The sequence below is a fragment of the Bubalus kerabau genome, unplaced genomic scaffold (assembly GCF_029407905.1).
Source record: "Bubalus kerabau isolate K-KA32 ecotype Philippines breed swamp buffalo unplaced genomic scaffold, PCC_UOA_SB_1v2 scaffold_42, whole genome shotgun sequence".
In the NCBI taxonomy this organism is placed as follows: domain Eukaryota; kingdom Metazoa; phylum Chordata; class Mammalia; order Artiodactyla; family Bovidae; genus Bubalus; species Bubalus kerabau.
Window position 1 is genome coordinate 373,483 of NW_026577896.1, and position 70,644 is coordinate 444,126.

Sequence of the window (70,644 nt, forward strand, 5' to 3'; positions counted from 1 at the left end):
CACGGGGTTTGCTGCAATGGAAGAGGGCCTAATCTCGAGATCAGGAAGGAACCTCAGGGTTCCTCTCCATTTCTGACTCAGATCGCAGGGTCCCTGCAGAGTTGGGACAGGAGAGTCAGGCCTCGTCTTGTGTGGAGGAATGGAACTCCGCTTGCCTCTCGAGTTGTTCAAGGAGTGACAGGCCACTTGGCGAGCTGTGTGTGGAACCTGCGGTTTTTTCCAGACAATGCACGGCGGTGTCAGTGCCCCTACGTGATGTGCTTTCATCCACAGGGTTGCCTTCGAAGTGGTGTGCGGGCATCGGGTTCTTATCAAGAGCGGACTGGGAAATCGGGGTCTTTTGGAATGCGGCACCACACACGAGGCTACGTCTCAAATTCCCTCGTGAGACGGGCCTCATGCTGAGGTGCCCCTGGAAGGTGGGGAAAGCCTTCCAGACAAAGCAGGTTAATCGACCCTCCTGTCGCGATCAGGAGGGGAGAAGGGGCTCAGATGAAGTGGTGCCGGGAACCTCGGTGTTCCCCTCGAGTGAGACCAGTATGTCAGGGAACTTTTGGGGTCACATGAAGCTTGCCAAATACTGTTTCAAACTTCAAGACGAAAAGTGGGACTTCTCTTGAGACGCTGTGGCGGGCAAGGGCCTCATCTTGTGATGAAGGGGAAACCACGTGGTTTTTCTCGAGTTGCGATGGGATTGTTGACTTACGACGGGGAATTCAGGCTTCCTCTTGTGTTGGCCCAGGGAAGTCCATTCTTCCATTCGAGTTGCCAGGGAGAGCTGGGTGGGAATTGCTCTCGAGTCACGGCAGGTCAAAATAGACCTCATCTAGGCTTGTGTCCAGAACCTAATGTTCCTCTCCAGGGGCGATAGGGATCACGGGGACGCATTCCAGACTCACCCAGTGAGTCAGGTCTCGGCTTGAGGGGAAGCAAAGGATTCTGATATCCTCCTGGGTCGCGATAGGTATCTCTTGGAGCCCACTGAGTGGCCTCCAGGGAGTCAAGCCTCCTGTGGAGTTGGAGAGAGGACTCGGGATTGCTCTCCAGGCCATACAGGAAGAGAAGGCCCTCAGCTCGCAATGACGGGGGCGTCTTGTGGGTTTTCTCGAGTTGGGGCGCAAGTATGAGTTTTCTCACGAGGTACGACGGGGAGCTCAGGGAGCCTCTCGTGTGGTGCCAGGAAAGTCAGGTGTCTATGCGTGTGATGAGGGGGAGCCCATAAATGCTCTCGAGTCATGGTAGGGAAATCGGGACTCAAGACGCATTGAAGAAGGAGTCTCGAGGTCTTTCTCAGGTTGCGGCAGGAAACCCTGGGTTCCCTCAACTTGAACCGGTGACTTCAGGGAGCTTCTCAGGGTGCCTCTGAGAAGTCAGGCATACTGTGGACTTGGGAGGGGCTCTCAGAACTCCACTGGGTTTGGTGCAATGGCAAAGGTTCTCATCTCGAGTTGAGGCAGGAACCTAAGGGTTCCTCTCCATTTCAAACTCCGACCACAGGGTCCCTGAAGAGTTGGGACAGGAGAGTCAGGCCTCGTCTTGTGTGGAGGAATTGAACTCCGCTTGCCTCTCGAGTTGTTCACAGGATAACAGACCATTTGTCGAGCTGTGAGTGGAACCTTCGGTTTTTTCCGTAAGATGCATGAGGGGGTCAGTGCCCCTTCGTGTTGTGCCTTCATCCACAGGGTTGCCTTCAAAGAGGTGTCCGGATATCGGGTTCTTATCAAAAGCGGAGCAGGAAATCGGGGTCTTTCAGAACGTGGCACCATCCATGAGGCTACGTCTCGAATTTCTTCGTTAGACTGGTGTCATCCTGAGGTGCGCCATGAAGATCGGGAACCCCTTCCAGACAAAGCAGGGGAATCGACCATCTTGTCGCGACCAGGAGGAGTGAAAGGGCTCAGTTGAAGTCGTGCCGGGAACCTCGGTGTTCCCCTCGAGTGGGACCGGTGTGTCGGGAAACTTTTGGGGTCTCTTCAAGGGTGCCAAGTACCGTTTTGCACTTCAATACGGACTTGGGGCTTCACTTGACATGCTGTAGAGGGCAAGGGCCTCATCTTGGGATGACGGGGGAATCACGTGGTTTTCCTCAAGGTGCGGAGGGATTCTCGAGTTACGACGGGGAATTCAGGCTTCCTCTTGTGTTGGCCCAGGGAAGTCCAATCTTCCATTCGAGTTTCGAGGGAGAGCTGGGGTTTGCTCTTGAGTCACTGCAGGGCAAAAGAGACCTCATCTAGGCTTGTGTCCAGGACCTAATATTCCTCTCCAGGGCCGCCAGCGATCTCGGGGTTGCATTCCAGATGCATCCTGGGAGTCAGAGCTCGACTCGAGGGGAAGCAAAGGACCCCGCTCTCCTCTTGAGTCGCCACAGGTGTCTCTTGGAGCCCACTGAGTGGCCTAAAGGGAGTCAAGCCCCCTGTGGAGTTTGGAGAGCGGACTCAGGATTGCTCTCCAGGCCATGCAGGAAAAGAAGGCCTTCATCTCGCGATGACGGAGGCGTTTCGTGGGTTTTCTCGAGCTGGGGAGCCAGTGTGGGATTTCTCACGAGGTATGACGGGGAGTTCAGGTAGCCTCTCGTGTGGCGCCAGGGAAGTCAGGTCTCCATGGGCGGGGCAAGGGGGAGCGCGTCATTGCTCTCCAGTCAGGGTAGGGGAATCGGGCCTCATGACGGGTTGAAAAAGGACTCTCGATGTCTTTCTAGGGTTGCGGCAGGAAACCCTGGGTTCCCTTGACTTGTGCCGGTGACCTCAGGGAGCTTCTCAGGGTGCCTCTGAGAAGTCAGGGATACTGTGGATTTGGGAGAGGCCTCTCGGGACTCCTCTGGGTTTGGTGCAATGGAAGAGGGCCTCATCTCGAGTTGAGGCAGGAACCTCAGGGTTCTGCTCCTGACTTCCTGGAGCCGGATCTGACTCAGATAGCAGGGTCCCTGCTGAGTTTGCTCAGGAGTCAGGTCTCGTGTTCTGCGGAGGAATGGAACTCCGCTTACATCTCAAGTTGTTCAAGGATGACACCACTTTTTGTGATGTGTGTGGAACCTGCGGGTTTTTCGGAGATGCACGGGGGCGTCAGTGCTCCTTCCTGTTGTGCCTTCATCCACAGGGTTGCCTTCGAAGAGGTGTCCGGGCATCGGGTTCTCCTCAAGTGCGGACCGGGAAATCGGGGTCTTTCAGCATGTTGCACCACCCACTAGGCTACGTCTCGAATTTCCTCGTGAGATCGGCCTCATCCTGAGGTGCGCAGGAAAGTCTGGGAACCCCTTCCAGACAAAGCAGGGGAATCGACTCTCCTTTCGGGATCAGGAGAAGAGAAAGGGCTCAGATGAAGTAGTGCCGGGAACCTCGGTGCTCCCCTTGAGTGAAACTGGTAAGTCGGGTAACTTTTCGGGTTGCATCAAGGGTGCCAAGTACCGTTTCGCACTTCAAGATGGAACCTGGGACTTCTCTTGAGACGCAGTAGTGGGCAAGGGCCTCATCTAGCGCTGACGGGGGACCCACGTGTTTTTTCTCGAGTTGCGGCCGGATTCTTGAGTTACGACGGGGAATACAGGTTTCCTCTTGTGTTGGCCCAGGGAAGTCCAATCTTCCATTCGAGTTGCAAGTGAGAGCTGGAGATTGCTCTTGAGTCACTGCAGGGCAAAATAGAGCTCATCTAGGTTTGTGTCCAGGACCGAGTTTTTCTCTCCAGGGGCGACAGGGATCTTGGGGTTGCATTCCAGACTCACCCGGGGAGTCAGGCCTCGTCTCGAAGGGAATGAATGGACTCCGCTCTCCTCTCGAGTCGCGACGGGTATCCCTTGGAGCCCAAGAGTGCCCTAAATGGAGTTAAGCCTCCTGTGGAGTTTGGAGAGAGGACTCGGGATTGCTCTCTAGGCCATGCAGGAAAAGAAGGCCCTCATCTCGCGATGACGAGGGCGTCTCGTGGGTTTTCTCAAGGTGCAGTGCCTGGTTGGGGTTTCTCACGAGATAGGACGGGGAGCTCAGGGAGACTCCTGTGGTGCCACGGAAGTCAGGTCTCCATGGACGTGGCGAGGGGGAGCGCCTCATTGCTCTCAAGTCATGGTAGGGGAATCGAGCCTCAAGACGCTTCGAAGAAGAACTCTCGAGGTCTTTCTCGGGGTGTGGCAGGAAATCCTGGGTTCCCTCGACTTGTGCCCATAACCTCAGGGAGCTTAGCGGGGTTCCTCTGAGAAGTCAGGGATACTGTGGAATTGAGAGGGGCTTCTCGGGACTTCACAGGGACTGGTGCAATTGAAGAGGACCTAATCTCGGATTGAGGCAGTAATGTCAGGGTTCCTCTCCATTTCTGACTCGGATAGCAGGGTCCCTGCAGAGTTGGGACAGGAGAGTCAGACCTCATCTTGTGTGGAGTAATGGAACTCCGCTTGCCTCTCGAGTTGTTCACGGGATGACAGGCCACCTGTCAAGTTGTATGTGGAACCTGCGGTTTTGGGGGACGATGCACAGGGGTGTCAGTGCCCTTTCGTGTTGTGCCTTCATGCACAGGGTTACCTTCGAAGAGGTGACCGGGCATCGGGATCTTATCAATAGCGGACCAGGAAATCGGGGTCTTTCGGCATGTGGCACAACACATGAGGCTACGTCTCGAATTCCCTCGTGAGACTGGCCTCATCCTGAGGTTCGCCGGGAAGTCTTGGAACCCCTTCCAGACAAAGCAGGGGAATCGACCCTCCTGTCGCCATCAGGAGGGGAGAAGAGGCTCAGCTGAAGCGGTGCTGGGAACCTCCGTGTTCTCCTCGAGTGAGACCGGGGTGTCAGGGAAATTTGGGGGTCGCATCAAGGGTGCCAAGTACCGTTTCACACTTCAAGACGGAACATGGGACTTCCCTGGAGACACTATAGCTGACAGGGGCCTCAAATTTCGATGACGGAGGAACCACGTTGTTTTTCTCCAGTTGCCGCGGGATTCTCAAATTACAATGGGAATACAGGCTTCCTCTTGTGTTGGCCCAGGGAAGTCCAATCATCCATTCGAGTTGCGAGGGAGAGCTGGGGATTGCACTTGAGTCAATGCAGGACAAAAAAGGCCTCATTTAGGCTTGTGTCCAGGACCGAGTTTTCCTCTACAGGGGCGACACGGATCTCGGGATCCCATTCCAGACTCACCCAAGTAGTCAGGCCTCGGCTCGAGGGGAAGCAACGGACTCCGCTCTCCTCTAGAGTAGCGACGTGTATCTCTTGGAGGCTACTGAGTGGCCTAAAGGGAGACAGGCCTCCAGTGGAGTTTGGAGAGTGGACTCGGGATTGCTCTCTAGGTCATGTAGGAAAAGAAGGCCCTCATCTTACGATGACGGGGGCATCTCGTGAGTTTTCTTGAGCGGCGGTGCCAGTGTGGGGTTTTCATGAGGTAGGACGGGGAGCACAGGGAGCCTCTCGTGTGGCGCCAGGGAAGTTAGGTTTCAATGGGCGTGGCGAGGGGAATGCGTCATTGCTCTCCAGTCATGGTAGGGTATCGGGCCTCAAGACGCGGTAAAGAAGGACTCTCGAGGTCTTTCTCAGAATGCAGCATGAAACCCTGGGTTCACTCGACTTGTGCCAGTGACCGCAGAGAGCTTCTGAGGGTGCCTCTGAGAAGTCAGGGATACTGTGCAGTTGGGAGGGGCCTCTCGGGACTCCACTGGGTATGGCGCAATGGAAGAGGGCCTCATTTCGAGTTGATGCAGGAACGTCAGGTTTCATCTACATTTCTGACTCCGATCGCACGGTCCCTGCAGAGTTGGGAAAGGAGAGTCAGGCCTTCTCTTGTGTGCAGGGACGGAACTCCGCATGCCTCTCTAGTTCTTCAAGGGATGACAGGACACTTGTCAATCTGTGTTTGGAATCTGCGTGTTTTTCCGTACTATGCATGGGGATGTCAGTACCCCTTCGTGTTGTGCATTCATCCACAGGTTTGCTTTCGAAGAGGTGCCCGGGCATCGGGTTCTTATTAAGAGCGCACCGGGAAATCGGGGTCTTTCCGCATGTGGCACCACCCACCAGGCTACGTCTCGAATTTCCTAGTGAGACCGGCCTCATCCTGAGGTGCGCCAGGAAGGTCGGAACCCCTTGCAGACAAAGCAGGGGAATCGACCCTCCTGTCTCGATCAGGAGGGGAGAAGGGGCACAGATGAGGTGATGCCGGGAACCTCGGTGTTCCCCTCCAGTGAGACCAGTGTGTTGGAGAACTTTTGGTGTCGCATCAAAGGTGCCAAGTACCGTATCACACTTCAAGATGGAACGTAAGACTTCTTTTGAGACGCTGTAGCGGCAATGGCCGCATCTTGCGATGAAGAGGGAACGACGTGGTTTTTCTCGAGTTGTGGCGGGATTCTTGAGTTTCAACGGGAAATTCAGGCTTCCTCTTCTGTTGGCCCAGGGAAGTCCAGTCTTCCATTCGAGTTTCGAGGGAGAGTTGGGGATTGCTCTAGAGTCACTGCAGGAAAAAAGAGACCTCATCTAGGCTTGTGTCCAGGACCTAATGTTTCTCTCCAGGGGCGACAGGGATCTCCGGTTCGCATATCAGACTCACCCGAGGAGTCAGGCCTCGCCTCGAGGGGAAGGAAAAGGCTCCGCTCTCCTCTCGAGTCGCGACGGGTATGTCTTGGAGTCCACTGAGTGACCAAAATGGAGTCAAGCCTACTGTGGAGTTTGGAGAGAGGACTCGGGATTGCTCTCCAGGCCGTGCTAGAAAAGAAGGCCGTCATGTCGCGAAAACGGGGGCGTCTCGTGGGTTTTCTCTATCTGCGGCGCCAGTGTGGGGTTTCTCACGAGGTAGGATGGGGAGCTCAGGGAGCCTCTCGTGTGGCGCCAGGGAAGTCAGGGCTTCATGAGTGTAGCAGAGGGAGTGCGTCATTGCCCTCGAGTCATGGTAGGGGAATCAGGCCTCAAAGCGTGTTGAAGAAGGACTCTTGAGTTCTTTCTATGGTGGCGGCAATAAACCCTGGGTTCACTCGAATTGTGCTGGTGACCTCAGGGAGCTTCTCAGGGTGCCTCTGAGAAGTCAGGGATACTGTGGAGCTGGGACGCGTCTCTTGGGACTCCACTGGGTTTCGTGCAATAGAAGAGGTCCTAATCTCGAGTGGAGGCAGGAACCTCAGCGTTCCTCTCGTGACTTCACTGGCGCTGGTCTGATTCGGATTGCAAAGTCCCTGCAGAGTTGGGACAGGAGAGTCAGGCCTCGTCTTGTGTAGAGGAATGAAACCCCACTTGCCTCTCGAGTTCTTCAGGGGTGACAAGCCACTTGTTGAGCTGTATGTAGAACCTGCGGGTTTTTCCAGATGATGCACGAGGGTGTCAGTGCCTCTTTGTGTTGTGCCTTCATCCACAGGGTTGCCTTCGAAGAGGTGTCCAGGCATCGGGTTCTTATCAAGAGCATACCGGGAAATCATAGTCTTTTGGCATGTGGCACCACCCGCGAGCTACGTCTCGAATTTCCTCGTGAGACCGGCCTCATCCTGAAGTGCCCCATGATGGTCGGGAACCCCTTACAAACAAAGCAGGGGAAGTGACCCTCCTATCTCGAACAGGAGGGGAGAAGGGGCTCAGATAAACTGGGGCCGGGAACCTCGGTGTTCACATCGAGTGAGACTGATATTTCGGGGAACTTTTGGGGTCACATCAAGGGTGTCAAGTATCGTTTCGCACTTCAAGATGGAACGTGGGACTTTTCTTGAGAAGCTGTAGCGGGCAAGGGCCTCATCTTGCGATGACAAGGGAACCAAGTGCTTTTTCTCAAGTTGCGGCGGGATTCTCGAGTTACGAAGGGGAATTCAGGCTTCCTCTTGTGTTGGCCCAGGGAAGTCCAATCTTCCATTCGAGTTGTTAGGGAGAGCGGGGGATTGCTCTCGAGTTACAGAAGGGCAAAAGAGACCTCATCTAGGCTTGTTTCCAGGACCTAATGTTCCTCTCCAGGGGAGATAGGGATCTCGGACCCACCTGGTGAGTCAGGCCTTGTCTCGAGGGGAAGCAAAGGACTCCATTCTCCTCTCGAGTCGCGATGGGTATCTCTTGGAGCCCACTAAGTGGCCTAAAGGGAGTCAAGCCTCCTGTGGAGTTTGGAAAGAGGATTCGGGATTCCTCTCCAGGCCATGCAGGAAAAGAAGGCCCTCATCTCGCGATGACAGGGGCGTATGGTGGGTTTTCTCGAGCTGCGGCGTCAGTGTGGGGTTTCTCACGAGGTACGACAGGGAGCTCAGGGAGCCTCTCTTATGGCGCCAGGGAAGTCAGGTCTCCATGTGTGTGGCGAGAGGGTGCGTGTCATTTCTATAGAGCCATGGAAGCAGATTCGGGCTTCAAGACACGTTGAAGTAGGACTCTCGAGGTCTTTTTCGCATTGTGGCAGGAAACCCTGGGTTCCCTCGACATGTGCCAGTGACCTCATGGAGCTTCTCCGGGTGCCTCTGAGAAGTCAGGGGTACTGTGGAGTTGGGAGGGGCCTCTCTGGACTCCACTGGGTTTGGTGCAATGGATGAGAGCCTCATCTCGAGTGGAGGCAGGAACCTCATGTTTCCTCTCCTGGGTTTCCTGTCGCTGGTACTGACTCAGATCGCAGTTTCCCTGCAGAGTTGGTACAGAAAATCAGGTCTCGTCTTGTGTGGAGGCATGGAACTCCACTTGCCTCTCGAGTTGTTCACGGGCTGACAGACCACTTGTCGAACTGTGTTTGTAACCTGCGGGTTTTTCTGGACGATGCACGGGGGTGTCAGTGCCCCTTCGTGTTGTGCTTTCATCCACAGGTTTTCCTTCGTAAAGGTGTCAGGGCATCACGTTCTTATCAAGAGCAGACCGGGAAATCGGGGTCTTTCGGCTTGTGGCACCACCCACGAGGCTATGTCTCGAATTTCCTCGTGAGACCTGCCTCATTCTTAGGCGCGCTGGAAAGGTCGGGAACCCCTTCCAGACATAGCAGGTGAATCGACACTCCTGTCGCGATCACGAGGGGAGAAGGAGCTCAAATGAAGTGGTTCCGGGAACCTCGGTGTTCCTTTCGAGTGAGACCGGTATGTCGGGGAATTTTGAGATTGCATCAAGGGTGCCAAATACCGTTTCGCACTTCAAGACAGAACGTGGGACTTCTCTTGAGTCGCTGTAGCGGGCAAGTGCCTCATCTAGCGCTGATGGGGGAACCACGTGGATTTTCTCGAGTTTCGGTGGGATTCTCGAGTTACGGTGTCGAATTCAGGCTTCCAATTGTATTGGCCCAGGGAAGTCCAATCTTCCATTCGATTTGCGAGGGAGAGCTGGCGATTGCTCCCTAGTAACTGCAGTGCAAAATAGACCTCATCTAGGCTTCCGTCCAGGACCGAGTTTTCCTCTCCAGGTGCGACAGGAACTCGGGGTTGCATTCCAGGCTCCCCCGGGGAGTCAGGCCTCGCCTCGAGGGCAAGCCAAGGATGCCGCTCTCCTCTCAAGTCGCGACGCAGATCTCTTGGAGCCCACTGAGTGGCCTCAAGGGAGTTAGGCCTTCTCTTCAGTTTGGAGAGAGGACTCGGGATTGTGCTCTGGGTCAGGCAGGAAAAGAAGGCCCTCACCTCGCGAGGATGGGGGCTTCTCAGGGGTCTCCTCGAGCTGCGGCGCCCGTGGGGGTTTTCTCACGAGGCAAGACGAGGATCTCAGGGAGCCTCTCGTGCGGTGCCAGGGAAGTCAGGTCTCTGTGCACGTGGTGAGGGGGAGCGCGTCATGGCTCTCCAGTCATGGGAGAGGACTAGGGCCTCCAGACGCGTTGAAGAAGGACACTCAAGGTCTTTCTGGGGTTGCGGCGAAAAAGTCTCGTTTCCCTCGACTTCTGCCGGGTACCTGAGGGAACTTCCCATGGTGCCTCTGATAGGTGAGGGATGCTGTGGAGTTGGCGGGGCCTCTCGGGACTCCGCTGGGCTTGGCGCAATGGAAGAGGGCCTCATCTCGAGGGGAGACAGGAAACTTAGGCTTCCTCTCCTTTTCGGACTCCAACCACAGGGTCCCTGCAGAGTTGGGACAGGAGAGTCAGGCCTCGTCTTGTCTGAGGAAGGGAACTCCGCTTGCCTCTCGAATTGCTCAGGGTGTCTCACGCACCTCGTCGAGCTGTGTGTGGAAACCGTGGGTTTTTCCGGACGACGCACGGGGGTGTCAGTGCCCCTTCGAATGGTAACTTCACCCACAGGGTTGCCTTTGAAGAGGTGTCCGGGCATCGGGTTCTTATCCAGAGTGGACTGGGAAATCGGGGTCGTTCGGCATGTGGGACAACCCACGGGGCTTGTCTCGAATTTCCTCGGGAGGCCGGCCTCATCCTGAGGTGTGCCGGGAAAGCCGGGAACCCCTTCCAGAATACGCAGGGGAATCGACTCTCCTTTCGTGATGAGGAGGGGAGAAGGGGTCAGATGAAGGGGTGCCAGGACCCTCGGTGTTCCCCTCGAGGGAACCCGGCGTGTCTGGGAAATTTTGGAGGTCGCATGAAGGGTGTCAGGTACTGTTTCGCAACTCAGGACGGAACGTGAGACTTCCCTTGAGACGCCGTAGCGGGCAAGGGCCCCATCTTGCGAAGACGTTTGGACCACGTGGTTTTTCTCGAGTTGCAGCGGGATTCTCGAGTGACGATGGGGATTACAGGCTTCCCTCTCTGTTGGCCCTGGGAAGCCCAGTCTTCCATTCGATTGGCGAGGGAAAGCTGGGGGTTGCCCTCGAGTCATTGCAGGGCCAAAGAGACCTCATCTAGGCTTGTGTCCAGGACCTAATGTTCCTCTCCAGGGAAGGCAGGGATCTCGGGGTTGCATTCCAGGATCCCCCTGGGTGTCAGGCCTCGTCTCGAGGGGAAGCAAAGGACTCCGCTGTCCTCCCGAGTCGCGACGCGGATATCTTGGAGCCCCCTAGTGGCGTCAATGGAGTCAAGCCTCCTCTTCATTTTGGAGAGAGGGCTCGGGATTGTTCTCCAGGCCATGCAGGAAAAGAAGGCCCTTCACCTCGCGAGGATGGGGGCGTCTCAGGGGTTTCCTCGAGCTGCGGCGCCCGTGGGGGTTTTCTCGCGAGGCACGGCGAGGATCTCAGGGAGCCTCTCGTGCGGTGCCAGGGAAGTCAGGTCTCCCTGCGCGTAGCGAGGAGGAGCGCGTTGTGACTCTCGAGTAATGGGAGGGGACTAGGGCCTCAAGACGCGTTGAAGAGCGACTCTCGAGGTCTTTCTCGGGCTGTGGCGGGAAAAAGTCATTTCCCTCGCCTTCTGCCGGGAACCTTAGGGAACTTCCCAGGGTGTCTCTGAGAGTTGAGGGATACTGTGGAGTTGGCGGTGCCTCTCGGGACTCCGCTGGGTTTGTCGCAATGGAAGAGGGGCTCATCTCGAGGGGAGGCAGGAACCTCAGACTTCCTCTCTGTTTCGGACTCCGACATCAGGGTCCCTGCAGAGTTGGGACAGGAGAGTCAGGCTACGTCTTTTCTGAGGAATGGAACTCCGCTTGCCTCTCGAGTTGTTCATGGGGTTTCAGACCCCTTGTCAAACTGTGTGTGGAATCTGCAGGTTTTTCCAGACGATGCACGGGGTGTCAGTGACCCTTCGTTTTTTGTCTTCATCCACAGGGTTGCCTTCGAAGAGGTGTCCGGGCATCGGGTTCTTATGAAGAGCGGACCGGGATATCGGGGTCGTTCAGCATTTGGCACCACCCACGTGGGTTGTCTCGAATTTCCTCATGAAACCGACCTCATCCTGAAGTGTGCCGCGAAGGTCATGAAACTCTTCCAGACAAAGCAGAGGAATCGACTCTCCTGTGGCGATCAGGAGGGGAGAAGTGGCTCAGATGAAGTGCTGCTGGGAACCTCGGTGTTTCCCTCAAGTGAGACAGGTATGTCGGGTAACTTTTGGGGTCGCATAAATCGTTCCAAGTACCGTTTAGCTCTTCAAAATGGAACGTTGGACTTCTCTTGGGGTGCTCCAGCGGGCAAGGGCCTCATCTTGGAATGACTGCGGAACCACTTGGTTTTTCTCGAGTTGCGGTGGGATATTTGAGTTACCACAGGGAATTCATGCTTCCTCTTGTGTTGGCCCACAAAAGTCTTATCTTCCATTCGAGATTCGAGGAAGAGCTGGAGGTGCGCTCTAGTCACTGAAGGCAAAAGAGACCCCACCAAGGCTTGTGTGCAGGACCTAATGTTCATGTCAAGGCTCGACAGAAATCTCGGGGTTGCATTCCAGACTCACCTTGGAGTCAGGCCTCGTCTCGAGGGGAAGCAAAGGACTCTGCTCTCCTCTCGAGTCGGACGGGTATGTCTTGGAGCCCACTGAGTGGCTTAAAGGGAGTCAAACCTCCTCTGGTGTTTGGAGGGAGGACACGGGATTGCTCTCCAGGCAATGCATGAAATGAAGGCCCTCATCTCCCAATGACTGGGGTGTCTCGTAGGTTTTCTCGAACTGTGGCGCTAGTGTGGGGTTTCTCACGAAGTAAGACTGGGAGCTCAGTGAGCCTCTCACGTGGTGCCAGGGCAGTCAGGTCTCTATGCACGTGGTGAGAGGGAGCCTGTCATTGTTCTCGAGTCATGGTAGGGGAATTGGGCCTGAAGACGTGTTAAAGAAGGACTCTCGAGGTCTTTCCTGGGTTGCAGCAGGAAACCCTGGGTTCCATCGACTTGTGCCAGTGACCTCAGGAAGCTTCTCAGCGTGCCTCTGAGAAGTCAGGGTCACTGTGGAGTTGGGAGGGGCCTCTCGGAACTCCACTGGGTTTGGTGCAATGGAAGAGGGCCTCATGACAAGTTGAGGCAGGAACCTCAGGGTTCCTCTCCTGGCTTCGAATGCGCCGGATCTGACTCGGATCGCAGAGTCCCTGCAGAGTTGGGACAGGAGAGTCAGGCCTCGTCTTGTGTGGAGAAATGGAACTCTGCTTGACTCTCGCGTTGTTCATGGGGTGACAGGCCACTTGTCGATTTGTATGTGGAACTTGCGGGTTTTTCTGGACGATGCACCGGGGTGTCACTGCCCCTTCGTGTTGTGCCTTGATCCACAGGATTGCCTTCGAGTTGGGTTCTGCCGTCGTGTTCTTATCAAGAGCGGACCAGGGAATTGGGGTCTTTCGGCATGCCGCACCACCCACGAGGCTATGTCTCAAATTTCCTCGTGAGACTGGCCTCATCTTGATGTGCGCCAGGAAGGTCGGGAATGCCTTCCAGACAAAGCAGGGGAATCGAACCTCCTGTCGCGATCAAGAGGGGAGAAGAGTCTCAGATGAAGTGGTGCCGGGAACCTCGGTGTTCCACTCAAGTGAGACTGGTATGTCGGGGAACTTTTGGGGTCGCATCAAGGGTTCCAAGTAACTTTTCGCTCTTCAATACGGAACGTGGGACTTCTCTGGAGACGCTGTAGCGGGCAAGGGCCTCATCTTTCGATGACGGGGGAACCACGTGGTTTTTCTTGAGTTGCGGCGGGATTCTCGAGTTACGACGGGGAATTCAGGCTTCCTGTTCAACTGGCCCAGGGAAGTCCAGTTTTCATTCGAATTGCGAGTTAGAACTGGGGATTGCTCTCGAGACACTGCAGGACCAAATAGACCTCATCTAGGCTTGTGTCCAGGACCTAATGTTCCTCTGCTGGGGCGACAGCGATCTCGGCATTGCATTCTCGACTCACCCGGGGAGTCAGGCCTCGTCTCGAGGGGAAGCCAAGGACACCGCTCTCCTGTCAAGTCGCGACGGGTATATCTTGGAGCTCACTGTGTGGCCTAAAATGAGTCAAGCCTCCTGTGGAGTTTGAAGAGAGGACTCAGGATTGCTCTCCAGGCCATACAGCAAAAGAAGGCCCTCATCTCGTGAGGACTGGGGCGTCTCGTGGGTATTCTCGAGCTGCGGCTCCAGTGTGGTGTTGCTCACGAGGTATAATGGGTAGCTCAGGGAGCCTCTCCTGTGGCGCCAGGGAAGTCAGGTTTCTATGCGCGTGGCTAGGGGGAGCGCGTCATTGCTCTCGAGTCATGGTAGGGGAATCGCACCTCAAGACGCGTTGAAGAAGGACTCTCGAGGTCTTTTACGGGTTGGGGCAGGAAACCCTTGGTTCCCTCGACTTGTGCCGGTGATCTCAGGAAGGTCTAAGGGTGCCTCTGAGAAGTCAGGGATACTGTGCAGTTGGGAGGGGCCTCTCGGGACTCCACTGGGTTCGGTGCAATGGAAGAGGGCCTCATCTCGAGTGGAGGCAGGAAACTCATGTTTCCTCTCCTGACTTCCCCTGGGTCAGATCTGACTCAGATCGCAGTTTCGCTGCAGAGTTCGAACAGGAGAGTCAGGCCTCGTCTTGTGTGGAGGAATGGAACTCTGCTTGCCTCTCCAGTTGTTCACGGGGTGACAGGTCACTTCTCGAGCTGTGTGTGGTACCTGCGGGTTTCTCCGGACGATACCCGGGGGTGTCAGTGCCCCTTCGTGTTGTGCCTTCATCAAAAGGGTTATCTTCAAAGAGGTGTCCGGGCATTGGGATCTTATCAAGAGCGAACTGGGAAATCGGGGTCTTTCGGCATGTGTCACCATCCACGAGGCTATGTCTCGAATATCCTCGTGAGACCGGCCTCATCCTGAGATGCACCGGGAAAGGCGGGAACCCCTTCAAGACAAAACAGGGGAATCGACCCTCCTGTCGCGATCAGGAGGGGAGAAGGGGCCCAGATGTAGTGGTGCCGGGAACCTCGGTGTTCTCCTCGAGTCAGACCAGTGTGTTGAGGAACTTTTGAGGTCGCATCAAGGGTGCCAATACCGTTTCGCACTTCAAGACGGAACGTGGGACTTCTCTTGAGACGCTGTAGAGGGCAAGGGCCTCATCTTGCGATGACGGGGGAACCACGTAGCGTTTCTCGAGTTGTGGCGGGATTCTCGAGTTTCGACGGGGAATACAGTCTTCCTCATGTGTTGGCCCAGGGAAGTCCTATCTTCCATTCGAGTTTCAAGGGAGAGCTGGGGATTGCCCTCGAGTCACTGCAGGGCAAAATAGACCTCATCTAGGCTTGTGTCCAGGACTTAATGTTCATCCCTAGGGGCGACAGGGATCTCGGGCTTGCATACCAGACTCACCCGGGGAATCAGGCCTCGTCTCGAGGGGAAGCAAAGAACTCCGCTGTCCTTTTGAGTCGCGATGGGTATCTCTTGGAGCCCACTGTGTGCCCTAAAGGGAGTCAAGCCTCCTGTGGTGTTTGGATAGAGGACTCGGGATTCCTCTCCAGGCCATGCAGGAAAAGAAGGCCCTCGTCTCGTGATGACGGCGGCGTCTTGTGGGTTTTCTAGACTGCTGCGCTAGTGCCGGGTTTCTGACGAGGTACGAGAAGGAGCTCAGGGAGCCTCTCGTGTGGCGCCAGGGAAGTCAGGTCCCCATGAGATGGCTAGGGGGAGTTCGTCATTGCTCTCGAGTCATGGTAGGGTAATCGGGCCTCAAGACGGGTTGAAGAAGGACTCTCGAGGTCTTTGTCGGGTGGCGGCGGGAAACCCTCGTTTCCCTCGACTTCTGCAGGGGACTATAGGGAACTTCCCAGGGTGCCTCTGAGAGGTGAGGGATGCTGTGGAGTTGGCAGGGCCTCTCGGGACTCTGCTGGGTTCAGCGCAATGGAAGAGGGCCTCATCTCGAGGGGAGGCAGGAACCTCAGGCTTCCTCTCCGATTCTGACTCCGACTGCACGGTCCGTGCAGTGTTTGGACAGGAGAGTCATGCCACGTCTTGTCTGAGGAATGGAATTCTGGTTGCCTCTCGAGTTGTTCCGGGAGTCTCAGTCCCCTTGTCGAGCTGTGTGTAGACCCTGCGGGTTTTTCCGGATGATGCACGGGGGTGTCAGTGCCCCTTCGTGTTGTGCCTTCACTCACAGGGTTGCCTTTGAAGAGGTGTCCGGGCATCGGGTTCTTATCAAGAGCGGACCGGAAAATCAGGGTCGTTCGGCACGTGGCACCTCACACATGGCTAGTCAAGAATTTCCTCCTGAGACCGGCCTCATCCTGAGGTGCACCAGGAAGGCCGGGAACCCCTTCCAGAGAAAGCAGGGGAATCGACTCTGCTGTCACGATCAGGAGGGGAGAAGGGGCGCAGATGAAGTGGTGCCTGGACCCTCGGTGTTCCCCTCGAGGGAACCCAGCGTGTCGCGGAACTTTTGCGGTCGCATCAAGGGTGTCAAGTACCGTTTCGCACTTAAGGACGGAACATGGGACTTCCCTGGAGACGCCCGGAACTTCGGTGTTCCCCTGGAGTGAGACCGGTATGTTGGGGAACTTTGGGGTCGCATCAAGGGTGCCAAGTAGCATTTCGAACTTTAAGATGGAACGTGGGACTTCTCTTGAGACTCTAGCTGGCAAGGGCCTCATATTGCGATGAAGGGGGAACCACATGGTGTTTAAGACTTGAGGCTGAATTCTCGAATTACGATGGGAAATTCAGACTTCCTCTTGTGTTGACCGTGGAAAGACCAATCTTCCATTCAAATTGTGAGGGAGAGATGGAGGTTGCTCTCGAGTCACTGTAGGGCAAAATAGACCTCATCTAGGCTTGTGTCTAGGACATAATGTTCCACTCCAGGGGCGACAGGGATCTCGGGGTTGCATTCCAAACTCACCCGGGGAGTCAGGCCTCGTCTCAAGGGAAGCAAAGGACTCCGCTCTCCTCTCGAGTCGCACCGGGTATTTCTTGGACCCAACTGAGTGGCCTAAAGGGAGTCAATCCTCCTGTGAAGTTTGGAGAGAGGACCAGGGATTGCTCTCCAGGTCAGGCAGGAAAAGAAGGCCCCCATCTCTCCTTGACGGGGGCATCTTGTGGTTTTTCTCGAACTGCGGCGCCACTGTGTGTTTTCTCACGAGGTACGATGGGGTACTCAGGGAGCCTCTTGTGTGGTACTAGGGAAGTCAGTTTTCCTGCTTGTGGCGAGGGGAGCGTGTCCTTGCTCTGGAGTCATGGTAGGGGAATCGGGCATCAAGAGACGTTGAAAAAGGACTCTCCAAGTCTTTCTCGGGTTACTTCAGGAAACTCTGGGTTCCCTCGACTTGTGCCAGTGACCTCAGGTAGCTTCTCAGGGAGCCTCTGAGAATTCAGGGATACTGTGGTGTTGGGAGGGGCCTCTCGGGACACCACTGAGTTTGGTTCAATGGAAGAGGGCCTCTTCTCTAGTTGAGGCAGGAACCTCAGGGTTCCTCTCCATTTCTGACTCCGATCGCAGGGTCCCTGAAGAGTTGGGACAGGAGAGTAAGGCCTCGTCTTGTGTGAAGGAATGCAACTTCACTTACCTCTCGAGTTGTTCACGGGGTGACAGTCCACATTTGGAACTGTGAGTGGAATCGGCGGGTTTTTCCAGACGATGCATGTGGATGTCAGTGTCCCTTCGTGTTGTGCCTTCATCCAAAGGGTTGCCTTCGAAGAGATGTCCGGGCGTCAGGTTCTTATCTAGAGTGGACCGGGAATTCGGGATCTTTCAGCATGTGGCACCAACCATGAGGCTACTTTTCGAATTTCCTCATGAGACCGGCCTCATCCGCAGGTTCACGGGGAACGTCGGGAACCCTTGCAGAAAAAGCATGGGAATCGACCCTCCTGTCGCGATCAGGAGGGGTGAAGGGGCTCACAGGAAGTGGTGCCGTGAACTTTGGTGTTTCCCTCGAGTGAGACCGGTATGTCAGGGAACTTTGGGGGTCGCATCAAGGGTGCCAAGTACCGTTTTGTACTTCAGGATGGAACGTGGGACTTCTCTTGATACGCTGTAGCGGCCAAGGGCCTCATCTTGCGATGACAGGGGAGCCACGTGGTTTTTCTCGAGCTGCGGTGGGATTCTCGAGTTACAATGGGGAATTCAGGCTTCCTCTTGTGTTGGCCCAGGGAAGTCCAATCTTCCATTCGATTTGCAAGGGAGAGCTGGCGATTGCTCTCTAGTAACTGCAGTGCAAAATAGACCTCATCTAGGCTTCCATCCAGGACCGAGTTTTCCTCTCCAGGTGCGACAGGAACTCGGGGTTGCATTCCAGACTCACACCGGGAGTCAGGCCTCGTCTCGAGGGGAAGCAAAGGACTCCGCTCTCCCTTCAAGTCCTGACAGGTATCTCTTGGAGCCAACTGAGAGGCCTAAAGAGAGTCAAGCCTCCTGTGCAGTCTGGAGAGAGGACTCGGTTTTGCTCTCCATGCCAGGCAGGAAAGAAGTCCCTCATCTCGTGATGACGGGGGCGTATCGTGGGTTTTCTCGAGCTGCGGTGCCTGAATGGGGTTTCCAAAGACATACGACGGGGAGCTCAGGGAGACTCTCTTCAGGCGTCAGGGAAGTCAGGTCTCCATGCGCATGGCGATGGGGAGCGGGTCTTTGCTCTCGAGTCATGGTAGGGGAATCGGGCCTCAAGACGCGCCGAAGGACTCTCAAGGTCTTTCTCGGGTCGCAGCAGGAAACCCTGGGTTCCCTCGACTCATGCCGGTGACCTCAGGTAGATTCTCAAGGTGCCTCTGAGAATTCAGGGATACTGTGGAGTTGGGAGGGGCCTCTCGCGACTCATCTGGGTTTGGTGCAATGGAAGAGGGCCTCATCTCGAGTTGAGGCAGGAACCTCAGGTTTCCTCTCCATTTCTGACTCGGATGGCAGGGTCCCTGAAGAGTTGGGACAGGAGAGTCAGGCCTCGTCTTGTGTGGAGGAAACGAACTCTGCTTGCCTATCGAGTTGTTCACGGGGTGACATTCCACTTGTCGAGCTGTGTGTAGAAACTGCGGGTTTTTCTGGACGATGCACGGGAGTTTTAGTAACCCTTCTGTTGTGCCTTCATCCACAGGGTTGCCTTCGAAGTGGTGTCCGGGCATCGGGTTCTTATATAGAGCGGACCACACAATCGGGGTCTTTCGGCATGTGGCACCACCCACGAGGCTACGTCTCGAATTTCCTCCTGAGAAAGGCCTCATCCTTAGGTGTGCCGGGATGGGCGGGAACTCCTTCCAGACAAAGCAGGGGAATTTACCCTCCTGTCGTGATCAGGAGGGGAGAAAGTGATCAGATGAAGTGGTGCCGGGAACTTCGGTGTTCCCCTCGGTGAGAACGGTGTGTCGGGGAACTTTTGGGGTTACATCAAGGGTGAAAAGTAGCATTTCGCACTTCAAGACGGAACGTGGGACTTCACTTGAGACGCTGTAGCGGGCCAGGGCCTCATCTTGGGATGACGAGTGAACCACGTGGTTTTTCTCGCATTGCGGCGGGAGTCTCGAGTTTCGACGGGGAATTCAGATTTCCTCCTGTGTTGGCCCATGGAAGTCCAATCTTCCATTCGAGTTGCGAGGGTGAGCTGGGATCCCACTCGAGTCACTGCAGGGCAAAATAGACCATATCTAGGCTTGTGTCCAGGACCGAATATTCCTCTCCAGGGGTGACAGGGATCTCGGGGTGGCATTCCAGACTCACCCGGGAAGTCCGGCCTTGTTTCTAGGGGAAGCAAAGTACTCCTGTTTCCTCTCGAGTCGCGACGGGTACCTATTGAGCGCACTGAGTAGCCTTAGTGAGTCAAGCCTCCCATGGAGTTTGGAGAGACGACTCCAGGCCATGCAGTTAATGATGGCCCTCATCTCACGATAACGGGGGCGTCTCGTGGGTTTTCTCGAGCTGCGGCGCCAGTGTGGGGTTTCTCACGAGGTACGACGGGGACCTCAGGGAGCCTCTCGTGAGGTGCCAGGGAAGTTAAGTCTCCATGCGCATGGGTACTGGGAGTGCTTCATTGCTCTTGAGACATGGTAGGGGAATCGGGCCTCAAGACGCATCAAAGAAGGACTGTCCAATCTTTCTCGGGTTGCGGCAGGAAACCCTGGGTTCCATCGACTTGTGCCGGAGATCTCAGGGAGCTTGTCAGGGTGCCTCTGAGAAGTCAGGGACACTGTGGGTTGGAGGGACCTCTCGGGACTCCAGTGGTTTTGGTGCTATGGAAGAGGGCCTCATCTTGAGTTGAGGCAGGAACCTCAGGGTTCCTCTCCATTTCTGATTCGGATTGCAGGGTCCCAGCAGATTTGGGACAGGAGAGTCAGGCCTCGTCCTGTGTGGAGAATGGAACTCAGCTTGCCTCTCGAGTTGTGCACGGGGTGACAGACCACGTGTCGAGCTGTGTGTGGAACCTGTAGGTTTTTCCAGACGATGCACGGGTGTGTCTGTGCCCCTTCGTGTTGTGCCTTCATCCACAGGGTTGCCCTCTAAGGGGTGTCCAGGCATCAGGTTCTTATCAAGAGCGGACCGGGCAATCGGAGTCTTTCGGCATGTGGCACCACCCACGAGGCTACGTCTCGAACTTCCTCGTGAGACCGGCATCATCCTGAGGTGCGCCGTTAAGGTCGGGAAACCCTTGCAGACAAAGCAGGGGAATCGACCCTCCTGTCGTGATCAGGAGGGGAGAAGGCGCTCAAAAGAAATGGTGCCAGGAACTTCGGTGTTCCCCTCAAGTGAGACCGGTATGTTGGGGAACTTTTGGGGTCGCATCAAGGGTGCCAAGTACTGTTTCGCACTTCAAGATGGAAGGTGGGACTACTCTTGAGACGCTGTAGCGGGAAAGTGCCTCATATTGCGATGATGGGGCAACCACTTGGTTTTTCTCCAGTTACGGCGGGATTCTCGAGTTACGACGGGGATTTCAGGCTTCCTCTTGTGTTGGCCCAGGGAAGTCCAACCTTCAATTCGAGTTGCGAGGGAGAGCTGGGGATTGCGCACAAGTCACTGTAGGGAAAAAGAGACCTCATCTTGGCTTGTGTCCAGGATCTAATGTTCCTCTCCAGGGGCGACAGGGATCTCGGGGTTGCATTCCAGACTCACCCGGGGAGTCAGGCCTCGTCTCGAGGGGAAGCAAATGACTCCACTCTCCTCTCGAGTCGCGACGGATATCTCTTGGAGCCCACTGAGTGGCCTACAGGGAGCCAAGCTTCCTGTGGATTTTGGAGAGAGGACTCGGTATTGCTCTCCAGGCCATGCAGAAAAAGAAGGCCCTCATCTCGCGATGACAGGGGCATCTCGTAGGTTTTCTCGAGCTGAGGCACAAGTGTGGTGTTTCCCTCGTGGTAAGGCTGGGAGCTCAGGGAGCATCTTGTGAGGCGCCAGGGAAGTCAGGTCTCCATGCGCGTGGCGAGGGGGAGTGCGTCATTGCTCTCTTGTCATGATAGGGGATTTGGACCTCAAGACGCATTGAAGAAGGACTCTCAAGGTCTTTCTCAGGTTGTGGCAGGAAACCATGGGTTCCCTCGACTCATGCATGTTACGTCAGGGAGCTTCTCAGGTGCCTCTGTGAAATCAGGGATACTGTGGAGTTGGGAGTGACCTCTCGGAACTCCACTGGGTTTGGTGAAATGGAAAAAGGCATCATCTTTAGATAAAGCAGGAACATCAGGTTTCCTCTTCATTTCTGCCTTGGATCGCATGTTCCTGCAGAGTTGGGAGAGGAGAGTCAGGACTCATCTTGTGTGGAGGAATGGAAATCCGCTTGCATCTCGAGTTGTTCACGGGGTGACAGGCCTCTTGTAGAGCTGTATGTGGAACCTGCGGGTTTTTCCAGACGATGCACAGGGGTGTCAGTGCCCCTTTTGTTGTACCTTCATCCACAGGGTTGTCTTCAAAGAGGTGTCTGGTCATCGGGTTCTTCTCAAGAGTGTACTGGGAAATCGGGGTCTTTCGGCATGTGGCACCCCCCATGAGGCCACGTCTCGAAATTTCCCATGAGTCCGGCTTCATCCTGAGGTGCGCCGTGAATGTCGGGAACTCCTTTAAGTCAAAGCAGGGGAATCGACCCTCTTGTCGCTATCAGGAGGGGAGAAGGGGCTCAAAAGAAGTGGTGCCGGGAACCTCGGTGTTCCCCTCAAATGAAACCGGTGTGTCGGGGAACATTTGGGGTCGCATTAAGGGTGCCAAGTAACGTTTCGCACTTCAACACAGAACGTGGCACTTCTCTTGAGACGCTGTAGTGAGCACGGGCCCCATCTTGTGATGACGGGGGAACCACGTGGTTTTTCTCGAGTTGCGGCAGGGAATTCAGGCTTCCTCTTGTGTTGGCCCAGGGAAGTCCAAATTTCCATACGAGTTGAGAGCTAGAGCTGGGGGTTGGCTCGAGTTACTGCAGGGCAAAAGAGACCTCATCTAGGCTTGTGTCTAGGACCTAATGTTCCTTTCAAGGGGCAACAGGGATCTCGGAGTTGCATTCCAGATCCTCCCGAGGAGTCAGGCCTCTTCAAGAGGGTAATAAATGGACTCCCCTCTCCTCTTGAGTCGCGACGGGTATCTCTTAGAGCCCATTGTGTGGCCTAAAGGGAGTCAAGCCTCCTGTGGAGATTGGAGAGAGGACTCGGGATTGCTCTCCAGGCCATGCAGGAAAAGAAGGCCCTCATATCGTGATGACGGGGGCGTCTTGTGCATTTTCTCGAGGTGCGGTGCCAGGATGGGGTTTCTCACAAGATACAATGGGGAGCTCAGGGAGTCTCTCGTGTGGTGACAGGAAAGTCAGGTCTCCATGCACGTGTGGAGGGGGAGCGCGTCATTGCTCTCGAGTCATGGTAGGGGAATCGGGCCTCAAGAGGCGTTGAAGAACGACGCTCAAGGTCTTTCTCCGGTTGCGGCAGGAAACCCTGGTTTTTCTCGACTTGTGCTGGTGACCTCAGGGAGCTTAACATGGTGCCTCTGAGAAGTCAGGGATTCTGTGGAGTTGGGAGGGGCCTCTAGGGACTCCACTGGGTGTGGTATAATGCAAGAGGGCCTCATCTCTTGTTGAGGAAGGAACCTCAGGGTTCCTCTCCATTTCAGACTCCGATCTCAGGATTCCTGCAGAGTTGGGACAGGAGAGTCAGGCCTCGTATTCTGTGGAGAAATGAAACTTAGCTTGCCTCTCGAGTTGTTCACGAGGTAACAGGTCACTTGTCGAGCTGTATGTGGAACCTGCAGAATTTTCCAAAAGATGCACGGGTGTGCAGGGCCCCTCCTTGTTGTGCCTTCATCCAACAGGATGCATTCGAAGAAGTGTACGGGCATCGGGTTCTTATTAATAGCGGACCAGGAAATGGGGTCTTTCCGCATGTGGCACCACCCACGAGGCTACATCTCCAATTTCCTCGTGAGACCGGCCTCATCCTGAGGTGCGCTGGGAAGATCGGTAACGCCTTCCAGACAAAGCAGGAGAATCGACACTCCTGTTGCAATCAGGAGGGGAGAAGGGGCTCAAATGATGTGGTGTGGGGAACATGGGTGTTCCGCTCGAGTGAGGCATGTATGTTGGGGAACTTTGGGGGTGCCATCATGGGTGCCAAGTACTGTTTTGCACTTCAGTGGGAACGTGGACATCTTTTGAGACGCTGTGGAGGGCAAGGGGCTCATGCTGCGAAGACGATGGAACCACGTGGTTTTTCTCCAGTTGCGGCGGGTTTCTCGAGTTATGATGGGGATTTCAGGCTTCCTCTCGTGTTGGCCCTGGGAAGCCCAAACTTCCCTTCGAGTTGTGAGCGAAAGCTGGGGGTTGTGCTCGAGTCACTGCAGGGCCAAAGAGACCTCATCTAGGCGTGTGTCCAGGACCTAATAGTCCTCTCATGGGAAGACAAGGATCTCGGGGTCGCACTCCAGACTCCCCCGGGGAGTCAGGCCTCGCCTCGAGGGGAAGCAAAGGACTGCGCTCTCCTCTCGAGCCACGACGCGGATCTCTTGGAGCCCACTGAGTGGCCTCAAGGGAGTCAAGCCTCCTCTTCAGTTTGGAGAGAGGACTCGGGATTGCTATCCAGACCAGGCAGGAAAAGAAGGCCCACACCTCGAGAGGACGGGGGCGTCTCAGGGGTTTCCTCGAGCTGCGGCGCCCGTGGGGGTTTTCTCACAAGGCACGACGAGGATCTCAGGAGCCTCTCGTGCGGCGCTAGGGAAGCCAGGTCTCCATGGGGGAGGGGAGGGGGAGCGCGTCTTTGCTTTCTAGTCCAGGGAGGGGACTAGGGCCTCAAGACACGTTGAAGAAGGACTCTCGAGGTCTTTCTCGGGGGGCGGCGGGAAACCCTCGTTTCCCTCAACTTCTGCCGGAGACCTGAGGGAACTTCCCAGGGAGCCTCTGAGAGGTGAGGGATGCTGTGGAGTTGCCGGGGCCTCTCGGGACTAAGCTGGGTTTAGCGCACTGGAAGAGGGCCTCATCTCGAGGGGAGGCAGGAACCTCAGGCTTCCTCTCCGTTTCGGACTCTGACCGCAGGGTCCCTGCAGAGTTGGGACAGGAGAGTCAGGCCTCGTCTTGTCTGAGGAAGGGAACCCCGCTTGCCTCTTGAGTTGCTCAGGGGGTCTCAGGCCGCTCGTCGAGCTGTGTGTGGAACCCGCGGGTGATTGCAGACGATGCACGGGGGTGGCAGTGCCCCTTCGTGTTGTGCCTTCACCCACAGGGTTGCCTTCGAAGAGGGGTCCGGGCCTCGGGTCCTTCTCACGGGCGGACCGGGGAATCGGGGGCGTTCGGCATGTGGCCCCACCCACGTGGCTCGTCTCGAATTTCCTCGTGAGACCGGCCTCATCCTGAGGTGCGCCGGGAAGGCCGGGAACCCCTTCCAGACCACGCAGGGGAATCGCCTCTCCTGTCGCGATCAGGAGGGGAGAAGGGGCTCAGAGGAAGCGGTGCCGGGACCCTCGGTGTTCCCCTCGAGGGAACCCGGCGTGTCGGGGGACTTTTGGGGGTCGCAGGAAGGCTGTCAGGGACCGTTTCGCCCTTCAGGGCGGAACAGGGGACTTCCCTTGAGACGCCATGGCGGGCAAGGGCCTCATCTTGCCAAGAGGTGGGAACCACGTGGTTTTTCTCGAGTTGCGGCGGCATTCTCGAGTTACGACGGGGATCTCAGCCTTCCCCTGGGGTTGGCCCTGGGAAGCCCAATCTTCCCCTCGGGTTGCGAGGGAAAGCTGGGGGTTGCGCTCGAGTCAGTGCAGGGCCGAAGAGACCTCACCTAGGCGTGTGTCCGGGACCTAATATTCCTCTCCAGGGAAGGCAGGGATCTCGGGGTTGCATTCCAGGCTCCCCCGGGGAGTCAGGCCTCGTCTCGAGGGGAAGCCAAGGACTCCGCTCTCCTCTCGAGTCGCGACGCGGGTCTCTTGGAGCCCCCTGAGTGGCCTCAAGGGAGTCCAGCCTCCTCTTCCGTTTGGAGAGAGGACCCGGGATTGCTCTCCAGGCCATGCAGGAAAAGAAGGCCCTCAGCTCGCGAGGACGGGGGCGTCTCAGGGGTTTCCTCGAGCTGCGGCGCCCGTGGGGGTTTTCTCCCGAGGCACGACGAGGATCTCAGGGAGCCTCTCGTGCGGCGCCAGGGAAGTCAGGTCTCCATGCGCGTGGCGAGGGGGAGCGCGTCCTGGCTCTCGAGTCACGGGAGGGGACTAGGGCCTCGAGACGCGTTGAAGAAGGACTCTCGAGGTCTTTCTCGGGGGGCGGCGGGAAACCCTCGTGTCCCTCGCCTTCTGCCGGGGACCTTAGAGAACATCCCAGGGTGCTTCTGAGAGGCGAGGGATCCTGTGGAGGTGGCGGGGCCCCTCAGGACTCCGCTGGGTCTGGCGCAACGGAAGAGGGCCTCACATCGAGGGGAGGCAGGAACCTCAGGCTTCCTCTCCGTTTCGGACTCCGACCGCAGGGTCCCTGCAGAGTTGGGACAGGAGAGTCAGGCCTCGTCTTGTCTGAGGAAGGGAACCCCCCTGGCTTCTCGAGTTGCTCAGGGGGTCTCAGGCCCCTCGTCGAGCTGTGTGTGGAACCCGCGGGTCTTTGCAGACGATGCACGGGGGTGGCAGTGACCCTTCGTGTTGTGCCTTCACCCACAGGGTTGCCTTCGAAGAGGGGTCCGGGCCTCGGGTCCTTCTCAAGAGCGGACCGGGGAATCGGGGGCGTTCGGCATGTGGCCCCACCCACGTGGCTCGTCTCGAATTTCCTCGTGAGACCGGCCTCATCCTGAGGTGCGCCGGGAAGGCCGGGAACCCCTTCCAGACCACGCAGGGGAATCGCCTCTCCTGTCGCGATCAGGAGGGGAGAAGGGGCTCAGAGGAAGCGGTGCCGGGACCCTCGGTGTTCCCCTCGGGGGACCCCGGCGTGTTGGGGGACTTTTGGGGGTCACAGGAAGGTTGTCAGGGACCGTTTCGCCCTTCAGGGCGGAACAGGGGACATCCCTTGAGACGCCGTCGCGGGCAAGGGCCTCATCTTGCCAAGAGGTGGGAACCACGTGGTTTTTCTCGAGTTGCGGCGGCATTCTCGAGTTACGACGGGGATCTCAGGCTTCCCCTTGGGTTGCCCCTGGGAAGCCCAAACTTCCCCTCGGGTTGCGGGGGTAAGCTGGGGGTTGCGCTCGAGTCACCGCAGGGCCGAAGAGACCTCACCTAGGCGTGTGTCCGGGACCTAATATTCCTCTCCAGGGAAGGCAGGGATCTCGGGGTTGCATTCCAGGCTCCCCCGGGGAGTCAGGCCTCGTCTCGAGGGGAAGCCAAGGACTCCGCTCTCCTCTCGAGTCGCAACGCGGGTCTCTTTCAGCCCCCTGAGCGGCCTCAAGGGAGTCCAGCCTCCTATTCCGTTTGGAGAGAGGACCCGGGATTGCTCTCCAGGCCATGCAGGAAAGGAAAGCCCTCAGCTCGCGAGGACGGGGGCGTCTCAGTGGTTTCCTCGAGCTGCGGCGCAAGTGAGGGTTTTCTCCCGAGGCACGACGAGGATCTCAGGGAGCCTCACGTGCGGCGCCAGGGAAGTCAGGTCTCCATGCGCGTGGCGAGGGGGAGCGCGTCCTGGCTCTCGAGTCACGGGAGGGGACTAGGGCCTCGAGACGCGTTGAAGAAGGACTCTCGAGGTCTTTCTAGGGGGGCGGCGGGAAACCCTCGTTTCCCCCGCCTTCGGCCGGGGACCTTAGGGAAGTTCCCAGGGTGACTCTGAGAGGCGAGGGATCCTGTGGAGGTGGCGGGGCCCCTCGGGACTCCGCTGGGTCTGGCGCAACGGAAGAGGGCCTCACCTCGAGGGGAGGCAGGAACCTCAGGCTTCCTCTCCGTTTCGGACTCCGACCGCAGGGTCCCTGCAGAGTTGGGACAGGAGAGTCAGGCCTCGTCTTGTCTGAGGAAGGGAACCCCGCTGGCCTCTCGAGTTGCTCAGGGGGTCTCAGGCCCCTCGTCGAGCTGTGTGTGGCACCCGCGCGTCTTTGCGGACGATGCACGGGGGTGGCAGTGCCCCTTCGTGTTGTGCCTTCACCCACAGGGTTGCCTTCTAAGAGGGGTCCGGGCCTCGGGTCCTTCTCAAGAGCGGACCGGGGAATCGGGGGCGTTCGGCATGTGGCCCCACCCACGTGGCTCGTCTCGAATTTCCTCGTGAGACCGGCCTCATCCTGAGGTGCGCCGGGAAGGCCGGGAACCCCTTCCATACCACGCAGGGGAATCGCCTCTCCTGTCGCGATCAGGAGGGGAGAAGGGGCTCAGAGGAAGCGGTGCCGGGACCCTCGGTGTTCCCCTCGAGGGAACCCGGCGTGTCGGGGGACTTTTGGGGGTCGCAGGAAGGCTGTCAGGGACCGTTGCGCACTTCAGGGCGTAACAGGGGACTTCCCTTGAGACGCCGTGGCGGGCAAGGGCCTCATCTTGCCAAGAGGTGGGAACCACGTGGTTTTTCTCGAGTTGCGGCGGCATTCTCGAGTTACGACGGGGATCTCAGGCTTCCCCTTGGGTTGGCCCTGGGAAGCCCAGTCTTCCCCTCGGGTTGCGAGGGAAAGCTGGGGGTTGCGCTCGGGTCACTGCAGGGCCAAAGAGACCTCACCTAGGCGTGTGTCCGGGACCTAATATTTCTCTCCAGGCAAGGCAGGGATCTCGGGGTTGCATTCCAGGGTCCCCCGGGGAGTCAGGCCTCGTCTCGAGGGGAAGCCAAGGACTCCGCTCTCCTCTCGAGTCGCGACGCGGATCTCTTGGAACCCCCTGATCGGCTTCAAGGGAGTCCAGCCTCCTCTTCAGTTTGGAGAGAGGACTCGTGATTGGTCTCCAGGCCATGCAGGAATATAAGGCCCTCATGTCGCGATGACCGGGGTGTCTCATGTGTTTCCTCGAGCTGCCGCGCCAGTGTGGGTTTCCTCACGAGGTACGATGAGGAACTCATGGAGCCTCTCGTGCATTGCCAGGTTAGTCAGGTCTCCATGCGCGTGGCGAGGGGGAGCGTGTCATGGCTCTCGAGTCATGGTAGGGGAATCGCGACTCAACACATTTTGAAGCACTCTCGAGGTCTTTCTCGAGTCACGGCAGAAAACCCAGGGTTCCCTCGACTTGTGCCTGTGACCTCAGGGAGCTTCTCATTGTGCCTCTGAGAACTCAGGGATACTGTGGAGTTGGTAGGGGCCTCTCGGGACTCCACTGGTTGTGGTGCAATGGAAGAGGGCTTCATCTCGAGTGGACGCAGGAACCTCAGGCTTCCTCTCCGTTTCTGACTAGGATCCCATGGTCTCTGCAGAGTAGGGACAAGAGAGTCACACCTAGTCTTCTGTTGAGGAATGGACCTTCGTTTGCCTTTCGAGTTGTTTACAGGGTGACAGGCCACTTGTCGAAATGTCTGTGGGACCTGCGGGTTTTTCTGGACGATGCACGCGGGTGTCAGTGCCCCTTCGTGTTGTGCCTTCATCCACAGGTTTTCCTTCAAAGAGGTGTGCTGGCATCGGGTTCTTTTCAAGAGTGGACCGTGAAATTGGGGTCTTTCGACATGTGGCACCACCCACGAGGCTACGTCTCGAACTTCCTCATGAGACCGGCCTCATCCTGAGGTGCGCCCGGAAGGTCGGGAACCCCTTGCAGACAGAGAAGGGGAGTCGACCCTCCTGTCGCAATCAGGAGAGGAGAAGGGGCTCAGATGAAGTGGTGCCGGGAACCTCGGTGTTCCCCTTGAGTGAGTCTGGTATGTCGCGGAACTTTTGGGGTCGTATCAAGGGTGCCAAGTACCGTTTCGCATTTCAGGATGGAACGTGGGACTTCTCTTGAGATGCTGTAGCGGAGAAAGGGCCTCATCTTGCGATGACGAGGGAAGCACGTGGTTTTTCTCGAGTTGCGGTGGGATTCTCGAGTTACGAAGGGGAATTCAGGCTTCCTCTTGTGTTGGCCCAGGAAGTCTAATCTTCCATTCGAGTTGCCAGGGAGAGCTGGGGATTGGGCTCCATTCACTGAAGGGCAAACTAGACCTCATCTAGGCTTGTATCCAGGATTTAATGTTCCTCTCCATAGGCGACAGGTCTTTGGGGTTGCATTCCATACTCACCCGGGGAGTCAGGCCTCATCTCGAGGGGAAGCAAAGGACTCCACTCTCTTCTCGAGTCGCGACAGGTATCTCTTGGAGCCCACTGAGTGGTCTTTGCTCTGTAGGAGAGCTCTAGTGTTCATAAGCCTGTACATAAGTGAACACAGACATTCTGTGTGCATGTTGCTGCATACCCAAAATAGGGCCACAAGGAGCCTCATGCTCTCCATGCGGCGCGGAAGCTGTGCAGCCACGCAGCAGCTTAAGAATCCAACCAATTGCTCTTTTCTTACCTCTGACAGAGCTCGCATTGCCGTAGCCCTTGGCAGTTTGGAAACACTGGACCCTAACCCCTCTCAAAGTAGGCCTGGGTTCTAGTTCGAATAGAAAGTCAATAGCGGAGCTGAGGACAGGAACGCGGCAGTCATTTATCACACGCTCCTGCAGCCTGCTACTACAGGGACACTAATGCTAGAAGCTAGGAATGTCTTTGCAAGGTGCGCAAAGGACAAGGGAGAACCTCGACCCTGACTCTAGTATTTCAGTCCCCTGAGCAGATCTGAGGTTCTCCCGCTGTAGAAGCTCACCCATTCCTTTCAAATACAGGCTTCCTAACACAGGGCCTGTTGGCTGCTTGCTCTTCCACGAAGCAGGCTTCCTTAACTTGCAAACTGCGAATTCCGCTTAACAGCCTGGAGGAAAATCGCTTCTTGGAAGATTTTTTTCAGTGGCTGTATCCCCGGAGCTGGGGCCAAGCTAGGGGACCCATACTGACAAGGGAAGGCAAAACCACATCCAATGTCTTTGCTCTGGAGGACAGCTTTGGTGAGCCTAAGTCTTTCAGGAATATTTCTGGCTCCAACAGAGTCAAATTCTGTGTGTGAAGCTGCACAGCCAAAATAGGGGAACAGAGAGCCTGATTCTCTCTGTGTAGCTTTGAAGCTGTCATTCAAACAACAGCTTGAGAATCCATACAATGCTCTCCCTTACTGCTAAGAGAATTCTCATTGCTGTCGTCCTTGACGGTTTGTAGAAATCCGCACCCTAACCCTTCTCCAAGTAGGCCTGGGTCCTAGCTCGGAATAACAGGCAACGGCGGAGCTGAGGCCAGTAAGGCACAAGTGAGGTCTCACACACTCTTGCAGCCTGATCGTCCAGGAGCAGTAAGGCCTCTTTTTCCCTGTAGGAGGCTCGCTTGCCTTGCCTCCTGTGAACTGCATTTCCCAGCCTGGGCGCAAAGCTGTTCCTGGAGATTTTTTCTCAGGGGCTGTTTCCCTGGACCTGGGTCGGACCTCGGGGGCCCAACTCACAGAGGAAGACAAAACCACATGGACAGGTCTATGCTCTGTAGGAGAGCTCTAGTGAACCTCATCTCTCAGGAACATTCTTGGCTTCTACAGAGACACCTCTGTGCATGAAGCTACACACCCAACATAGTGGCAAAGGGAGTCTGATTCTCTCCGTGGGTACTGATGCTTTGTGGCAAAGCACCTGCTAAGAATCCATCCGCATAGGCTTCCCTCTCCTTGACAGAGGTCTCATTGCTGTAGTCCTTGGCAGTTTGGAAAGAAGCAGACCCTTACCCTTCACCAAGTAGGCCCTTGTCCTTGTTTGAATGGAAAGGCAGTAGCTGAGCTGAGGCCAGTAAGGCGCCAGTCAAGTCTGACATATTCCCGATGCCTGCTCCTTCATGGAAAATAACGTTAGAATCTGGGAATGTCTTTGCAAGGCTGGCAAAGGGCAGTCAGGAACCTCGACCCTGCCTCTGGAATTTCTATCTTCTCAGCACATCTGGCGGTCTCGGTCAGGAGAAACTAACCCATTCCTTGCAAATATAGGCTTCCAAACACAGGCCGGTTGGCTGTCTCTTCTTGCCAAAGGAAGCTTGCTTATCCCACCTCCTGTGAACTCCACTTCCCAGCCTGGGTGAAAAGAGGTTCTTGGAGATCTTTTCTCAGAGTCTGTTTCAAAGGAGCAGGGGCTGATCCCAGAGACCCACACGCACAGGGGAAGGGAAAACCGCATGGATAAGTCTTTGCTCTCTAGGAGTGCTCTAGTGAACCTCAGTCTATGGGGAATGTTCTTGGCTCCAACGGGGACATCTCTGTGTGGGAAGCTGCATTGCCAACATAGAGACACAGAGACCTGATTCTCTCTGTGCAGCTTTGACGCTGTCGTTCAAACAACAAATTGAGAATCCACACAATGCTCTCCCTTACCACTGAGAGAGTTATCATTGCTGTAGCCCTTCGCACTTTCTGGAAATCGGCACATAAACACTTCTCCAAGTAGGCCTGGGTTCAAGTTCAGATGAACATGCAATAGCGGAGCTGAGGCCAGTAAGGCACCAGTCAGGTGTCACACACTCTGGCAGCCTGCTCCTCCAGGGACAGTAAGGCCTCTATTTCCCTTCAGGAGGCTCGCTTGCCTTACTTCCTGTGAACAGCGTTTCCCAGCCTGGGCGGAAAGCAGTTCCTGGAGATCTTTTCTCAGGGGCTGTTTCCCCGGAGTTGGGGCGGACCTCGGGGACCCAACTCACAGGGGAAGGCAAAACCAAATGGACAGGTCTATGCTCTGTAGGAGATCTCTAGTGAACTGCCGGGGTCCAGCCCCAGCTGATCCAGGGTATTCGAAGCAGAGACGGCGTAGGCGAGGGTCAGGGAACAACTGCTTAATTAAACGTTAATTAAGGATATAAAGAGTAATAAAATGAGGATAGCTCAGTAGGAAAATTCAGTGGAGAAAAGAGGCTGAGTAGCTTGGTTTACGTGGGGGACCAATAAAACTTCAAGACAAGAAGCTTGCACCACTTACGTAGACCGCAGGCGTCCTTCCGTTCTCCCGAAGGAGAGGAGACACTGAGGCCTCCCCGGTCGGATCTCAGAAGCCCAGGCAAAATTAGTAAGCTTGGTGGGTTCCGCGCTCCAGATGGAGACTCAACCAGAGTGAGAGAGAGAGAGAGAGACATGGGGAGACCAGTATTTCGAGAAACTGATCCCAATTCTTTATTTTCCATGGTCTACTTTTATACACTGAGATGTTATGCAAAAGTCACGTGGGGTCAGCAGTCCTGACTTTTATCAAAGTCAGGTGCTTCATACAAAAGTATACAGAGGTCTTAGGGGTGTTACATCATCTTCTGGCCGGGGGGCCTGCTGACAATTTACGACCCTCTCCTTGTGACAGCGGTCAGTCAACCAGGACACTTATTTCTCCAGGGGTGATTATTCTTAAAACAGACGCCACCCAAATAAAGTTACATTCCTATAGGGTGAGGGTGTAGTGGGTTTTAGTTAAGGAAAGAATTTACTTAGCCTAAGGTCTAACGTGATTTATATCAAAGGTTAATACTTATTTCTTCTATATATTCATTAATGTGTATAAGGGCAGGGGATGTGGAGACTTAGCAGTAAACATCAGCTCAACAAATGAAAAACCCTTCACCAATATGATTTCTAATCAGCCCATTATACTTATACTAATAATTTTCTAACTTTTCTAAGGAACCTGTTTTTAGAAGGTTTAAAGCATCTCGTGCCTCTCATGGTTGGGAGGCTGTGAGCAATCACATGTGGCCGGACAAGCCTGTCAGGCAGGCTAGAGAACCTTCAGAGGAGTTTGTAGGTTAAAACACTCTTGTCACACCCAGGGGTTTTTATCAACTGGAGCTCTAGGTTAACTCCTTCTCCGAAAGAGGTGGTGGGGGACAGCCCCCCGTAAAGTCAGAGGTGTAGGTGAGAGCACAAAGTAGTAAGGTAGGCAGGCTCTGGTTATGGGGGTAGATGCTCGAGGATTTCCAGGGGGACTCCTGAGGCTCGATCCCACCTTTGCGTATGTCGAGCCTCCTTCCTCATTACCTTTGCCATGGGCGGAGTGCCTCACTCTGGCCCCCAACAGTGAACCTCCTCTCTCAGGAACATTCTTGGCTCCTATCGAGACACCTCTGTGCGTGTAGCTACACACGCAACGTAGGGGCAAAGGGAGCCAGATTCTTTCCGTGGGGTGCTGATGCTTTGTGGCAAAGCACCTGCTTGAGAATCCATCAGCTTACGCTTCCCTCGCCTTGACAGAGGTCTCATTGCTGTAGCCCTTGGCAGTTTGGAAAGAAGAGGACCCTTACCTTTCATAAACTGGGCCCTTGTCCTAGTTTGAAAGGAAAGGCAAGAGCTGAGCTGAGGCCAATAAGGCGCCAGTCAAGTCTGACATATTCCCGAAGCCTGCTCCTTCATGGAAAATAAAGCTGTAATCTAGGAATGTCTCTGCAAGGCTGGCAAAGGGCAGTCAGGAGCCTGCACCCTGCCTCTGGAATTACCGACTTCTGAACAGATCTGGAGGTCTCCCTTAGGGGAAGCTAACCCATTCTTCCAAATAGAGGCTTCCAAACGCAGGCCGCTTGGCTGCCTCTTGCTCTCTGAAGGAGGCCTGCTTTTCCCGCCTCCTATGAACCCCACATCCCAGCCTCTGGGAAAAGCGGATCTTGAAGATCTTTTCTCAGGGGTTGTTTCCACGGAGCTGGGGCCGAGCCTGGAGCCCCAAACGCACAGGGGAAGAAAAACCACATGGACAAGTCTTTGCTCTCTAGGAGAGCTCTAGTGAACCTCACTCTGTCAGGAACGTTCTTGTTTCCTATGGAGACACCCCTGTCTGTGAAGCTGTGTACCGAACATGGAGACACAGAGTCTGATTCTCTCTGTGCAGCTTTGAAGCTGTCGTTCAAACAACAGCTTGAAAATCCATACAATGCTCTTCCTTACCCGTGACAGAGTTCTCATTGCTATACCCCTTGGCAGTATTTAGAAATCCGCACCCAAACGCTTCTCCAAATAGGCCTGGGTCCTAGTTCGGAGGAACAGGCAATGGTGGAACTGAGGCCAGTAAGGCAACAGTCAGGTTTCACACACTCTGGCAGCCTGCTCCTCCAGGGACAGTAAGGCCTCTTTTTCTCTGCAGGAGATTCGCTTGCCTTACTTCCTGTGAACAGCGTTTCCCAGCCTCAGCGAAGCGGTTCCTGGAGATCTTTTCTCAGGGACAGTTTCCCCGGAGGTGTGGCGGACCTCGGGGACCCAACTCACAGGGGAAGGAAAAACCACATGGACAGGTCTATGCTCTGTAGGAGAGGTTTAGTGAACCTAATCTCTCAGGAACATTCTTGGCTCCTATACAGACAACTCTGTGTGTGAAGCTACACTCCCAACATTGGGGAACAGGGATCTTGGTTCTCTCCGTGGGGTGCTGATGCTTTGTAGTAAAGCACCTGCTTGAGAATCCATCCTCTTAGGCTTCCCTCGCCTTGACAGAGGTCTCATTGCTGTAGCCCTTGGCAGTTTCAAAGAAGAAGACCCTTACCCTTCATAAAGTAGGCCCTTGTCCTAGTTTGAATGGAAAGGCAATAGCTGAGCTGAGGCCAATAAGGAGCCAGTCCCCTCTGACACATTCCCGAAGCCTGCTCCTTCATGGAATATAAGTCTAGAATGTTGGAATGTCTTTGCAAGGCTGGCAAAGGGCAGTCAGGAACCAGCACCCTGCCTCTGGAATTACCGACTTCTGAGCAGATCTGGAGGTCTCCTTTAGGAGAAGCTAACCCATTCCTTCCAAATAGAGGCTTCAAAACACAGGCAGGTTGGCTGCCTTTCGTGCCCGAAGGAGGCTTGCTTTTCTCTCCTCCTATGAACCCCAGTTCCCAGCCTCTGGGAAAAGCGTATCTTGAAGATATTTTCTCAGGGGTGGTTTCCACGGAGCTGGGGCCGAGCCCGGGGCCCAAAGGCACAGGGGAAGGCAAGACCACATGGACAGGTCTATGCTCTGTAGCAGACCTCTAGTGAACCTCATCTCTCAGGAGCATTCTTGGCTCCTACAGAGACACCTCTGTGTGTGAAGCTGCGTACCTAACATAGGGGCAGAGAGAGCCTGATTCTCTCTGTTCATTTTGACGCTGTCATTCAGAAAACAGCTTGAGAATCCATAAAATGCTCTCCCTTACCACCGAGAGAATTCTCACTGCTGTAGCCCTTTGCACTTTGTAGAAATCTGCACCCAAACGCTTTTCCAAGTAGGCCTGTGTGCTAGCTCAGATGAACAGGCAATGGTGGAGCTGAGGCCAGTAAGGCAACAGTCAGGTTTCACACATTCTGGCAGCCTGCTCCTCCAGGGACTGTAAGGCCTCTTTTTCTCTGCAGGAGATTCGCTTGCCTTACTTCCTGTGAACAGCATTTCCCAGCCTCAGCGAAGCGGTTCCTGGAGATCTTTTCTCAGGGACAGTTTCCCCGGAGGTGTGGCGGACCTCGAGGACCCAACTCACAGGGGAAGGCAAAACCACATGGACAGGTCTATGCTCTGTAGGAGAGGTTTAGTGAACCTAATCTCTCAGGAACATTCTTGGCTCCTATAGAGACAACTCTGTGTGTGAAGCTACACTCCCAACATTGGTGCACAGGGATCTTGGTTCTCTCCGTGGGGTGCTGATGCTTTGTGGCAAAGCAGCTGCTTGAGAATCCATCCTCTTAGGCTTCCCTCACCTTGACAGAGGTCTCATTGCTGTAGCCCTTGGCAGTTTGCAAAGAAGAAGATCCTTACCCTTCATAAAGTAGGCCCTTGTCCTAGTTTGAATGGAAAGGCAATAGCTGAGCTGAGGTCAATAAGGAGCCAGTCCCGTCTGACACATTCCCGAAGCCTGCTCCTTCATGGAAAATAACTCTAGAATCTAGGAATATCTTTGCAAGGCTAGCAAAGGGCAGTCAGGAACCAGTACCCTGCCTCTGGAATTACCGACTTCTGAGCAGATCTGGAGTTCTCCTTTAGGAGAAGCTAACCCATTCCTTCCAAATAGAGGCTTTAAAACACAGGCAGGTGGGCTGCCTTTTCGTTCCCTATGGAGGCGTGCTTTTCTCTCCTCCTACGAACCCCGGTTCCCAGACCCTGGGAAAAGTGGATCTTGAAGATCTTTTCTCAGGGGTTGTTTCCACGGAGCTGGGGCCGAGCCTGGAGACCCAAAGGCACAGGGGAAGGCAAGACCACATGGACAAGCCTTTGCTCTTTAGTATACCTCTAATGAACCTCACTCTGTCAGGATCTTTCTTGATTCCTACGGAGACACACCTGTGTGTGAAGCTGCCGGCACAGAGAGCCTGATTACCCCTGTGCAGCGCTGAGTCTGGGCAGCTAAACAACAGCTTGGGAATGCAGCCTGGGGTGCTTCCCTTCCCTCGGACAGAGCTCTCCTTGCGGTAGGCCTTGGTAGTTTGCATACAATGGGGCCCTAAGCCCTCTGCAAGTTGGCCTGGCTCCTAGGTCCAAAGGGCAGGCCAGAGCGGAGCTGAGGCTGTCAGGCTCCAGACACATCTCCCATACTCCTACATCCTGCTCCTACCCGGGCGTGAACGCTAGAAGCTGGGAAGGTACCTGGACCGTGCAGGGGCGGGGCGAACGCGGGCGGCGTGGGGCGGGGTTCGGCTTCTGGCGGGGTTGGGGGCGGGCTTCCCAGTTGTGCTCTCGGAGGTGGACACTGAGGCTGAAAACGCGCCGGGAGCGCACCCGGGACTGGGTAAACCCGGGCTGCGCGGGTCGAGATTCCGATGGCTTTGGGTGGGGGTCGGTCCCAGTTGTGCTCCCGGGGGTCGCCACTGCGGCTGGGAACGCGCCGGGAGCGCGGCAGGGGCGGGGCTAACCCTGGGGGCGCGGGGCGGGGGTCGGCTCATGGGAGGGATGGGGAGGGGTTCCCAGTTGCGCTCTCGGGGGTTGCAACTGCGGCTGGGAACGCCCATTTCGTCCGCTCCTGGGTCCCCAAGGATCGCCATCCCGTGGGTGCAGTGGAGGGCTGCGGACCACAGGTAAGGGCACTGGGACTGCGTGGAGCAGGGAACCAAGTATTCCGCCGTCTGTTGGCACATTCTCGGAGCTCCCCAACCTGGCGGTCGCAGAAAGGCCTTGCCTTTGGGGTCAAGGCCTTTACCGCTCCACCCCTCTGCTGAAAAATCTCAGAGTCTGCGCGGTTCTTCCAAGCAGCCTAGTGTCCGCTGGAAGTCCAAGGGACAGAACACTGAACTCTGGCTGGCTGGCCCAGCCCTGCTTCTGGCACTTTGTAAGCCAGCGGGCCCTTGAGCACCTGCTGGGATGGGAAAGGGAAGGGTCCACGGATTGCACCCTAGAAACTTAGTAGGGTGCATGGATTTCAAACCCTGGTGGCCGCCCAGGCAGCAAAGAAGGGGGGAGGGCACCTTGCTGCCCTTTCATGGCAGAATCTGTGGTTGTCCAGCTGCGTGGGCCTTTTCATGAGGACCCTGTGCAATAAAAGTTTGGTGTTTTGGAACTGAATAATTAGAACGTGTAAAAGCTTTAAATTATGTGGTGGTGTAATTAAAAAACAAAACAAAACAAAACCAAGCTCCAAGTGTTTTGCAAATGGAGGTTTAAATATTGAAGGACTGTATTCCTTGCACTGTGGCATTCTATCAAGAAGTGTGCAGGATTTTTTTTTTTTTTTTAAGGAAAGTGTTCGAAGTGAGGGAAACAGGAAACCCAGAGGTGCCCCTGTATTTTGGGGAAGGCCTTAGGAGGTCACTTGGAAATGCTGCTGGCTGTGCGGGAGGGCGGCAGATGGGCTGTGCAGGCTTGTCCTTTGCATGGATGTTCTTGTGTGTGGAAACCCAGCTCGGAGCCATCTCCTGATGTGTAAGAATTTCGCAGACAAACCTTGAGCTAAGCAATGCATTTTTTCCTAAGAAAATGTTTGTCTTAAGCGATGTAAATATCCTATGTATTTCCGCTAGACTCTGGCTTCAGGTCGGTTCCCCCAAAAGGCTCAGAAGCGATTTGAACAAAACAGCATGTTTTCCTTCTAGCTTGTTCTCCTTATCTATGTTAAGGAAATGATATATTTGCCTGCAATACTGCCTTTCTTCAAGATTCATGTCAATCAAGTTTTGGCCCGGGATGACTCACCTGCTGCCAATATTATCTCAATGCATGTCGTGGGGGAAGGGCCTGGTGCCATTCCCTGAAACAGTTCCTTTCTTTCCTTAGCTGACTGCTAGTGCCTGTAGAATATCTGGCTAAAGACCAGCAGGGGGTACTCTTACTACCCCCCCCACCCCACCTCAAGTCTAAGTCAGCAGCTTTCTCTATCTCTTTAATACTTTAATAACACTTGATGACACAAAAGCTCTGAGCGATCAAATCATATCAAATCTTCATTTCAGATTGAAGATGCATTCCATGGTATTGCCATCTTAAGTCTTTCCATCGTTATGGAATATCTGTCCATGTATTCAGGATAGTTTTCAGCCAGGGTGTATAATTTCCAGTGTGCCAGTCTTGTCATCCTCGTTACATCCATGGCAAAGTGTTTTATTCATGTTGATATTATTGAAAGGGAATTTTTTAAAATTCCTTTTCAGATTATTATCTGCTAATGTATACAGATAAAACTGTGTAATCATTCATTTTTATCAGTTTGGACAGCTTGATAGTTGTCTTTAATTTCTTTACTTTCTGACACTTTAAGATTATCCTGGGACACATATGTAATGCCTCACCCCTAAATTCAGACATGTGTTCAAAGAACTTCTGTCCTTTTATTTATTTATTTATTTATTCTTTAACATTGAAATCGTTTTGACTATGCTGGGTGTTTGTTGCTAGATGGAAGTAGCTAGGACCTCTGGACTGCAGTCTCTCATCTCTTGCTGACCTCTTGTTGACCTCTGCAGATTCCTGGTAGGTGGGAGCTTGTTAGTTCCTTGTTCCTTATCAGAACCTCCTGTGGTAAGTGTTTTTCTCTTCTCTGTTGCCTGGTAAGGGTGGGTGGTAATGGGCATCCAAAGTTAGCTAGAAGTCAATTATTTAGGCAGGCTTGTGCATAGATATGGGAGAAGGCAATGGCACCCCACTCCTGGAAAATCCCAAGGATGGAGGAGCCTGGTAGGCTGCAGTCCATGGGGTGGCTAAGAGTCGGACACCACTGAGAGACTTCATTTTCACTTTTCACTTTCATGCATAGGAGGAGGAAATGGCAACCCACTCCAGTGTTCTTGCCTAGAGAACCCCAGGGACTGCGGGGCCTGGTGGGCTGCCATCTATGGCGTGGCACAGGGTCAGCCTCAACTGAACCACTTAGCAGCTGCAGCAGCAGCAGCAGCAGTGCATAGATATAAAAGGGGATGAGAACAGTCAGGTAGGATCACATATGTCACAGTGAAACAATACTTCTCCTCTTAGCCAAAGCTAACAAAAGATTTCTGTTCTAGGTCAACCTAGAAGAGATCACTTAAGAGGTAAAGAAACTGAAACTCCATTAGCAAAGGCAGTTCAACATCTGAAGAAAACTTGTGCTAGGCACAAAACTCTTTTCTGGGGGCCTACTTTCCCTACAACCTCCTTATCCCATTCTGTACCCATTCCTTTCCTTCTCCCGTCCTGAAAACGCCACCTCTAAGACAGAACTACTTCGTTTTCCTTCTTAAAGTGTGATTGCATTCCATACATTCTTGTAATAACAAGTCATACATTTCCCTTCAGCAACCAAGAACTGACTCTTATATTGGCATTTGATAGATTGGTGGCATACCTATCAGTGATAATAGCGCCCACCCCGCTTCCTGCAAGAACAGAACAAAACAAAACAAAAAAATTGCTTTCTTATATTTAATATGTTCGGATGGTGCCAGTCACTATTTATGCAGAGTCAAAAATCTCTTTTGTTTCTGTGTAAAAGGGAGGTCCTTTCAAGTCGTGAATGTTTAAGAAGTTTCATTTATTTGGAAGTGACCTAGCTATTCAATACACTGTCGTCACTTAGTTTAGCACCAGGATAGAAACTCAGGTAACCAAAACACCTGGAGGAACGATTGTAAGTTCAGTTCAGTTCAGTTCAGTTGCTCAGTCGAGTCTGACTCTTTGTGACCCCGTGGCCTGCAGAACGCCAGGCTTCCATGTCCATCACCAACTCCAGGGGCTTGCTCAAACTCATGTCCATCGAGTCAGTGATGCCATCCAACCATCTTATCCTCTGTCATCCCCTTCTCCTCTGCCTTCAATCAAGACTATGAGAGGCGGATATTTTAGAGTATAATTATTGTTAAGAGTTTATCTAAAAGCTCATATCACATTTACATTTTTTACATTGGTTGTTGCTGTTTCCAGGTACTTTCTTGCTGACAAGCTTGTGACACATATAACAATAGAGCAATTTTTACCTCAAAAGAAACCTAGGCACTATGAACACGTTGTGCTTAATGTTGTTGACTCTTAGACATGTCTATAGTGGAGGAGCAAAACCAAAAATACTAGATATTTAATATTGACTAGTTCCCAGTTCACAGGACTCTGACATTCATTTAGGTCAATGTTTTCTTGTATTTTCAGCAGTTTGATTTGGAAGGGCTGCCTTGTCTTGAGACCATTGAAATCAGAACTCAGAACTTGAGCAATATTATCAAAAAACACAAGGCTCACACTGACACATACCTTAATCCAGACAGACAGACAAGACATCTTCCAGTTTTCCGCCTGAGATTTAAAATATTTCTTTGAGCCGTTTTCCTGGGGAGTGGGGGGGGGAGTGGGGGTGGCAGCGAGGCAGGCTTGGGTAACAAGCTAATTGTTGGTCATTGCATATGCAAAGAACCAGCTTTCCGGGTTCCAAGGAAAAAAGTTTCCTTGGTACCCAATTTTGTTTGGATCTATAGACTCTCATGGCCCTCCTAGGTCAGGACATCTTTCCTTTCTGTAGTCCTCGTTTTATCCCTAAATCATAGACAGCTTGGATTGTCTCTGTGGGGTGGATGTATTGTCCTCGTGTTTGACCTGGCGGCAGTAGCGAGGTCCGAGAGCCTCTCCTGGAACCGGGCGTGGGGACGGGGCTCACCAGAAGCCCCTGGTGGAAGTGGGCAACGCCCTGGGAGCGCGGCAGTGGCGGGGCGATTCCGGGCGGCGCGGGTCGGGGTTCTGGTCGGGAGGGGGTGGGGGGCGGTAACAGTTGTGCTCTCGGGGGTCCCCACTGCAGCTGGAAACGCGCTGGGAGTGCGGCAGGGGCGGGGTGAACCCGGGTGGCGCGGGGCGGGGTTCGGCTCCTGGCGGGGGTGGGGGAGGGCTTCCCAGTTGTGCTCTCGGTGGTGGCCACTGAGGCTGGAAACGCGCTGGGAGCGCACCCAGGGCGGGGTAAACCTGGGCTGCGCGGGTCGAGATTTAGATGGCTGTGGGTGGGGGTTCGGTCCCAGTTGTGCTCTCGGGGGTCACCACTGCGGCTAGGAACGCCCATTTCCTACGCTCCTGTGTCCCCAAGGATCCACATCTAGTGGGTGCAGCGGAGGGCTGCGGGCCACAGGTCAGGGAACTGGGACTGCTTGGAGCAGGGAACCAAGTATTCCGCCCTCTGTTGGCACATTCTCGGAGCTCCCCAACCTGGCGGTTGCAGAAAGGCCTCGCCCTTGGTGTCAAGGCCTTTACCACTCCACCCCTTTGCTGAAAAATCTCAGTCTGCACGGTTTTCCCAAGCAGCCTAGTGTCCCCTGGAAGTCCAAGGGACAGAACACTGAACTCTGGCCGGCTGGCCCAGCCCTGCGTCTGGCATTTTGTAAGCCAGCGGGCCCTTGAGCACCTGCAGGGATGGGAAAGGGAAGGGTCCACGGATTGCACCCTAGAAACTTAGTAGGGTGCATGGATTTCAAACCCTGGTGGCCGCCCAGGCAGCAAAGAAGGGGGGAGGGCACCTTGCTGCCCTTTCATGGCAGAATCTGTGGCTGTCCTGATGCGTGGGCCTTTTCATGGGGACCTTGTGCAATAAAAGTTTGGTGTTTTGGTACTGAATAATTAGAAATTGTAAAAAGTTTAAATTATGTGGTGGTGTAATTAAAAAACAAAACAAAACAAAACCAAGCCCCAAGTGTTTGGCACAGGGAGGTTTAAGTATTGAAGGCCTGTTTTCCTTGCACTGTGGCATTCTATCAAGAAGTGTGCAGGATTTTTTTTTTTTTAAGAAAAGTTTTTGAAGTGAGGGAAACAGGAAACCCAGAGGTGCCCCTGTATTTTGGGGAAGGCCTTAGGAGGTCACTTGGAAATGCTGCTGGCTGTGGGGGAGGGGGGCAGATGGGCTGTGCAGGCTTGTCCTTTGCATTCATGTTCTTGTGTGTAGAAACCCAGCTCGGAGCCATCTCCTGATGTGTAAGAATTTCGCAGACAAACCTTGAGCTAAGCAATGCATTTGTTCCTGAGGAAATGTTTGTCTTAAGCGATGTAAATATCCTATGTATATCTGCTGGACTCTGGCTTCAGGTCGGTTCCCCCAATAGGCTCAGAAGCGACTTGAACAAAACAGTATGTTTTCCTCGTTCCTTGTTCTCCTAATCTATGTTAAGGAAATGATATATTTGCCTGGAATACTGCCTTTCTTCCAGATTCATGTCAATCAGTTTTTGGCCCAGGATGACTCACCTGCAGCCAATGTGACCTCAAGGCATGTCGTGGGGGAGGGGCCTGGTGACATTCCCTGAGACAGTGCCTTTCTTTCCTTAGCTGACTGCTAGTGCCTGTAGAATATCTGGCTAGAGACCAGCAGGGCGTACACCCCGCCTCAAGTCTAAGTCAGCAGCTTTCTCTATCTCATTTATACTTTAATAACAATTGATGACACAAAAGCTCTGAGCGATCAAATCATATCAAATCTTCATTTCAGATTGAAGATGCATTCCATGGTATTGCCATCTTAAGTCTTTCCATTGTTACAGAATACCTGTCCATGTATTCAGGATAGTTTTCAGCCAGGGTGTATAAGTTCCAGTGTGCCAGTCTTGTCATCCTCGTTACATCCATGGCAAAGTGTTGTATTCATGTTGACATTATTGAAAGGGAATTTTTTTAAATTCCTTTTCAGATTATTATCTGGTAATATATACAGAAAAAACTGTGTAATCTTTCGTTTTTATCAGTTTGGACAGCTTGATAGTTGTCTTTAATTTCTTTCCTTTCTCATACTTTAAGATTTTCCGGGCACTGTACATGTACTGCCTCACCCCTAATCTCAGTCATGTGTTCAAAGAACTTCTGTCCTTTATTTGTTTACTTATTTTTTGCAACATTGAATTCGTTTTGACTATGCTGGGTCTCTGCTGCAAGATGGAAGTTGCTAGGACCTCTGGACTGCAGTCTTCCATCTCTTACTGACCTCTTGTTGACCTCTGCAGAATCCTGGTTGGCGGGAGCTTGTTAGTTCCTCGTTCCTTACCAGGACCTCCTGTGGTAAGTGTTTTTCTCTTCTCTGTTGCCTTGTAAGGGTGGATGGTCATTGGCATCCCAAAGCTAGCTAGAAGTCAATTATTTAGGCAGGCTTGTGCATAGATATGGGAGAAGGCAATGGCACCCCACTCCAGTACTCTTGCGTGGAAAATCCCATGGATGGAGGAGCCTGGTAGGCTGCAGTCCATGGGGTCGCTAAGAGTCGGACACCACTGAGCGACTTCACGTTCACTTTTCACTTTCATGCATGGGAGGAGGAAATGGCAACCCACTCCAGTGTTCTTGCCTAGAGAACCCCAGGGACTGCGGGGCCTCATGGGCTGCCGTCTATGGGGTCGCACAGAGTCGGACACGACTGAAACGACTTAGCAGCAGCAGCGGCGGCAGCAGCAGCAGAAGCAGTGCATCGATATCAAAAGGGCTGCAAACAGTCAGGAAGGATCACATATGTCACCGTGAAACACTACTTCTCCACTTAGCCAAAGCTAACCAAAGATTTCTGTTCTAGGTCAACCTAGAAGAGATCACTTAAGAGGTAAAGAAACTTAAAATCCATTAGCAAAGGCAGTTCGACATCTCAAGAAAACTTGTTCTAGGCACAGAACTCTTTTCTGGGGGTCCACTTTCCCTACAACCTCCTTATCCCATTCTGTACCCATTCCTTTGTTTCTCCCATCCTGAAACGGCCACCTGTAAGACAGAACTACTTTGTTTTCCTTCCTCAAGTGCCATTGCATTCCACATACTTTCTTGTAATAACAAGTCATACATTTCCCTTCAGCAACCAAGAACTGACTTTTATATTGGCATTCGCTATAGCCCACCCCCCTCCCCCCACCCCCAAGAACAGAACAAAACAAAACAAAACAATTGCTTTCTTACATTTAACATGTCAGGATGGTGCCAGACACTATTCATGGAGAGTCAAAAATCTCTTTTGTTTCTGTGTAAAAGGGAGGTCCTTTCAAGTCGTGAATGTTTCAGAACTTTCATTTATTTGGAAATGACCTAGCTATTCAATGCACTGTCGTCACAAGGATAGAAACTCGGGTAACCAAAACACCTGGAGAAACGTTTGTTAGTTCAGTTCAGTTCAGTTGCTCAGTCGTGTCTGACTCTTTGGGACCCCGTGGCCTGAAGGACGCCAGGCTTCCGTGTCCGTCACCAGCTCCATGGGCTTGCTCAAACTCATGTCCATCGAGTCAGTGATGCCATCCAACCATCTTATCCTCTGTCATCCCCTTCTCCTCTGCCTTCAATCAAGACTATGAGAGGCAGATATTTTAGAGTATAATTATTGTAAAGAGTTTGTCTAAAAGCTCATATCACATTTACATTTTTTACTTTTGTTGTTGTCATTTCCAGGTAGTTTCTTGCTGACAAGCTTGTGACAGATATACTAATAGAGCAATTTTTACCTCAAAAGAAACCTAGGCACTATGAACATGTTGTGCTTAATGTTGTTGACTCTTAGACATGTCTATAATGGAGGAGCAAAACCAAAAATACTAGATATTTAATATTGACTAGTTCCCAGTTCACGGGACTCTGACATTCATTTAGGTCAATGTTTTCTTGTATTTCCAGCAGTTTGATTTGGAAGGGCTGCCTTGTCTTGAGACCATTGAAATCAGAACACAGAACTTGAGCAATATTATCAAAAAACACAGGGCTCACACTGACACATACCTTAATCCAAACAGACAGACAAGACATCTTCCAGGTTTCCGCCTGAGATTTAAAATATTTCTTTCAGCCAGTCTTCTGGGGAGTGGGGGGATGGGCGTGGCAGTAAGGCAGGCTTGGGTAACAAGCTAATTGTTGGTCATTGCATATGCAAAGAACCAGCTTTCCGGGTTCCAAGGAAAAAAGTTTCCTTGGTAACCAACTTTGTCTGGTTCTATAGAATATCATGGCCCTCCTAGGTCAGGTCATCTTGCCTTTCTGTAGTCCTCGTTTTATCCCTAAATCATAGACAGCTTGGATTGTCTCTGTGGGGTGTATGTATTGTCCTCATGTTTGACCTGGCGGCAGCAGCGAGGTCCGAGAGCCTCTCCTGGAACCGGGCGTGGGGACGGGGCTCACCGAGAGCCACTGGTGAAGGTGGGCAGCGCCCCTGGAGCGCGGCAGGGGCGGGGCGAACCCGGGAGGCGCAGGGCGGGTGTCGGCTCCTGGCGGGGGTGGGGGAGGGCTTCCCAGTTGTGCTCTCGGAGATGGCCACTGCGGCTGGAAACGCGCTGGGAGCGCAGCCAGGGTGGGGTAAACCTGGGCTGCACAGGTCGAGATTCCGCTCACTGTGGGTGGGGGGTCGGTCCCTGTTGTGCTCCCGGGGGTCGCCAATATGGCTGGGAACCTGCTGGGAGCCCGGCAGGGCCGGGGCGAAACCTGGCGGCGGGGGGCGGGGTGGGGTTCCGTTCGCAGTGGGGGTCGGCTCCTGGCGGGGGTGGGGGAGGGCTTTCCAGATGTGCTGTTGGGGGTCGCCATTGCGGCTAGGAATGCCCATTTCGTGAACTCCTGGATCCCCAAGGATCGGCATCCATTGGCCACAGCGGAGGGGTGCGGAACACAGGTAAGGGAACGGGGACTGCGTGGAGCAGGGAACCATGTATTCCGCCCTGTGTTGGCACAGTCTCAGAGCTCCCCAACCTGGTGGTCGCAGAAAGGCCTCGTCTTTGGGGTCAAGGCCTTTACCGCTCCACCCCTCTGCTGAAAAACCTCAGAGTCTGCGCGGTTTTCCCAAGCAGCCTAGTGTCCGCTGGAAGTCCAAGGGACAGAACCCTGAATTCTGGCCGGCTGGCCCAGCCCTGCTTCTGGCACTTTGTAGGCCAGCGGGCCCTGGAGCACCTGCTAGGATGGGAAAGGGAAGGGTACGCGAATTGCACCCTGGTGGCCGCCGAGGCAGCAAAGATGGGGGGAGGGCACCTTACTGCCCTTTAATGGCAGACAGAATCTGTGGCTGTCCTGCTGCGTGGGCCTTTTCATGGGGACCTTGTGCAATAAAAGTTTACCGGTGACCTTAGGGAACTTCCCAGTGTGCTTCTGACAGATGAGGGATGCTGTGGAGTTGGCGGGGCCTCTCAGGACTCCCCTGGGTTTGGCGCAATGGAAGAGGGCCTCATCTCCAGGGAAGGCTGGAACCTCAGGCTTCCTCTCCGTTTCGGACTCCGACCGCAGGGTCCCTGCAGAGTTGGGACAGGAGAGACAGGAATCGTCTTGTCTGAGGAAGGGAACTCCGCTTGCCTCTCGAGGTGCTCAGGGGGTATCAGGCCCCTTGTTGAGCTGTGTGTGGAACCTGCGGGTGTTTCCGGAAATGCACGACGGTGACAGTGCCCCTTCGTGTTGTACCTTCACGTACTGGGTTGCCTTCGAAGAGGTGTCCGGGCCTCGGGTTCTTTTCAAGAGCGGACAGGGAAATCGGGGTCTTTCGGCATGTGGGACCACCCACGGGGCTAGTCTCAAATTTCCTAGTGAGGCCGGCTTCATCCTGAGGTGTGCTGGGAAGGCCGGGGACCCTTCCAGACAACGCAGGGGGATCGACTCTCCTGTCGCCATCAGGAGGGGAGAAGGGGCTCAGATGAAGTGGGGAGGGAACCCTCGGTGTTACCCTCGAGGGAAACCGGCATGTGGGGGATTTTTGGGGGTTGCATGAAAGGAGTCAGGTACCGTTTCGCACTTCAGGACAGAACCTGGGACTTCCCTTGAGACGCCGTAGCGGGCAAGGGCCTCATCTTGCGAAGACGTTGGGACCATGTGGATTTTCTCGAGTTGCGGCGGGATTCTAGAGTTACGACGGGTATTTCAGGCTTCCTCTTGTGTTGGCCCCGGGAAGCCTAATCTTCCATTCGAGTTGCGAGGGAAAGCTGAGGGTTGCACTCGAGTCACTGCAGGGCCAAAGAGACCTCATCTAGGCCTGTGTCCGGGACTTAACGTTCCTCTCAAGGGAAGACAGGGAACTCAGGGTGGCGTTCCAGACTCCCCCGGGGAGTCAGGCCTCGCCTCGAGGGCAAGCCAAGGATGCTGCTCTCCTCTCAAGTCGCGACGCAGATCTCTTGGAGCCCACTGAGTGGCCTCAAGGGAGTCAGGCCTTCTCTTCAGTTTGGAGAGAGGACTCGGGATTGTGCTCTGGGTCAGGCAGGAAAAGAAGGCCCTCACCTCGCGAGGATGGGGGCTTCTCAGGGGTTTCCTCGAGCTGCGGCGCCCGTGGGGGTTTTCTCACGAGGCAAGACGAGGATCTCAGGGAGCCTCTCGTGCGGTGCCAGGGAAGTCAGGTCTCTGTGCGCGTGGTGAGGGGGAGCGCGTCATGGCTCTCCAGTCATGGGAGAGGACTAGGGCCTCCAGACGCGTTGAAGAAGGACACTCGAGGTCTTTCTGGGGTTGCGGCGGGAAAGCCTCGTTTCCCTCGACTTCTGCCGGGGACCTGAGGGAACTTCCCATGGTGCCTCTGATAGGTGAGGGATGCTGTGGAGTTGGCGTGGCCTCTCGGGACTCCGCTGGGCTTGGCGCAATGGAAGAGGGCCTCATCTCGAGGGGAGACAGGAAACTTAGGCTTCCTCTCCTTTTCGGACTCCAACCACAGGGTCCCTGCAGAGTTGGGACAGGAGAGTCAGGCCTCGTCTTGTCTGAGGAAGGGAACCCCGCTTGCCTCTCGAGTTGTTCATGGGGTTTCAGGCCCCTTGTCAAACTGTGTGTGGAATCTGCAAGTTTTTCCAGACGATGCACGGGGGTGTCAGTGACCCTTCGTTTTTTGTCTTCATCCACAGGGTTGCCTTCGAAGAGGTTTCCGGGCATCGGGTTCTTATGAAGAGCGGACCAGAATATCGGGGTCGTTCAGCATTTGGCACCACCCACGTGGGTTGTCTCGAATTTCCTCATGAAACCGGCCTCATCCTGAAGTGTGCCGCGAAGGTCATGAAACTCTTCCAGACAAAGCAGAGGAATCGACCCTCCTGTGGCGATCAGGTGGGGAGAAGTGGCTCAGATGAAGTGTTGCTGGGAACCTCGGTGTTTCCCTCAAGTGAGACAGGTATGTCGGGTAACTTTTGGGGTCGCATAAAGCGTTCCAAGTACCGTTTTGCTCTTCAAAATGGAACGTTGGACTTCTCTTGGGGTGCTCCAGCGGGCATGGGCCTCATCTTGGAATGACTGCGGAACCACTTGGTTTTTCTCTAGTTGCGGTGGGATATTTGAGTTACCACAGGGAATTCATGCTTCCTCTTGTGTTGGCCCACAAAAGTCTTATCTTCCATTCGAGATTCGAGGAAGAGCTGGAGGTGCGCTCTAGTCACTGAAGGCAAAAGAGACCCCACCAAGGCTTGTGTGCAGGACCTAATGTTCATGTCAAGGCTCGACAGAAATCTCGGGGTTGCATTCCAGACTCACCTTGGAGTCAGGCCTCGTCTCGAGGGGAATCAAAGGACTCTGCTCTCCTCTCGAGTCGGACGGGTATGTCTTGGAGCCCACTGAGTGGCTTAAAGGGAGTCAAACCTCCTCTGGTGTTTGGAGGGAGGACACGGGATTGCTCTCAAGGGAATGCATGAAATGAAGGCCCTCATCTCCCAATGACTGGGGCGTTTCGTAGGTTTTCTCGAGCTGTGGCGCTAGTGTGGGGTTTCTCAGGAAGTAAGACTGGGAGCTCAGTGAGCCTCTCACGTGGTGCCAGGGCAGTCAGGTCTCTATGCACGTGGTGAGAGGGAGCCTGTCATTGTTCTTGAGTCATGGTAGGGGAATTGGGCCTGAAGACGTGTTAAGGAAGGACTCTTGAGGTCTTTCCTGGGTTGCAGCAGGAAACCCTGGGTTCCATCGACTTGTGCCAGTGACCTCAGGAAGCTTCTCAGCGTGCCTCTGAGAAGTCAGGGTCACTGTGGAGTTGGGAGGGGCCTCTCGGAACTCCACTGGGTTTGGTGCAATGGAAGAGGGCCTCATGACAAGTTGAGGCAGGAACCTCAGGGTTGCTCTCCTGGCTTCGAATGTGCCGGATCTGACTCGGATCCCAGAGTCCCTGCAGAGTTGGGACAGGAGAGTCTGGCCTCGTCTTGTGTGGAGGAATGGAACTCCGCTTGACTCTCGCGTTGTTCATGGGGTGACAGGCCACTTGTCGATTTGTATGTGGAACTTGCGGGTTTTTCTGGACGATGCACCGGGGTGTCACTGCCCCTTCGGGTTGTGCCTTGATCCACAGGATTGCCTTCGAGTTGGGTTCTGCCATCGGGTTCTTAGCAAGAGCGGACCAGGGAATTGGGGTCTTTTGGCATGCCGCACCACCCACGAGGCTATGTCTCAAATTTCCTCGTGAGACTGGCCTCATCTTGACGTGCGCCAGGAAGGTTTGGAATGCCTTCCAGACAAAGCAGGGGAATCGAACCTCCTGTCGCGATCAAGAGGGGAGAAGAGTCTCAGATGAAGTGGTGCCGGGAACCTCGGTGTTCTCCTCAAGTGAGACTGGTATGTCGGGGAACTTTTGGGGTCGCATCAAGGGTTCCAAGTAACTTTTCGCTCTTCAATAAGGAACGTGGGACTTCTCTTGAGACGCTGTAGCGGGCAAGGGCCTCATCTTTCGATGACGGGGGAACCACGTGGTTTTTCTTGAGTTGCGGCGGGATTCTCGAGTTACGACGGGGAATTCAGGCTTCCTGTTCAACTGGCCCAGGGAAGTCCAGTTTTCATTCGAATTGTGAGTTAGAACTGGGGATTGCTCTCGAGACACTGCAGGGCCAAATAGACCTCATCTAGGCTTGTGTCCAGGACCTAATGTTCCTCTGCTGGGGCGACAGCGATCTCGGCATTGCATTCTCGACTCACCCGGGGAATCAGGCCTCGTCTCGAGGGGAAGCCAAGGACACCGCTCTCCTGTCAAGTCGCGACGGGTATATCTTGGAGCTCACTGTGTGGCCTAAAATGAGTCAAGCCTCCTGTGGAGTTTGGAGAGAGGACTCAGGATTGCTCTCCAGGCCATACAGCAAAAGAAGGCCCTCATCTCGTGAGGTCTGGGGCGTCTCATGGGTATTCTTGAGTTGCGGCTCCAGTGTGGTGTTGCTCACGAGGTATAATGGGGAGCTCAGGGAGCCTCTCCTGTGGCGCCAGGGAAGTCAGGTTTCTATGCGCGTGGCTAGGGGGAGCGCGTCATTGCTCTCAAGTCATGGTAGGGGAATCGCACCTCAAGACGTGTTGAAGAAGGACTCTCGAGGTCTTTTACGGGTTGGGGCAGGAAACCCTTGGTTCCCTCGACTTGTGCCGGTGATCTCAGGAAGGTCTAAGGGTGCCTCTGAGAAGTCAGGGATACTGTGCAGTTGGGAGGGGCCTCTCGGGACTCCACTGGGTTCGGTGCAATGGAAGAGGGCCTCATCTCGAGTGGAGGCAGGAAACTCATGTTTCCTCTCCTGACTTCCCCTGGGCCAGATCTGACTTGGATCGCAGTTTCGCTGCAGAGTTCGAACAGGAGAGTCAGGCCTCGTCTTGTGTGGAGGAATGGAACTCTGCTTGCCTCTCCAGTTGTTCACGGAGTGACAGGCCACTTGTTGAGCTGTGTGTGGAACCTGCGGGTTTTTCTGGACGATGCACAGGGGTGTCAGTGCCCCTTCGTGTTGTGCCTTCATCCACAGGGTTGCCTTCAAAGAGGTGTCCGGGCATCGGGTTCTTTTCAAGAGCGTACCAGAAAATTGGGGTCTTTCAGCATGTGGTACCACCCACGAGGCTACGTCTCGAATTTCCTCGGGAGACCGGCCTCATCCTGAGGTTCGCCGGGAAGGTAGGGAACCCTTGCAGACAAAGCAGGGGAATCGACACACCGGTCGCGATCAGAAGGGGAGAAGGGGCTCAGATGATGTGGTGCCGGGAACCTCGGTGGTCCCCTCGAGTGAGACCGGTATGTCACGGCACTTTTGAGGTCGCATCAAGGGTGCCAAGTACAGTTTCGCACTTCAAGACGGAACGTGGGCATTCTCTGGAGATGCTCTAGCGGGCAAGGGCCTCATATTGCGATGATGAGGGAAACACGTGGTTTTTCTCGAGTTGCGGCGGGATTCTCGAGTTACGACGGGGAATTCAGGCTTCCTCTTGTGTTGGCCCAGGAAGTCCAATCTTCCATTCAACTTGTCAGAGAGAGCTGTGGGTTGCTCTCGAGTCACTTCAGGGCAAAGAGTCCTCATCTAGGCTTGGGTCCAGGACGTAGTATTGCTCTCCAGGGGCAACAGGGATATCGGGGTCGCATTCCAGTCTCACCCGGTGGGTCACGCCTCGTCTCGAGTGGAAGCAAAGGACTCCACTATCCTCTCGAGTCGGTACGCGTAACTCTTGGAGCCCAATGAGTGGCCTAAAGGGAGTCAAGCGTCCTGTGTAGCTTGGACAGAAGGTTCACGCTTGATCTGCATACCATTCAGTTAAAGATGGCCCTCCTCTCGTGATGACAGGAGCGTCTCATGGGTTTTCTCGAGCTGCGGCGCAAGTGTGGGGTTTCTCACGAGATATGATGGGGAGCTCAGGGAGCCTCTCGTGCGGCGCCAGAGAAGTCAGGCCTCCATGCGTGTGGCCAGGCAGATCGCGTCATTGCTCTGGAGTCATGGGAGGGAATAGGGCCTCAAGACGCATTTACGAAGGACTCTCGAGGTCTTTCTTGGGTTGGGGCGAGAAACACTCGTTTCCCTCGACCTCTACCGGGGACCTTAGGGAACTTACCAGGTGCCTCTGAGAGGTGAGGGATACTGAGGAGTTAGAGGGGCCTCTCGGGACTCCACTAGGTTTGACGAAATGAAAGAGGGCCTCATCTCGATTGGAGGCAGGAACCTCAGGCTTCCTCTCCATTTCTGACTCCGACCACAGGGTCCCTGCAGGGTTGGGACAGGAGAGTCAGGCCTCGTCTTGTCTGAGTAATGGAACTCTGCTTGCCTCTCGAGTCGTTCAGTGGGTCTCAGGCCCCTTGTCGAGCTGTGTGTGGAACCTGCGGGTGTTTCCAGAAGATGCACGGGTGTGTCATTGCCCCTTCATTTGGTGCCTTCCCCCACAGGGTTGCTTCAAAGAGGTGTCCGGCATCAGGTTCATTTCAAGAGCGGACCGGGAAATGGGGGTCGTTCGGCATGTGGCAGCACCCACGTGGCTCATCTCGAATTTCCTCGTGAGACCAGCATCATCCTGAGGTGCGCCGGGAAGGCCGGGAACACCTTCCACACAAAGAAGGGGAATCGACACTCCTGTCGCGATCAGGAGGGGAGATGGGGCTCAGATGAAGTGGGGCCGGGACTCTAGGTGTTCCACTCGAGGGAACCCGGCGTTTCAGGGAACTTTAGGGGTCGCATCAAGGGAGCCAAGTACCGTTTCCCACTTCAGGACGGAACATGGGACTTCCCTGGGGACGCTGTAGCGGGCAAGGGCCTCATCCTGTGAAGACGTTGGAACCACGTCGTTTTTCTCGAGTTGCGTCTGGATTCTCGAAAACGACGGGGATTTCAGGCTTCCTCTTGGGTTGGCCCTGGGAAGCCCAATCTTCCCCTGGAGTTGCGAGGGAAAGCTGGGGGTTCTGCTCGAGTCACTACAGGGCCAAAGAGACCTCATCGAGGCGTGTGTCCAGGACCTAATATTCCTCTCAAAGGAAGACAGACATCTCGGGTTTCCATTCCAGACTCACCCGGGGAGTCAAGCCTCGCCTCGAGGGGAAGCAGAGGACTCCACTTTCCTCTCAAGTCGCGACACGGATCTCTTGGAGCCCAATGAGTGGACTCAAGGGTGTCGAGCCTCCTCTTCAGTTTGGAGAGAGGACTCGGGATTGCTCTCCAGGTCAGGCAGGAAAAGAAGGCCCTCATCTCGCGATGACGGGGGCATCTCATGGGTTTCCTCAGGCTGCGGCGCCCTTGGGGGTTTTCTCACGAGGCACGATGAGGACCTCAGGGAGCCTCTCGTGCGGCGCCAGGGAACTCATGTCTCCATGCGCATGGCGAGGGGGAGCTGGTCATCACTCTCGAGTCATGGGAAGTGACTAGGGCCTCAAGACGCGTTGAAGAAGGACTCTCGAGGTCTTTCTCGGGTGGCGGCGGGAAACCCTGGTTTCCCTCGACTTCTGCAGGGGACTATAGGGAACTTACCAGGGTGCCTCTGAGAGGTGAGGAATGCTGTGGAATTGGCAGGGCCTCTCGGGACTCTGCTGGGTTCGGTGCAATGGAAGAGGGCCTCATCTCGAGGGGAGGCAGGAACCTCAGGCTTCCTCTCCGATTCTGATTCCGACTGCACGGTCCTGCAATGTTGGGTCAGGAGAGTCATGCCTCGTCTTGTCTGAGGAATGGAATTCTGGTTGCCTCTCGAGTTGTTCCGGGAGTCTCAGGCCCCTTGTCGAGCTGTGTGTAGACCCTGCGGGTTTTTCCGGATGATGCACGGGGCTGTCAGTGCCCCTTCGTGTTGTGCCTTCACTCACAGGGTTGCCTTCGAAGAGGTGTCCGGGAATCGTGTTCTTATCAAGAGCAGACCGGAAAATCGGTGTCGTTCAGCACGTGGTACCTCACACATGGCTAGTCTCGAATTTCCTCCTGAGACCGGACTCATCCTGAGGTGCACCAGGAAGGCCGGGAACCCCTTCCAGACCACGCAGAGGAATCGCCTCTCCTGTCGCGATCAGGAGGGGAGAAGGGGCTCAGATGAAGTGGTGCCGGGACCCTTGGTGTTCCCCTCGAGGGAACCCAGCGTGTCGGGAACTTTTGCGGTCGCATCAAGGGTGTCAAGTACCGTTTCGCACTTAAGGACAGAACATGGGACTTCCCTGGAGACGCCGGGAATTTCGGTGTTCCCCTGGAGTGAGACCGGTATGTTGGGGAACTTTGGGGTCGCATCAAGGGTGCCAAGTAGCATTTCGAACTTTAAGATGGAACGTGGGAATTCTCTTAAGACTCTAGCTGTCAAGGGCCTCATATTGCGATGAAGGGGGAACCACATGGTTTTTAAGACTTGAGGCTGAATTCTCGAATTACGATGGGAAATTCAGACTTCCTCATGTGTTGACCGTGGGAAGCCCAATCTTCCATTCAAATTGTGAGGGAGAGATGGAGGTTGCTCTCGATCACTGTAGGGCAAAATAGACCTCATCTAGGCTTGTGTCTAGGACATAATGTTCCACTCCAGGGGCGACAGGGATCTCGGGGTTGCATTCCAAACTCACCCGGGGAGTCAGGCCTCGTCTCAAGGGAAGCAAAGGACTCCGCTCTCCTCTCGAGTCGCACCGGGTATTTCTTGGACCCAACTGAGTGGCCTAAAGGGAGTCAATCCTCCTGTGAAGTTTGGAGAGAGGACCAGGGATTGCTCTCCAGGTCAGGCAGGAAAAGAAGGCCCCCATCTCTCCTTGACGGGGGTATCTTGTGGTTTTTCTCGAACTGCGGCGCCACTGTGGGTTTTCTCACGAGGTACGATGGGGTACTCAGGGAGCCTCTTGTGTGGTACTAGGGAAGTCAGTTTTCCTGCTTGTGGCGAGGGGAGCGTGTCCTTGCTCTGGAGTCATGGTAGGGGAATTGGACATCAAGAAGACGTTGAAAAAGGACTCTCCAAGTCTTTCTCGGGTTACTTCAGGAAACTCTGGGTTCCCTCGACTTGTGCCAGTGACCTCAGGTAGCTTCTCAGGGAGCCTCTGAGAATTCAAGGATACTGTGGTGTTGGGAGGGGCCTCTCGGGACACCACTGAGTTTGGTTCAATGGAAGAGGGCCTCTTCTCTAGTTGAGGCAGGAAACTCAGGGTTCCTCTCCATTTCTGACTCCGATCGCAGGGTCCCTGGAGAGTTGGGCCAGGAGGGTAAGGCCTCGTCTTGTGTGAAGGAATGCAACTTCACTTGCCTCTCGAGTTGTTCACGGGGTGACAGTCCACATTTGGAGCTGTGAGTGGAATCGGCGGGTTTTTCCAGACGATGCATGGGGATGTCATTGTCCCTTCGTGTTGTGCCTTCATCCACAGGGTTGCCTTCGAAGAGATGTCCGGGCGTCAGGTTCTTATCTAGAGTGGACCGGGAATTCGGGATCTTTCAACATGTGGCACCAACCATGAGGCTACTTTTCGAATTTCCTCATGAGACCGGCCTCATCCGGAGGTTCGCGGGGAACGTCGGGATCCCCTTGCAGACAAAGCATGGGAGTCGACCCTCCTGTCGCGATCAGGAGGGGTGAAGGGGCTCACAGGAAGTGGTGCCATGAACTTTGGTGTTTCCCTCGAGTGAGACCGGTATGTCAGGGAACTTTGGGGGTCGCATCAAGGGTGCCAAGTACCGTTTTGTACTTCAGGATGGAACGTGGGACTTCTCTTGATACGCTGTAGCGGTCAAGGGCCTCATCTTGCGATGACGGGGGAGCCACGTGGTTTTTCTCGAGTTGCGGCGGGATTCTTGAGTTACGAGGGGGATTTCAGGCTTCCTCTTGTGTTGGGCCAGGGAAGTCCAATCATCCATTCGAGTTGCGAGGGAGAGCTGGGGGTTGCGCTCGAGTCACTGCAGGGCAAAGGAGACCTCATCTAGGCTTGTGTCCAGGACCTAATGTTCCTCTCCAAGGGCCACAGCGATCTCAGGTTTGCATTCCAGACTCACCCAGGGAGTCAGGCCTCGTGTCGAAGGGAAGCAAAGGACTCTGCTCTCCTTTCGCGTCGCTCGGGCACCTCTTGGAGCCCACTTTGTGGCCTAAAGGGAGTCAAGCCTCCTGTGAAGTTTGGAGAGAGGACTTGGGACTGCTCTCCAGGCCATGCAGGAAAAGATGGCCCTCATCTCGCGATGACGGAGGGGTCTTGTGGGTTTTCTCGAGCTGCGGCGCCAGTGTGGGGTTTCACACGAGGTACGACAGGGAGCTCAGGGAGCCTCTCATGTGGCACCAGGGAAGTCAGGTCTCCATGTGGGTGGCGAGGGGGAGCGCGTTATTGCTCTCGAGCCATGGTAGGGGAATCTGACCTCAAGACGCGTTGAAGAAGGACTCTCGAGGTCTTTCTTCGGTTGTGGCAGGAAACCCTTATTTCCCTCGACGTTTGCCGGTGGCCTCAAGGAGCTTCTCAGAATGCCTATGAGAAGTCAGGGATACTGTGGAGATGGGAGTGACCTCTCGGGACTCCACTGGGTTTGTTTTAATGGAAGAGGGCCTCATCTCGGGTTGAGGCAGGAACCTCAGGTTTCCTCTCCATTTCTGACTCAGATCGAAGCGTGCCTGTAGAGTTGGGATTGGATACTCAGGCCTCGTCTTGTCTGAGGAAGGGAACTCCGCTTGCCTCTCTCGTTGTTTAAGGGGTGACAGGCCAGTTGTGGAGCTGTATGTGGATCCTGCGGGGTTTTCCGGACGATGAACAGGGTTGCCAGTGCCCCCTCGTGTAGTGCCTTCATCCACAGGGTTGCCTTAGAAGAGGTGTCCGGGCATCGGGTTCTTATCAAGAGCAAGACCGAGAAATCGGGGTCTTTCGGCACGTGGCACCAACACGAGGCTACGTCTCGAATTTCTTCGTGAGACTGGCCTGATCCTGAGGTGCGCCATGAAGGTCGGGAACCCCTTCTAGACAAAGCAGGGGAATCGACCTTCCTGCCGTGATCAGGAGGGGAGAAGGGGCTCAAATGAAGTGGTGCCAGGAACTTCGGTGTTCCCTTGGAGTGAGACCGGTATATTGGGGAACTTTTGGGGTCGCATCAAGGGTGCCAAGTAGCATTTCGAACTTTATGACGAAACATGGGACTTCTCTTGAGACTCTGTAGCGGGCAAAGGCCTCATATTGCGATGAATGGGGAACCACGTGGTTTTTAAGAATTGCGGCGGGATTCTCGAGTTACAACGGGAAATTCAGACTTCCTCTTGTGTTGGCCCAGTGAAGACCAATCTTCCATTCAAATTGCGAGGGAGAGATGGGTGTTGCTCTCGAGTCACTGTAGGGCAAAATAGACCTCATCTAGGCTTTTGTCCAGGATATAATGTTCCTCTCCAGGGGCAACAGGGATCTCGGGGTTGCATTCCAGACTCACCCAAGGTAAGGCCTCATCTCGAGGGGAAACAAAGTACTCTGCTCTCCTCTCAAGTCGCGACAGGTATCTCTTGGAGCCCATTGAGTGGCCTAAAGGGAGTAAAGCCTCCTGTGAAGTTTGGAGAAAGGACCAGGGATTGCTCTCCAGGTCAGGCAGGAAAAGATGTCCCCAATCTCGCGATGACGGTGGCGTCTCGTGGGTTTTCCCGAGCTGTGGCGCCAGTGTGGGGTTTCTCACGAGGTATGACGGGGAGCTCAGGGAGCCTCTCATGTGGCGCCAGGGAAGTCAGGTGTCCATGTGCATGGCGAGGGGGAGCGTGTCATTGCTCTCGAGTCATGGTAGGGGAATCCGGCCTCAAGACGCGTTGAAGACGGACTCTTGAGGTCTTTCTCGGGTTGCGGCAGGATACCCTGTGTTCCCTCGACTTGTGCCGGTGACCTCAGGGAGTTGCTCAGGGTGCCTCTGAGAAGACACTGATACTGTGGTGTTGGGAGGGGCCTCTCGGGACTCCACTGCGTTTGGTGCAATGGAAGATTGCCGGGAGCCAGCGAGAGACATTCCACTCGTGACAAATGTCATGAGGAAAGAGTCTCGGCATACGCAAAGGCGGGATCGAGCCTCCGGGAGTTCCCCCGTATATTCTTCAGCATCTACCCCCAAAAACCAAAGTCTGCCTTCTTTATTGCTTTGTTCTCTCACCTCTGACATTACTGGGGATGTCCCCCACCACCATCTCACTCTCTCTGTCCAAGAGCTAACTTACAGCTCCAACTAATAATGTTCCTGGGCAATTAGTAGTGTTTAAATCCAAACCCCTCAGATGGTTTTCTAACTCGCCTGACAAGTTTACCCGGTCTCCTACAGCTATGCATACGATTGTGTACAGTCTCCCAGCCTCGAGACGCACGGGAAGTTTAAGATATTCAAATAGCTTAGAGCCTCTCAGAGAGTTAGAAACTGTCAGAATAAAACTAGTAAAAGATTTCATTGATGAACCAATGTTTTTTGCCAAGTTTCCACATCCCCTGAATTGTATCCTTGAATGTGTGCTAATTAATATAGTTGGTATGTAGAAAAAATAAGTAGTGGCCTTGATGTTGGTAACTTTAGACCCTTAAGGTAATAAATTATTTTCTTTGTTGTAAACCCATTACACATCCTCCCTATAGGAATGCAATTTTATCTTCGAAAGATGGCGCCAAACCTTAAACAATTACTCTTAGAGAAAATAACTCTTATGGTTGATAAGTCTTTGTCAAGAGTCATAAAATGTTAATAGGTCTTCTGGCCAGAAGATGATGTAAATCATCTAAACCAATTTTATACGATAAATCTGCAGAAAAGAAACCCTGGTTTTTGATAAGGATTAAAGACTGCTGACTTTGCATCCCCTATTATCCTCTATGTGTAACTTAGGGTATTAAAACCTGTGTTGAAAATAAAGCTACGGGCCTTGCTCGCCAACGCTTGGTCTCCCCATGTCATTATTCCCCTCAATTTTCAGATGAGTGTCCATCTGGAGCGCGGATATCCTCTGCGACCATTTATTTGCCTGGGCTTCGAAGACCCACTCGATAAGGTGTCTAAGGTGGGGCACCTTCCTCTATTCTAGAGGGCACTTGCAGCCTCCGTGGTCAGAGCTAACCTGGTGTCACGGGTTATATTGATTTTCCGCGTAAACCAAGCTACTCAGCTGCTTTTCTCCACTGAATTTTCCTACTGAGCTATCCTCATTCTATTACTCTTTATATCTTTGATGAATAAATAAATATATAAATAGGTCGCCTACTCCATCTTCCCTTCGAATACCCTGGATCAGCTGGGGCTGGACCTCTGCAGGTGGTGCCCGAGACAGGCATTTCGAAGGTAAATCCCCAACCCCATTCCCCCAGTGTTCAGTTTTGGGGACAGATAGGATCCCACTTAGGGGGCTGCAGATCCCCCTGTAGAATAGACAGGGCGAGAGGAGTGGGAAGTGTTGAAGAGTTAGAGAGAAAAAACGGTTTCTAAAAAGGCTGACAAAAAAGGCCTAATCTTTAGATAGCTAAAAGCAAAATCTTTTACTATCCTTAAGTTTCTGACATGGGCAACACTGAATCAAATGAAAGACAGCTCTTTATAGGAGTAATTTTACAGTTATTAAGTAAAAGAAGAATCAAGGTTAAAAAATCTTCCATTCAATCATTTTTTACATTTGTACAAGACCACTGCCCTTGGTTTCTACAACAAGGCACTGTTAACCTAGATATCTTGAAAAAACTAGGAAAACAGCTAAGAGCTTATTGTGCTCAGCAAGGTTTGGAAAAAATCCCTACTTACACCTTTCCTCTGTGGAATATGACTAGAGATGTTTTAGATCCAGCTCATGAATTTGAAAAGGTACCTGTTAAAGAGGAAAGTAAAGTTGGAAAAGTACCTGTTAAACAAAAAAGCAAATCTGAAAAGGTACCTGTTATAAAGAAAAGTGAAAATGAAGAGGCTATACCTAGCTATCGACAGCTAAATGAATGGCTAGCCGCTATGACTGCCAATGAGCATGTAAAAGATAGGGATGAAAAGAAAGATCAGCTCTCCCCTCAATTTGAAAAAGGTTTAGAGGAAACAGCATTTCGATGCCATTCTGAGGAGGATTTTTTTTTTTTTTTAAGCTAAAGATGCTCCTAAAAGTTTAAGAAAACATCCCTAATCAGACCATCCGCTCCTAGGAGGTTGAGGGAAACATCCCCGATCAGACAGTTCGTAAGATTTAGTTAGCAAACAGTTAAAGGATCTCCGGAACAGAAGAGGAAAACTTCGGGACGCTCCCATCCCCCTATGCCTCCTCCTCCATGTCGGGGTAAAGGGCCACCGCTAGGAGTTTCCCGGAGAAGGATTTTCTCTAGTCCCAAGGATGAACTTGATCCTCACCTTGAGGCTTCTTTTCTAGTCCCCTCTGCAGTTTAGCCAGGGTAAAGAGGTTACAAAATAAATAAAAATATTCTCTAAAATTAAAAAAAAATTAAAAATGGATTTCTCTGCATCTAAGAATAGACAAATATTTATTGACTGTGGAATATGATTAGAAATGTCCTGGACCTCCGTCACGAGGCTGTTAAATAGACTATGGGGGAGGCTATAGAGGCGGATGGTGGTGAGTCTCCATTTACTGCACAGATCATATTTTCTGCCATTGAAGAAAAAAAAAAAGGAGGGAGAAAGTGGTCTACCTCCCGAGGAAGGAGAGGGCTTACAGGACGCTGCGGCCGAGAGCCCTGGCGAGCTCCTTCCCCCTCTGCGCAAACCTTTAAAAAACTTATCCACCACTTTCTGATTTAAGGCGACTGCCACCGCCTTCGATTGTGCCTCCCAGGACCCAGGAGTTCCCCACTTTGCCCCCAAAGCCTCCCAAAGTGTTGCCTAAGACTGAGGAAGATAAAAAGTTTTTTAAACAAAGGAGCTTTTAGTACACAATATTCAGAGCGTGCTCCTTGGAGAAAACTCCCTCAGGGGGGTCTCACCCAGGCTAGGAGAAAAGCGAAAAGGCAAGGAGATTTAATAACAATATTAACCCCTGATGTGAAGCTTACTCCAATTCCAACCGGAGTGGCTGGCCCCCTATCTGAGGACATTGTAAGATTTGTCCTGGGGCGTAGCTTGCTTTCTTTAAAAAAAAAAATTAAATAAAAAAAAAAAGAAAGAAAAGAAATTTCGCTGGTGCATGGTGTAGTAGATTCTGATGATATTGAGAAATTAAAGTCTTGATCTCACTGCCTATCAAAACTGTACAAATTAATAAAGGTCAAAGAGTAACACAGCTTTTACTTTTACCTTACTATCAGACAAGGAAAAACTTGACTTCTCAAGCTAAGAGCCACAAAACATTTGGATCTAGTGATCTAGCCTTTTGGGTGCAGGAAATTACAGTTCCAAGGCCTTTAAAAGATCTTTTAATTCAAGAGAATAAAACGCCAGGGCTATTAGACACAGGAACAGACGTCTCTTAACATTGCTGGGAAAGACTGGCCCAGCTCCTGGCCAACACATAATACTGAAAATGAGTTGGTGGGATTAGAGAAAGTGGTATGTGGGGTGGAGATGCTGTACAGGTGGTACATTTAACAATACTTTATATATTGTTATAAATACATAATATAAATGTATTTGCCTAATTACAGTTTGCCTAATTAGGTATGGGTATAAATAAAATATAATAAAGGTATACCTAATTCTATTTATAGATCTATACTTAATTAATTTGTATATAAATTAATATGTATACTATACACACACACATATATATATACTGTATAATTAAACATATATGGCAGTAATATAATGTGTGTGTGGCTGATATTAATTGGTATGGATTGATGTGCTGTGATGATATATGTTCTATATACTGTATAATTATAAATGTGTGACATGTATTATTACAGTATATTGGTTTGTGTTGGTTGGTATTAGCTGTGTATGTGTTGTATTGTTGTAATATATATTAATTAATATATTAATTATAAAGATTAATTCAAGTATATTGATTTATATATATTATATGTCAATAACTTTATACTTCTTGCCATATATAAATACATATATAAATGCATTTTGCATTTAGGTATATCTGTATACGTGTATACCAAAATGAGATAAGGAGGTTATACATTTATTACTTAAATTTATACAGAGACCTAAACTAAACATTAGACCTAAATTAACATATCCATAGGGAAACAGCTAGACAAATAGTGAAGTTATGTTCCAATTGTAATTAATCACTTAAACGTAAACACACAGGGGCAGACTACAATGATGAGACACTAGATGCCTGAATTACAGGCTACGACTCGGCCCCTGGTCAAGTAAAAAGGCCTCCTTACGGGAGAGTGAAAAAGGCCAGATGTGTTGCTAACTTGTGGGAGAGGGTATGCTTGTATATTTCTACAGAATGCAGATTCTCCGGTTTGGATCTCAGACAAATTCGTCATGTCACATTCCCCAAAGACCAGGTTCGCGGCGCGCGCACTCGCTCGCTCCCCCTCCCCCAGCCAGCTCTCGCCTCCGTGCCACCAGCAGCGCCTCGCACCCACCTCTCTGCACCCCGTGACCTAGAGCAAAGAAGTCTGTGCAGCGAGTGAGGGCCAGAGAGGAAAGCGTGCCCGCGGAGTGCCGTCCAGACCAGCGTGGCCCCACCGGCGAGAGGGGACCGCCCTGAGCCCAAGCGGTGGCGGCTAGCCCTAAACCACGAACCCTGCCCCTCCGCCCACCATAGGCGCCTTGGCCCACAGCCTGCCGCTCGCGTTCTGCCTCCTGATGCTGGGGACACTGCTCCCCCGGGCTGACGCCTACAGCTGCTCCCTGGTTCATCTTGTTTAAACCCTCAATATAATGTTTGCTCCTTTGTAATGCTACAACATCCACCTTATCTTATGATGTAACCACTTATTGAATTATGGTCTTGCTGTATTACAACAACTACAGGATTTAATGCAAACACGACGGTTTGTGGGCTTAATTATCTTGGGAACAGCAGCTTTGATAAGTGCAATCACTTCTGTTACTGTGGCAGCAATATCATTGACTCAACAAGTACATACTGCTCAATATGTTGATTCTATGTCCAAAAATGTTTCTTTAACATTGGCAACACAGGAAGCTATAGAGAGAAAATTAGAAATGAGGGTAGACGCCCTAGAGGAAGCAGTAATACATATTGGGACTGAATTGCAGGCTTTAAAGGTGAAAATGGCATTGTCTTGTCATGCTGACTATCGGTGGATATGTGGAACACCCCTGAAAGTAAATGAGACAGATTTTGAATGGGAAAAGATTAAAAACCATATTTCAGGTATCTGGAACAGCTCTGACATTGGTTGAGACGTAGGGAAACTTCATTATCAAATAGCAACCATGGAGCACTCCCGATTAGATTTTACTGCTGCTGGAACAGCAAATGATTTCTTCCAAACTTTCCCTAACTACATCTCAGGAAAGAATATTCTGTCTAATGTCTTTAGCTATGCTGCGGTGGCTGCTTTAATTCTGCTTCTCATAATCATTCTTCCTTGTATTGTCAGGATTCTTCGGCAGAGTATTCAGAGGCTCGCGACTGAGCTACATCTGGCTGTTTTAAGAAATAAAAAACGGGGACATGCCGGGAGCCGGCGAGAGACATTCCACTCGTGACAAAGGTCATGAGGAAGGAGGCTGGGCATACACAAAAGCGGGATCGAGCCTCGGGAGTCCTCCCGGATATTCTTGAGCATCTACCCCCCAAAACCAGAGTCTGCCTACTTTATTGCTTTGTGCTCTCACCTCTGACTTTACTGGGGTCTGTCCCCCACCACCATCTCACTCTCTCTGTCAAAGAGCTAACTTACAGCTCCAATTAATAAAGTTCCTGGGCAATTAGGAGTGTTTAAATCCAAACACGTCAGATGGCTCTCTAACTCGCCTGACAAGTTTACCCGGACTCCTACAGCAATGCATACAATTGTTTACAGTCTCCGAGCCTCGAGAGGCACAGGAAGCTTAAGATATTCAAATAGCTTAGAGCCTCTCAGAGAGTTAGAAACTGTCAGAATAAAACTAGTAAAAGATTTCATTGATGAACCAATGCTTGTTGCCAAGTTTCCACATCCCCTGAATTGTATCCTTGAATGTGTATTAATTAATATAGTTGGTATGTAGAAAAAATAAGTAGTGGCCTTGGTGTTGCTAACTTTAGACCCTTAAGGTAATAAATTATTTCCTTTGTTGTAAGCCCATTACACATCTGCCCTATAGGAATGCAATTTTATCTTCGAAAGATGGGGCCAAACCTTAAAATAATTACTCTTAGAGAAAATAAGTCTTACGGTTGATAAGTCTTTGTCAAGAGTCATAAAATGTTAATAGGTCTTCTGGCTAGAAGATGATGTAAATCACCTAAACCATTTGTATACGATACATTTGCAGGACAGAAACTCTGGTTTTTGATAAGGATCAAAGGCTGCTGTCTTTGCATCCCCATTATCCTCTATGTGTAACTTAGGGTATAAAAACCCCTGTTGAAAATAAAGCTACGGGCCTTGATTGCCAACGCTTAGTCTCCTAATGTCATTCTTCCCCTCAATTTTCAGATGAGTGTCCATCTGGAGCGCGGATATCCTCTGCGACCATTTATTTGCCTGGGCTTCGAAGACCACTTGAGAAGGTGTCTAAGGTGGGGCACTTTTCGCTATTCGAGAGGGAGCCTGCGGCCTCCGTGGTCAGAGCTAACCTGGTGTCACGGGTTATACTGATTTTCCGCATAAACCAAGCTACTCAGCTTCTTTTCTCCACTAAATTTTCCTACTGAGCTATCCTCATTCTATTACTCTTTATATCTTCAATAGGTCGCCTACTCTGTCTCCCCTTCGAAAACCCTGGACCAGCCGAGGCTGGACCTTGTCAGAAGAGGGCCTCATCTCGATTTGAAGCAGGAACCTCAGGGTTGCTCTCCATTTCTGACTCTGAACACAGAGTCCCTACAGAGTTAGGACAGGAGAGTCAGGCCTCGTCTTGTGTGGAGGAATGGAACTCCACTGGACTCTCGAGTTGTTCACCGGATAACAGGCCACTTGTCGAGCTGTGTGTGGAACCTGCGGTTTTATCCGGACGATGCATGGGGGTGTCAGTTCCCCTTCGTTTTTTCCCTTCATACACAGGGTTGCCTTCGAAGAGGTATCCAGCCTTCAGATTCTTATCAAGAGCAGACCAGGAAATCAGGGTCTTTCGGCATGTGGCACCACCCACAAGCCTACGTCTCGAATTTCTTCTTGAGACGGACCTCAACCTGAGGTGCACCAGGAAGGTCGGTAACCCTTTCAGACAAAGCAAGTGAATCGACCCTCTAGTCCCGATCAGGAGGGGAGAAGGGGCTCAGATGAAGTGGTGCCGGGAACCTCGATGTTCCCCTCGAGTAAAACTGGGATGTCGGGGAACTTTTGGAGTCACATCAAAGGTGCTAAGTACCGTTTCAAACTTCAAGACGGAACGTGAGACTTCTCTTGACACGCTGTAGCTGGCAAGGGCCTCATCTTGTGGTGACGGGTTAACCACGTCGTTTTTCTCGAGTTGTGGCGGGATTCTCGAGTTAGGTCAGGAAATTCAGGCTTCCTCTTGTGTTGGCCCAGGGAAGTCCAGTCTTCCATTCGAGTTGCGAGGGAGAGCTAGGGATTGCGCTTGAGTTACTGCAGGGCAAAAGAGACCTTATCTAGGCTTGTGTCCAGGACATAATGTTCGACTCCAGGGGGGACAGGGATCTCGGGGTTGCTTTCCTGATGCACCCGGGGAGTCAGTCCTTGTCTCGAGGGGAAGCGAAGGACTCCGCTCTTGTCTCGAGTTGCGACGGGTATCTCTTGGAGCCCACTGAGTGGCCTAAAGGGAGTCAAGCCTCCTGTGGAGTTTGGAGAGAGGACTCGGGATTGCTCTCCAGGCCATGCAGGAAAAGAAGGCCATTATCTCGCGATGAAGGGGGCGTCTCGTGGGTTTTCTCGAGCTGCAGCGCCAGTGTGGGGTTTCTCATGAGGTACTACAGGGAGCTCAGGGAGCCTCTCATGTGGCGCTTGGGAAGTCAGGTCTCCATGCGCATTGCGAGGGGGAGCGCGTCATTGCTCTAGAGTCATGGAAGGTGTATCGGGCCTCAAGAACCGTTAAAGAAGGACTTTCAAGGTGTTTCTTGGGTCACGGCAGTAAACCCTGGGTTCCCTCGACTAGTGCCGGTGGCCTCAGGGAGCTTCTCAGTGTGCCTCTGAGAAGTCAAGGATACCCTGGTGTTGGGAGGGCCCTCTCGGGACTCCACTGGGTTTGGTGCAATAGAAGAGGGCCTCATCTCGAGTGGAGGCAGGAACCTCAGGGTTCGTCTCCATTTCTGACTCTGATCGCAGGGTCCCTGCAGAGTTGGGACAGGAGAGTCAGGCCTCGTCTTGTAAGGAGGAATGGAACTCCGCTTGCCTCTCGAGTTATTCACGGGGTGACAGGCAACTTGTCGAACTGTGTTTGGAATCTGCGGGTTTTTCCGGACGATGCACGAGGGTGTCAGTGCCCCTTCGTGTTGTGCCTTCTTCCACAGGGTTGCCTTTCAAGAGGTGTCCGGGCATCGGGTTCTTATCAAGAGTGGACCGGGGAATCGGGGTCTTTCAGCATGTGTTACCACCCATGAAGCTACATCTCAAATATTCTCGTTAGACCGGCCTCATCCTGAGGTGCGCCGGGAAGGTTGGGAACCCCTTCGAGACAAAGCACGGGAGTCGACCCTCCAGTCGCAATCAGGAGGGGAGAAGTGGCTCAGATGAAGTCGTACCGGGAACCTCGGTGTTCCCCTCGAGAGAGACCAGGGTGTCGGGGAACTTTTGGAATCGCATCAAGGGTGCCAAGTTTTCACACTTGAAGTGTGAAAACACTTCAAGAAGAAACCTGGGACTTCTCTTTAGATGCTGTAGTGGGCAAGGGCCTCATCTTGCGTTGACAGGGTAACCATGTGGTTTTTTCTCGAGTTTCGGCGGGATTCTCGAGTTACGATGGGGAATTCAGGCTTCCTCTTGTGTTGGCCCAGGGAAGTCCAATCTTCCATTGGAGTTGCGAGAGAGAGCTAGGGATTGCTCTCGAGTCACTTCAGGGCAAAAGAGACCTAATCTAAGCTTGTGTCCAGGACCTAATGTTCCTCTCCAGGGGCGACAGAGATCTCGGGGTTGCATTTTAGACGCACCCGAGGAGTCAGACCTCATCTCGAGAGGAAGGAAAGGACTCTGCTCTGCTCTCGAGTCCCGACGGGTATTTCTTGGAGACCACTGAGTGGCCTAAAGGAAGTCAAGCCTCCTGTGGATTTTTTTTTAATTTTATTTTATTTTTAAACTTTACATAATTGTATTAGTTTTTCCAAATATCAAAATGAATCCGCCTCAGGTATACATGTGCTCCCCATCCTGAACCCTCCTCCCTCCTCCCCCCCATAGCATCCCTCTGGGTCGTCCCAGTGCACTAGCCCCAAGCATCCAGTGTCATGCATCAAACCTGGACTGGCAACTCTTTTCATACATGATATTTTACATGTTTCAATGCCATTCTCCCAAATCTTCCCACCTTCTCCCTCTCCCACAGAGTCCATAAGACTCTTCTATACATCAGTGTCTCTTTTGCTGTCTCGTACTCAGGGTTATTGTTACCGTCTTTCAAAGTTCCATATATATGCGTTAGTATACTGTATTGGTGTTTTTCTTTCTGGCTTACTTCACTCTGTATAATAGGCTCCAGTTTCATCCACCTCATTAGAACTGATTCATTCTATTCTTTTTAATGGCGGAGTAATACTCCATTGTGTATATGTACCACAGCTTTCTTATCCATTCATCTGCTGATGGACATCTAGGTTGCTTCCATGTCCTGGCTATTAGAAACAGTGCTGCGATGAACATTGGGGTACACGTGTCTCTTTCCCTTCTGGTTTCCTCAGTGTGTATGCCCAGCAGTGGGATTGCTGGATCATAAGGCAGTTCTATTTCCAGTTGTTTAAGGAATCTCCACACTGTTCTCTATAGTGGCTGTACTAGTTTGCATTCCCACCAACAGTGTAAGAGTGTTCCCTTTTCTCCACACCCTCTCCAGCATTTATTATTTGTAGACTTTTGGATTGCAGCCATTCTGACTGGCGTGAAATGGTACCTCATAGTGGTTTTGATTTGCATTTCTATGATAATGAGTGATTTTGAGCATCTTTTCATGTGTTTGTTAGCCATCTGTATGTCTTCTTTGGAGAAATGTCTATTTAGTTCTTTGGCCCATTTTTTGATTGGGTCATCTATTTTTCTGGAGTTGAGCTGTAGGTGTTGCTTGTATATTTTTGAGATTAGCTGTTTGTCAGTTGCTTCATTTCCTATTATTTTCTCCCATTCCGAAGGCTGTCTTTTCACCTTGCTAATAGTTTGCTTTGATGTGCAGAAGCTTTTAAGGTTAATTCGGTCCCATTTGTTTATTTTTGTTTTTATTTCCAATATTCTGGGAGGTGGGTCATAGAGGATCCTGCTGTGATGTATTTCAGAGAGTGTTTTGCCTATGTTCTCCTCTAGGAGTTTTATAGTTTCTGGTCTTACGTTTAGATCTTGAATCCATTTTGAGTTTATTTTTGTGTATTGTGTTAGAAAGTGTTCTAGTTTCATTCTTTTACAAGTGGTTGACCAGATTTCCCAGCACCGCTTGTTAAAGAGATTGTCTTTAATCCATTGTATATTTTTGCCTCCTTTGTCAAAGATAAGGTGTCCATATGTGTGTGGATTTATCTCTGGGCTTTCTATTTTGTTCCACTAATCTATATTTCTGTCTTTGTGCCAGTACCATACTGTCTTGATAATTGTGGCTTTGTAGCGGAGCCTGAAATCAGGTAGGTTGATTCCTCCAGTTCCATTCTTCTTTCTCAAGATCGCTTTGGCTATTCGAGGTTTTTTGTATTTCCATACAAATTGTGAAATTATTTGTTCTAGCTCTGTGAAGAATACTGTTGGTAGCTTGATAGGGATTGCATTGAATCTATAAATTGCCTTGGGTAGTATACTCATTTTCACTATATTGATTCTTCCAATCCATGAACATGGCATATTTCTCCACCTATTAGTGTCCTCTTTGATTTCTTTCACCAGTGGTTTATAGTTTTCTATATATAGGTCTTTAGTTTCTTTAGGTAGGTATATTCCTAAGTATTTTATTCTTTCCGTTGCAATGGTGAATGAAATTGTTTCCTTAATTTCTCTTTCTGTTTTCTCATTATTAGTGTATAGGAATTCAAGGGATTTCTGTGTGTTGATTTTATATCCTGCAACTTTACTATAGTCATTGACTAGTTCTAGTGATTTTCTGGTGGAGTCTTTAGGGTTTTCTATGTAGAGGATCATGTCATCTGCAAACAGTGAGAGTTTTACTTCTTCTTTTCCAATTTGGATTCCTTTTGTTTCTTTTTCTGCTCTGATTGCTGTGGCCAAAACTTCCAAAGCTATGTTGAATAGTAATGGTGAAAGTGGGCACCCTTGTCTAGTTCCTGACTTTAGAGGAAATGCTTTCAATTTTTCACCATTGAGGATAATGTTTGCTGTGGGTTTGTCATATATAGCTTTTATTATGTTGAGGTATGTTCCTTCTATTCCTGCTTTCTGGAGAGTTTTTATCATAAATGGATGTTGAATTTTGTCAAAGGCTTTCTCTGCATCTATTGAGAAAATCATATGGTTTTTATTTTTCAATTTGTTAAGGTGGTGTATTACATTGATTGATTTGCGGATATTGAAGAATCCTTGCATCCCTGGGATAAAGCCCACTTGGTCATGGTGTATGATCTTTTTAATGTGTTGTTGGATTCTGATTGCTAGAATTTTGTTAAGGATTTTTGCATCTGTGTCATCAGTGATATTGGCCTGTAGTTTTCTTTTTTTGTGGGATCTTTGTCAGGTTTTGGTATTAGGCTGATGGTGGCCTCATAGAATGAGTTTGGAAGTTTACCTTCCTCTGCAATTTTCTGGAAGAGTTTGAGCAGGATAGGTGTTAGCTCTTCTCTAAATTTTTCGTAGAAATCAGCTGTGAAGCCGTCTGGACCTGGGCTTTTGTTGGCTGGAAGATTTTTGGTTACAGTTTCAATTTCCGTGCTTGTGATGGGTCTGTTAAGATTTTCTATTTCTTCCCTGGTCCAGTTTTGGAAAGTTGTACTTTTCTAAGAATTTGTCCATTTCTTCCACTTTGTCCATTTTATTGGCATATAATTGTTGATAGTAGTCTCTTATGATCCTTTGTATTTCCTGTTGTGATCTCTCCATTTTCATTTCTAATTTTATTGATTTGATTTTTCTCCCTTTGTTTCTTGATGAGTCTGGCTAATGGTTTGTCAATTTTATTTATCGTTTCAAAGAACCAGCTTTTGGTTTTGTTGATTTTTGCTATGGTCTCTTTTGTTTCTTTTGCATTTATTTCTGCTCTAATTTTTAAGATTTCTTTCCTTCTACTAACCCTGGGGTTCTTCATTTCTTCCTTTTCTAGTTGCTTTAGGTGTAGAGTTAGGTTATTTATTTGACTTTTTTCTTGTTTCTTGAGGTGTGCCTGTATTGCTATGAACTTTCCCCTTAGGACTGCTTTTACTGTGTCCCACAAGTTTTGGGTTGTTGTGTTTTCATTTTCATCCGTTTCTATGCAAATTTTGATTTCTTTTTTGATTTCTTCTGTGATTTGTTGGTTATTCAGCAGCGTGTTGTTCAGCCTCCATATGTTGGAATTTTTAATAGTTTTTCTCCTGTAATTGAGATCTAATCTTACTGCATTGTGGTCAGAAAAGATGCTTGGAATGATTTCTATTTTTTTGAATTTACCAATGCTAGCTTTATGGCCCAGGATGCGATCTATCCTGGAGAAGGTTCC